Source organism: Fundulus heteroclitus, chromosome 6 (genome assembly GCF_011125445.2).
Source record: "Fundulus heteroclitus isolate FHET01 chromosome 6, MU-UCD_Fhet_4.1, whole genome shotgun sequence".
Classification (NCBI taxonomy): domain Eukaryota; kingdom Metazoa; phylum Chordata; class Actinopteri; order Cyprinodontiformes; family Fundulidae; genus Fundulus; species Fundulus heteroclitus.
Genome location: NC_046366.1, coordinates 30,128,360 through 30,200,149, shown reverse-complemented (window position 1 = coordinate 30,200,149; position 71,790 = coordinate 30,128,360). Strand labels below are relative to the sequence as shown.

General features: G+C 40.7%; 2 protein-coding genes and 3 long non-coding RNA genes across 6 annotated transcripts; 3 read left to right on the top strand and 2 right to left on the bottom strand.

The window, feature by feature from the left end:
• Nucleotides 1–20,779: 20,779 nt before the first annotated feature.
• LOC110367246 lies at nucleotides 20,780–26,492 on the bottom strand. The gene is made up of 3 exons (XR_004931247.1): nucleotides 26,271–26,492; nucleotides 25,366–25,469; nucleotides 20,780–21,587 (listed from the first exon to the last, which is right to left on the bottom strand). It is a non-coding gene; the product is annotated as an uncharacterized LOC110367246 (long non-coding RNA).
• A 682-nt stretch (nucleotides 26,493–27,174) lies between these two features.
• Nucleotides 27,175–27,770, bottom strand: LOC118563486. The gene is made up of 2 exons (XR_004931248.1): nucleotides 27,585–27,770; nucleotides 27,175–27,258 (listed from the first exon to the last, which is right to left on the bottom strand). It is a non-coding gene; the product is annotated as an uncharacterized LOC118563486 (long non-coding RNA).
• A 1,015-nt stretch (nucleotides 27,771–28,785) lies between these two features.
• On the top strand, nucleotides 28,786–32,923 carry LOC118563344. The gene is made up of 5 exons (XR_004931159.1): nucleotides 28,786–29,500; nucleotides 29,574–29,748; nucleotides 29,897–30,005; nucleotides 30,111–30,242; nucleotides 32,810–32,923. It is a non-coding gene; the product is annotated as an uncharacterized LOC118563344 (long non-coding RNA).
• A 2,842-nt stretch (nucleotides 32,924–35,765) lies between these two features.
• Nucleotides 35,766–50,506, top strand: zgc:66427 (mRING-CH-C4HC2H_ZNRF domain-containing protein). Its single transcript, XM_012855806.3, has 5 exons — nucleotides 35,766–36,572; nucleotides 38,555–38,650; nucleotides 38,767–38,872; nucleotides 42,738–42,839; nucleotides 48,195–50,506. The coding sequence occupies exons 1-4, from the start codon at nucleotides 36,041–36,043 to the stop codon at nucleotides 42,793–42,795; spliced, it is 792 nt and encodes a 263-aa protein (XP_012711260.1). The 5' UTR covers nucleotides 35,766–36,040; the 3' UTR covers nucleotides 42,796–42,839; nucleotides 48,195–50,506.
• A 4,764-nt stretch (nucleotides 50,507–55,270) lies between these two features.
• si:ch211-284o19.8 (protein lifeguard 1) lies at nucleotides 55,271–65,769 on the top strand. Of its 2 annotated transcripts, none has more exons than XM_036138575.1 (6): nucleotides 55,271–55,282; nucleotides 57,782–58,062; nucleotides 59,553–59,753; nucleotides 59,878–60,006; nucleotides 62,205–62,348; nucleotides 65,418–65,769. In XM_036138575.1, the coding sequence occupies exons 2-6, from the start codon at nucleotides 57,787–57,789 to the stop codon at nucleotides 65,550–65,552; spliced, it is 885 nt and encodes a 294-aa protein (XP_035994468.1). In that variant the 5' UTR covers nucleotides 55,271–55,282; nucleotides 57,782–57,786; the 3' UTR covers nucleotides 65,553–65,769. The 2 variants fall into 2 exon arrangements, with proteins under 2 accessions (XP_035994468.1, XP_021168135.2); XM_021312460.2 differs by lacking the exon at nucleotides 55,271–55,282 and adding an exon at nucleotides 56,726–57,071.
• Nucleotides 65,770–71,790: the final 6,021 nt, after the last annotated feature.

The window sequence follows — 71,790 nt, the reverse complement described above, 5'->3', positions numbered from 1 at the left end:
CATCTTTAAGTTTTTTTTTTTTTTTTTTTACCAAAGGCCATCACATGATGATCTGGAAGAGGCCCTGTCAAAAATTGAGAAACAAATAAGTTTGATTTAATTTACATTACAATGTCATCTATAAAAATACCTCATCTTATAAAAGTATTTGTTAAGGAAGATGAAAATAGAGCAGAGGAAAGATAAAGAGTCAGCCGAGGACCCGGTGTCACATCAGAGGGCTTCAGACTTAGACAACTTTATTTGTTATTTTGTATGCACAGAGTGCGTACTGAACAAAATTTCTGTATGCACTCTGACTGGCAGCAGAAGACTCATGGTCTTCTGCTGCCACCAGCAGGGGAGATTTATGACCCACTCAGGTGCTGAAATGCCACTCTCCAACAGCGTGCAGGCGCATCTACACTCACTTCCACGAAGCTCTCAGCGACCATCTCCTTAAAATGTTTTTTGTAAGTACGATTATTTTTTAGTTACGATTTAGGTTAAAATTATAGATATAACTGGTTTGCTCTTGCAGCGTGTGGTGTTTAGTCAGAAGGCGAGCAGAAACCACCACAAATAAACACACTGCCCGCTTAATATTGCATAAATCTTAATATCAAATGTTAAGTCATAATAAATAATGAGCGATGACTAAGGACAATGGTGAATGTTGGTGGACTGATTTTAACAACAAAAAAAACAAAAAGGAGGTATGCATGAAAAGAGGCATTGATGGTTAAATTGGTGGAGAGGAAAACTAATTTAAACTCACAGTATATGCTCTGTAAAGTGTGCACTTAGCAACAGTTCCAACACTTATTTTCTGTGGCTTAAACAACTTCATCCTCCTTCTGGAGGATTGTTCCTGGGCCAGGTACCCATGTACCTGGCCCAATTCCTTGCACCCAGGTTTGAAGGGTGCCTGTTTACATATAGGATGTTTATTACCGCGATCCACCAGGGCATTCAGGGTTCCTACGTAATTTCTGACTTTCTTGGTGAAAAGGAAGACCCGGGTTGTGCTTTTGCAGGTGGGAAATAGCTTCACTTCACAGTATGATCCGTTCAACGAGCGTGTGCACGCCGTGAGATTTTTTTATCTAGCCAGGCGCAAACATGGGGACGAGGGCAGTCCTATGGAAACATGTTCTGTACCCTGCCAGCATGCACTTAGCATACAGGTTGGGATGCCTGGTGGATTTGGGCATCACTGAGAAGTTACCGATGTTCTTCTCTTGAGCCAACATCGTCACATACATTTGCCACAAGTTGTCTGGGTGGTGGTCTGGAAGATTACCCAGCCAAATCTTTACTGCAGCTGAATGAATCCTTTTCCTCTCTGGTACACTGGGCCAGGGATGAGACATAGCATACACACAGCAGCCACAACGCAAAAGAGGCCCCATTTACATGGGAACCCCATTTTTGCTAGGTTGACAGATGTTAGTTTTTACCCAGGACTAAAGAACAGGGATCGGCTGGTTTCTTCACCGACGTTGAGACGAGTGGCCCTAGAAAACCAAACCCCTTTGTAGTCAGACTTCCCCACTGTTCCAACCTTAGGTTTCTAACACTCTGTAACTTACAGTGGCTGAGGTGAATCTAAGGTGGTCTTTCAGCAATCTTCACAGCTGTTGTAGTTGTCAGGAGCACTTGCAATGGTCCTTCCCACCTTGGGCTCGCCCAGTTTTTTCTTTTGATGACTGATGAACACCCACCCCCCTGGCTTCACTGCTTGGGTGTCCTGTGGAGACAAAGTTTCTTCTGGCAATGAATTTGCATTGGATACTTCTTTAGACTGTAACATCTCTCTCATGTGGTCTGCTAGTGTCTTTTGTTTTGTGAACAGTGGTAATTTGTATGGTCTCCAATGCATTATTTCGAAAGGGGTCAAACAATTGCTCATTTGAGTTCTTCTCATATTGTTTTACTATGTCCAGGCACTCTGGCCATGGCCTTTGTTTTTCATTGCTCTCTTTAAGCCTGGTTTAACTTAGACCAAAACGACGGCAGACCAAACAGAAGGGAAAATGGACCGAGAAATGGATGACGGAAGAAAATGAAGATTGCCTACGAGAAAGACAACATGGTGCAGATTGAGATAGAAGGGGATGAGAAGGTGCCGGCGTTGGAGTTGAAGAACATACGGCTCCTTTGTGGGGGCTTGCTGGCGGTTGCTGGATGGCTTTAGGATCAGTTCCACCCGCATAATGGCCAGTGAGTTGGTCATCGATGAGCTTGTCTCATTTCTGGGACTCCCTGCATACATCTTGGACAAGGAAATACTTGAAAGGCTGCATGGATGGGGTGTGTCGGTGGTGTCGCCCATTAGGCAGCGGGTATGGCCGGGCACCAAAATAGCGGATGGTACGAGGTTTCTGAAGTCAAATTTACAGACACTGTGCAGCGTCTGCCTTAGTCTGCCAAATTCACTACAGCTATGGGCCCTGAGTAATTCAGAGTAATCCATGATAGGCAGACAAAGGTGTGCAGGGTCTTTGTTCAGCCGGGGCACATACTAAGGGAGTGCCCAGAATTTTTAATGTCACTCCTGCGGAGTCCAGGGGCATTACGCAGGGGGCAGCCACTGCTCCTCCTCCCAACATAGAAACACAGAGGACCGTTATGACTTGGGGTTTGTCACCTGATCGCCTGTCATCTTTCCAGGCCCCACGGGAAAACATGCTGAGGAGAACGCTCGATAACATGGGTGCGGATTCCGACCTGGACTTGACAGCGATAGTGGGAGCAAGGAAAAGGCTGCTGGCATTAGTGGCTAAGAAACCAAAACAAATTGTATTGTTTCGCTTAATGCCCATGGGCTCTGCGGGGAGGAGAAGGCTGAAGCGGTCATCTTTCAGTCCTGTTTTGACATCTTGTGTGTGCAGGAGACCAAATGGGATGGTGGAAAAGAACGGGACATATTAAGGAAGTGAAAGGGAGACATGTTCTCTTCCATATATATATATATATATATATATATATATATATATATATATATATATATATATATATATATATATATATATCTATATATATATATATATATATATATATATATATATATCTCTATCTCTCTATCTCTATATAAAATTGCTGTGTGTATACACATACACACAGTGCATCATAGCAGATTTCTTTGTTGATGACAAATACTATAGGATTGTCAATGTGCACGCGCCAAATAGTGAGGTACAAAGGAAACAATTCTTTAATGATTTAAGAAAATGGGTCAAAACGTATCATCGTGGGGGACTTTAATGTCTTTCTCACAAAATCAGACATTTCGAATAATTGTGTTTTTCCCAAGGGTTCCAGTAGACATGCACTGTTTGACTTAATGTCCAACAACAGCCTGATAGATCTCTGGAGGTTATTCCCAGGAAAAAGCAGTTTTCCAGAAAACAAGTTGTGTTAGGAAAACCTAAACAATAAAGACTTGACTTGTGCCTAATGTCGTATTCCCTTGTCCCCGAGGAAAACATCCTGCTGCATTAGAGAGACTGCCTGGAGTGATCATTCCTTTCTGGAGGTCGGAATGGGACGAGGTATCTGGAACGGGGGCCTTTGGTGCCTGAATGCTGCTCTTCTACGGGATGAAAGGTACAGGCCTAAGGTCAGCATTCTCCTGCAGACCCTGGGTGGAGAGGTCACTCATGTTGACAGTGTGCTAGACTCGTGGGATCAGGCAAAACAAAAAAACAAAAGCGCCACGGTGAGACATAGTAAACTAAAAAAATGGGGGAAATGAACAGAATGCAGCTTAAGAAAGCAGCTTGCCAAAGAGCTTGATCAGTTGGAAACAGATCCAACTAGAGACATTTCCCACTACATTGTGTTGAAGAAGCAGCTTGATCAAATCGAGATTGACAAATACAGAGGAGCTATTATTCACAGCAAAGCGAGGTTTTGGCAGAAGGGGAAAAGTCAACAGCTTTTTTCCTAGGGCTGGAAAAACAATCAAATTAATGCTGCAATCACTGAACTAGTGGATCACAAAGGGCAAAACGTGACAGACGTGATTAGTATTTTGGAGACTGTGCAGCTTTTTTACTCAGCTTTTCACTAGTGAAAACATCTCTTCACAGAACATTGAGGAGGTTGTGGGTGCGCACCAACCCTCCCTTCCTAGAGGGGACAGGCTGTGGTGTGATGCCCCGATGACAATACAAGAAATCCAAAATGCTATTGACTCATTAGCCCAGAATAAAAGTCTGGGGAATGATGGGATTACTGTGGAGTTTTACAAGCACTTCAAGAGGCCAATAAGTGAAGTCACAGCGATGGTGCAGGGAGGGCACACGCCCAAAACATTTGCGCAGGGAGTGATCACAATCCTCTATAAAAATAAAGGTGATAAAACTAATCTAGAAAACTACAGACCCATTAGCCAGTCACTAGCTGGCTGCATAATAGGCCCATCACAAGCATACGGTATTCCTCAGAGGAGCATCTCTGACACTGTGCTTTCAATAAACTGCACACTGCAAACGATGTCTGACACACAAGGTGTCCTCACTGTTGATTTTAGTAAAGCTTTCGACAGAGTCGAGCACGATTTTCTGTGGCCGGTTTTGAAGAAATCTGGCTTTGGCCCGGCCTTCATTAGCTACACTAAACTGTTGTATGCGAATGCAGAGTCAGGTTAAATGCAATGGCCTTCTCACTGACCCCTTTTGCTTAGGCAGGTCAATTAGACATAGGTGTCCGCTGTCCTCTTTACTTTACAGCCTGGTGGCTGAGCCCTTTGCCATGTTAAGAAACCAAGATAGTAAATTTCAGGGAATAGAGGTACCGTTTGGCAACGCTAGCAAGATCTTTCAATATGCAGACGAAAACAGTAACGGTCAAAACTAAAGAAGACCTAGACAGGTCGCTACGTTGCATCAACAAATATGGCTTTGCCCTTGAGCAATGGTAAATATTGCAAAGTCTGAAATTATGTATTGTGGAGGAGCAACCTGGGCAGGTGGGCTTTCATGGAAGCAGAAAGTGTCATTAAGGTTCTGGGTGTGTACCTTGGTACACAGCATAAGTTGGCAAAAGATGAGACATGGATGGCAACTTTGAACAAGATACAGAAGCTTCTTAATTTGTAGAAACAGAGGAAGCTTACAATTGGGGAAAAAAAAAATTGTGGTTATCAACAACCTAATGTAAAAAAAAAAATCATCTATCCGCTTACTATTTAAGACCTCTAGAAGCCAGTTCTTGGTCAACTGTATAAGAAAGTTTTGTGTTTATCTGGAAACGGTCCAACAACTTGATAGTGCATAACACAATGATGCCGCGGTATAAGCGGGGAGGGCTCAGAATTATCGACATCACCTCCAAGAAACAGGCGCTGAGAATCAAAATGGTTTTGAACTTCCTAACCTTGTCTATCAATCACTTATGGCTTGATTATTTGGAGGCAGTGCCGTCTCAGTTTAAGGCAGGATTTATGTTTAATCTATGTTCCATATCAACGCCAGCACAGAGACATAGGTTGAGCCCCTTTTATGCGGAACTGCTCGAAGTGGATGTCGACAGTGTATACAATCAGTTTAGAGCAGCACATCTTGCTATCAGGAAAATGTCACTTATATGTAGCTGTCAGACTGTCCAAATGGCTGTACCAGCACACTGGCTTCCGAAGGCTGACAAGGCAAGTCGATACAGAGGGGTGCAGTCTTCATTTAACTTTATTCTCCCTATAGGTGACAAACGGAAACCAATCAGTGAAATAAAGACTAAAATTTGTTACAACATTGTTGTTTCGTTAGTCATACATGAGCCAACCTCACACAAGCAGTGGTCACTGTTGTTTCCGCATAAAGCCATGTACAGCATATGGTCATATTTTCCATGCAAACTCAACCACCAAGCCAACATAACAGATTTCCTATTGAGACATAGGAGAATTTTCACGCGCATCATCTTACAACAAATGGTAAGATACGGCAGAGACTGCACAGTCTTTCAGACCCCGAGACACTAGAACATCTGTTTCTCTGCTGCTCCTCTTCTGGGAAGGGATCCACAAAGTTTCTCCGTAGCATTTCGCCAATGATGAATGGGACTGGGTGCGACTGGACTCACGGAACCCTGTTAACGCCTGGGTAAACAGCAACTCATGCTTTGCATTGCTAGGCACTCCGTTTATGCCTCCAGGAATTACAAACTCCAAGAGGGAGATACCATGGATTGCTGAAAGCTCTTTGTCAGACTGATGCAAACTGTTGTGGGGACATCGGCTAGGATGGGGCTCACCCCTGCCAGGCTTTGCCCCTGCGAAGCGCTTCGGGGTGTTGATTAAAAACACTGAATAAAATCAGCTACAGGGAACTGGGGGCTAAAACAACGCAAGCCGCCAAGAGAGCAGAGGACTGTGGAAAACGGGCAAGCAAGCAAAAAGCCTGGACAGCTGCTGAACAACTTGCCTCTGCTTATTGAGAAGGGAATGAAGGGTTTTCCGGCAGAAGTAAAATGGAAGACAATGACAAGGAACTAGTCTTGTGAAGTTGGCATTTCCTATGAGAAAGAAAGTGGTGTGATAAATCAAAATGATGTTTAACAAACGTGCCGTGGGCATCAATTAGTTTGTCAGGTGTGTGAGATAAAGGCACTGAAGCAGCTACCATGCAGGCACTTTGCAGGAGCTACAAAAATAAAATGTGCGTGTGGCTTCTGACTTCTCGTTTACGGCCAAACCACTCTGAACACGCGCACTGAGTCGACTGGTCTGATCGAAAAGCAACAGGGAAAAACGCCATTAATCATTGTTTTTTTCCACCCCTCACTTTTCATTTTTCCTATTTATCTTCAGTTTACATTTTTCGTTTACAAATTACCGGTTTTCCCTACCAACAGTCTTGGATGTGCTTTTTGTGAAAACACGGACTGAACTCTTGGCTTCTGACCTACCGGAACTGAGAAAAAAAAAAGGAAAAAAAAAGATGAATATTGTTTATGAGAAGGAAATGGAAATAGAACGAGAAGAGAAAGTGTCGGCTCTAGAATTGATAAACATACGGCTTCTGTGTGGAGGACTATTGGCGTGTTTGATAATGGATCCTAAATATGAGGTGACCATGAGTAATATGGCAAAAAAAAAAAAAAAAAAAAAAGACAGATTCCTGGATGGATTTAAAATTGGTTCTACAAAGATGATGGCCAAAGAACTTGTGAATGATGAGCTGGTTGTCTAATTTTTGGGACTCACGGCATACATAGAAGATATAACCGAAAAGCTTCATGGCTGGGGAGTATCAGCGGTGTCGCCAATCAAGTGTCGGGTGTGGCCAGGAACAAGGATCACGGACAGAACAAGGTACGTTAAAGTTAAATTCACAGACACTGTGCAATCCCTGCCTTATTCTGTCAGATTCAACACAGCCATGAGACCTGACTATTTTAGGGTAATTCATGAAGAGCCTCCATGCCTGGGCACAATCCCCACCAAGATGCAGCCTACCAATCCTCCAGCCCAGAGCTCCAAGATGGCATTTTGCTCTTTAGGAGGATTTGCCGATGAACCCAAATGGCTGCGGTCTACACGAGACTTCCTATAAACCTGCGGAAGGTGTTTTTTGGAGTAAGGCCACAGGATCCCTTCAGACCCTTGCATCTTCTGGGGCTACCCCTGTTAAATCCCTATCCACCCTATGCTGAGGACTAGCTCAAAAGGAAAAACCTGGTAGCTCAGTCTGCCATCTCAGAGCATTGACAAATGCTCCCAAATGGAAACCCCCTGCTTTTGATTGAGGGAAACCCTGTAGCATGCACCCCATGCTTTTGAGGGTGGAAAAACCCAATTAAGCACCTGCTTTATAAAAAGGGTAACACCGGAGCATTTAGCACATGGTTTTCAACAGTGAGACACGGTAAGTTGTTTTTCAGGGCTTAATAACATTAAAATTTGTTTATTTATGGAGTTATTGAAGGTCATATGTGCCTCCCTGTTTCTCGATGGCAGTGTGTTTTTAATGGCTCAATAGCATTACAATGTGTTTCTTTATGAAGATATTTAAGGGCATGTGTGCCTCCCTGCTTCTAAATAGCAGTTAGTGGCTGCCATGTATTCCTTCTCCTGCATTGCAGGCACTCATTTTTGTCATTTGTCCTTTCAGGTTTAACACAATGACACCACCAAAATCCCCAGCCATTTGCCCAATCTGTGAGTACCAGTTTAACTATATGGGTAAACATCTGGAGAGCAGGCACTCCATCCTAAATAAAAAAAAAAGAGGATTTTGATCAACTATGGCACAGGGAGGGTGAATTTTTGCCACTTGCCCTGTCCAATCCAGGGATGTGGCTATTCGAAGAGCCGAGTGGACAGGCACTTGGAGACGGGCCACCCTGAGGCGGATGATGGGGAACTCCAAAAAAAAAAAGGGTAAAAAAACAAAAACAAACAAGTGATAATAGATGCCTTGAGGGCCCTCATGGCTACTGACCCCAGCCCGCCAGTCATGTCCAACCTGGACCTCGGCCAGGATGAGAATCAGGAGATGGTGTCTGAGCCGGATGGTCCCACTTGTTCCTCGTGCTCCAAAATGGCAGCACAAAACAGGGAGCTGTGGAAGCAGCTGCGAACCAAGCAGCGATGGATCAAGAAGGCAAAAGCCAAAATCCATGCTTTCAAGGAGGTATGTAAAATTATTGAATATATTCTACCATTTTGGGGTATTCACAGATGTTCTTAAATGGCAGATGACCCAAGCCCACTAAACATATGCCGGTTCTATGGCTACATTAGCGTATACCTTCCCAGTATATATGGCCATAGAATCGGCGTATTGACCAACATGACACTGCCCGAAGTGGACGAGGCACGAGTTGAGGCCAAGAGCGCAGACCAGGGATTTGTCATAAATGTAAAGGAGCACAAGACAAATCGGGCTTTTGGGCCAGCCCAAGAGTACCTCACAGTGGAGGAGTTTGGATGGCTGGAGCAGTGGCTCCATCCACTGACCTAGTTTTCTTCAATGAAAACTACCAGAAGATCCATAACCTACAACACCACCTCTAGAGCGCATGGGCAGAAATGGGGTTCTCAGGTTCCCCCACATTCACAGACTTTAGAACCTCAATAGCAACATATGTAAGTAATCAGTTTTTTTATTGTGAAAACTTTAAATTAAAGTGAAGTATGTGACGCTATTATCTTTAAAGGCTAGAGATGCATTGTCCCCGGGAACCCGGACGAAGGTTAGCAAAACCATGTGCCATAACACCGCAACAGACAACTGAACAGCTGTCTGAGCTGCGTAAAAGGTTTCAGGAGGCTACAGGCACTGCGTGCTTTAAGTGTTACAGCTGAAAGGAAAATGCTGGACCATATAGGCTTGATGAAACTGTCATTCACAAATGAGACCAACATGGATTGAATAATGATAGTCTGTAGTGTTTTATTTATTGCCTGGAATTGAATCTGAATTCATATTGTGCCTTTTATAATTAACTACAATATTTTCTTATAAAAGTCAGGAAACATTTCTCTTTCAAGGTTCAGCCAGCCACGCCCCAACTACGCCCCCCGAAAATTAACATAATCTCACACTTAATTTTTTATAAAAGTTAAGGTCTTGTCAGGATTAATATTTTGGCCGATAAATATGCCTGGCCGGTTGATTTTTACATCTACCGGCCAACTTGGCCGGTGAACCAGGAAGTTAATTTCGGACACGGTGTACAAGTATGCTAACGGGAAGTGTGTTTGTGAGTCGGCCCGGGACGTTGTAGCCGCGCAACCATGTATCAGCCAATGAAAAGTGGCCCCCGTGGTAAGGTCCATTAAGAAAGGAACTTCTGTCATCCATGACAAAGTTTTTCCCAGTTGAATTTGAGGAGTGCGGGTCTTTTAGTACTGCCCACTTGATGTTTGGTGTTATATATTCTCAGTTTCGTTGGACATTTCCTTCTCTTCTACATCAGACTTACTGAAGTAGGTATTTTATGGTATCATTTGAACAATAAACTAGAGTTTTTTTATTGTGTTTCTTTATAGTTTTTATTATCACTATATTTTGTGCTTTCTAGAAGACGGCGAATAATTCACCATTAAAGCTGCCAAAATTAACGGATCCTGACTTGAAGGCAGTGCAGAACGCAGCTCAGCTCACTTCTGTAAGCTTATTTGGTAATAAGTTTTTAAAAATATTGTGTTTGGAATTTTGTGTATTAGGTTGTGTAGTGTTTAATAGTTTGAATTACGGCAATTCTTTTTGTATATACAAACATACCTGTGAAGTTTTAGGTTAGAGAATACCGTAACTTTCGCCTGATTGCATACATGTTAACTACGAACATGAAATGGAGGGAGAGGGAGGGTCGCCATTACAGTATGGGACAGAGGAACGTAAGTTCATGGGGTGGTATAAATGTAATACAAAAGAAAGAAAATACGCAATGTGGGAGGGAGACGTGGGCATAAGACCAGGGTACTAAAGATGGAGGGGAGGGGCCAATATGGGAAAATAATAGAGTACAACTGGTAAGGTGGGTAAAAAAACCGTAGTTCCCTGCCAATATGGGAGACTTTACAGGTAATTATTAAAAAGCTATAAATCATGGGGTTGTCCAGAAAACTTAGAGTGGGGTAAGGAAGACAACTTAAGTGTGGAGTGGAGTCCGATTTGATCGTAAGGCGCATGTGGTTTATATTGAACTTCTATGTGTATCGCCTTAAGGATTGTTGCTGTGCTTTTAGTTTAGCGTCACGTGATTTGAACTGTATGGAGTGTTCAATGCTTCGAGCGCATCCGACACTTCACATATTTGAATGTAAACCTCACGACCAAAGCGAGTTTTGTTTGCATACGTTTCGAACTTGAGGCATCACATGTTTTTGATATCAACGCAGCTTTAAATGTGTTTTATGCAAGACTGATTTCATTTGAAGAGAAGTAGTTAAATTATTTGATATTGCATAAAGATAGAATTACAATATTTTGTTGAAGACATTCATAAGTGCAAAATTGCTGTTCTGCTATTACCTTCCTAAACATCAGCACAATAAAAGGTAATATAAATATTGATATCTAATAAATTATTTCAGTTTAGATAGAATTGATAAAAAGTGTTTGATTTTTGATGGCATGTTTTTTGTAAGATAAGTCCTCATGTATCCTGCTAATCCGAATTGGGAAAGAAAAAAAAATTGAAGATTTCCGATGCTCCAATTTTGGACAAGAACACAGATGAAGAGGTTATTGCGTTTATTAATAAGTATGTGACATGTGAAATTCCATCCGAAGATGCATTGTCTGAAGTAGTTACATCTGTACAACAGCATTCAAAAACAGCATTCAAAAAAAAAAAAACAAGAAAAAAAAACTGTCGTTTTAATTTCCATCGGCCTGCATCGTGCTGCACTTTTATTTGTCGTGGTGAAAAACATCAAGATCCGGTCAAGACTTGTAAATGCAATTTGGATAAAACTGATGGTAGTGCAGATTGTCAATGTGTTAAGAACAAGAGGCGTCCGTAACAAATAGACAGAGATGTAGCAAGTGATATTTTAACGAAGATAAAGAGTGACATTTCAGTTGACAACTGTTCATATAATACTGTGGAAGAAATGTTTGAAGGCTTGTGCATTAGTCAAGACTTATTTGAAACGTCATATAAACGATTTAGTAGGAATACACATGTGGTGTTGAAATAGTATCGTGTTTTGTCCAAAAATGAGAAGTGTAGAAATTCAGTTAAATTGAACAAGGATTTTGGGTTTGTTGTAAAAAGAACTCTGACAAAACTAGCAGTTCGTTATGCGCGTTTCTATGAAATAAAAGAGCCAGAAAAGTTTTATCAAAGCATTATGCAGCTAGTTATGCCTTTTCGCTTTGATAGTGAACTGAAACCTACACATTGTGAAATCTTTGGTGGCTTTTTTGGAAGTGCTGTGATTAGTTTTGTTAATGGAACAATGCATTCAGTAAATTATTTATTTTTTTACAGTCTTGATGCATCCGCCAAGTTTGGTGAGTTTTTGAATATGATAAAGCCCCCAAAAAGGCCCCCTCTATGGGGGGGGGGGGGGGCGCACATAACAATAATAATAATAATAATAAACAGCACAAAAACAATAGGCCTTTGCAGCGCTTTGCTGCTCGGGCCTAATTAGATCATATTTATTTGAATAACTAAACACGGTGACTTTATAAGATCTTGTGCAAAATGGATTGAGGCAGGAGAAAAGAACTTGTCATATTTCTTTAAATTAGAACGAAACAGATAGACTAATAGTTGTATTTCATGTCTTACTATAAATGTAGAAGAATGTAAAGATCCTAAATTGCTAAAGGAGGAAGTTTTTACCTTTTATTCTAAACTTTATTTGGCTAGTTATTCTAAAGTAGAGTGACCACCTTTTCAACAATACATCCTCTTATTTCTCAGACTGACTCATCCTTTCAAACTATCTGCGATGCCGAACTTAAAATTCTAGAGCTGGATACTGCTGTAAAGAAAATGTTAAATCCCCTGGTTCGGATGGCCTTACTGTTCATTTTTACCAATTTTTTTGGACCAACATAAAAAAGGAAATTTAATGCCTTATTAGAATGCATTGAGAAAGAAGAACTGATAACTGGTAACTATGAAGCAAGGAGTGATTGTTCTCATCCCTAAACCAGGAAAAGAAAAGGATTTTACACAACTTCAGACCCATCACTCTATTGAATACTGATTATACAATTATTCTCTAGCTGTATTGCAGCTAGACTTAAAAAAAGGTATTTCAGAAATAATGAAACTCAATCAAGTTTTTTAAAACGGAAGATCCATTCATAATAGACTGGTTTTAGACTTAGTAGATTACAGTGATTTAATTAATTATACCAGGTTTATTTTGTTTTTAGTTTTCTACAAGGCATTCAATTCTGTTGAACATCCTTTTATTTTTAAAACCAACTCAATTTGGATTTGGAAAAAAATTCAGAAACCTAATAAAAATGCTTTATCACAACATAAAACAGCTCTGTAGTATTAAGTCACTGTACATGTAATGGATTCCACATTTATAGGAGGTATTCATCAGGGCTGTGGAAGTTCACCATTATTATTCATAATGGTTGCAGAGATGCTGTCAATATTAATTAAAACAGTTGCATATCTGGAATTGAGTTATTGGACAAGAACATTAGTCAATTGGTTGATGATACAACCCTTTTTTTTAAAAAATGAAGAAATTCCCTTAGCTCTCCAAAGTAGAAACTTATTTTCAAAGGCTTTTGGTCTTCAGTTAAAAACAAATGTGAACTTTTTTCCTTGAAAGACCATCCATCACAATCATTATTTAACTTTTTTTTTTTTTTAAAGAGGTGAAATACTCTAGAGTTATTACAAGAGACAGAGCATCCTCCAACAACATTAACATTTGGAACAATATCGAAAAATGTAAATTGATTCTTAATCAATGGTTACAGAGAGCTCTCTTTTTGGCAGGATTTTAACGAAAATGGAATCTCTTGATTTATTTGCCCTGCTTACATGCTTCTCATATTAACCAAGATGATAAAGGCCATTAAACTAAATTTCAACTTTATTTGGAAGAATAAAAATCATTACTAAGCAAAAATTACATGACTAAAATTTAAGATTGTAGGGGAAATGCTATAGATTTTGAGATTATGAATGCTGTACTGAATTTAAATGGCTGAAATCTATAGTATATAATCTATTTGGTCATATATACCCAATTTAGTGTTAAAAACGGGGAATCCTACTTCTTTTACAATGTCATTTTGAGATAAATAAATTGCCACTTAAACTATCTGATTTTCATAAACAGGTTCTTTATTGGAAACTAATTTTTAACCATAATATTATACCCCATAATACCCCCGTGTGGAACAATAGATACATTCTGATTAATAGAAAATCTATATTTATGGACGAATATTATAAAAAAGGAATATGGGTCCATTTCATGGACAACAAAGATATACAAACAAATCAATCTGTTTTTTCGCTGTGCAGATCAGGTGCTAAAAGAGCCACTACATCTCAACTTGGAACAGAAATGATTGCATTCTGCCTACGATATATTTCAACCAAAATTGGGGTTTGATTTTGACTTTTCTCTGCATTAACCACAAGCAACAAAAATGGCCTCTGGTTAAAGATGTTTGTAAACAAGAACTATTTAAAACAAGAACTTTTAATGTTTTCATTAATCACAATGTTTTTCAAGAGAACAGCTTTTAATTAAGTTGGACATCAATCCTTGTTGAACATAAAGTGCAACCAACAAACAAGTTTATGTATTAAACTGATTGACCAGAACTTAATGCTATGGTGAGATTCCTGAAAGTTCCTTCCAGAGCCCTCTAGAAAACAGTCTGATTATATAAACTCTAAAACAAGTAATAAAGTTAGATTATCTCACTGCTGCAACTCTCTTCCCTTCCATGTGGAGCAAACCGACTATAAACATATTACTGACACCTAAAGGACACGTCTGATTCACTAATTGTTACTTAGCCAAAAATTGCAGACTTCTGCGATTTGGAAATTGTTTTTTTTTATTGTGATTATATTGCAAATGCGATTAATTGTGCAGCCCTAACACAAATGCAGTTTCTTCAAATGTAAGCCATTTATATCCCATTGGAAAAATGAGTCGAAATCTTATGTAAAATCTTTAGAATTTGTAAAAACAAAAAAGTGCTGGTGATCTCTCTTTTCCAAGTAAATTTAATCTTCTGATTTAATGCCCTGTTCCTAAATCTATGCATAATGTTGCCCAATTATTATTCATCTTTGGTTTTCTTTTATATTAAGATAATTCATGACGGACAAGTTAAAGTTTGCAGAATTTGTATTCAGCCGTGCCATATTTTAAGAGTGTTCTGAATTTTTATGTCATTCCTACGGAGTCCAGGGGCATTATACAAGAGAATGCTCAAAGAAGAATATAATAGAGGATTGAAAATCTGTCATAATAAAATAAACGCCCAGCCACCTGCCATCCTTCAAGACCCTTTTAGAGAAAATACCACATCCACTGAGAACTGCCCGACATGGAAACAAATCCTGATTTTGACCTTTCGACTATTGTGGGAACGAGGAAACAATTCGCAGCACTGGCGGGGAAAAGGCCGGTAAGGTTAGTAAAAAAAATATAATGAATGAGCTTATAACCCTGACGCTTCTCTCGCTTAATGCCCGTGTGCTCTGCAGAAAAAACAGAGGCTATAATTTTTCAAACAAATTCTGATATTTTTTATTTACAATAATCTAAATGGGATTGCATAAAAGAACATGAAATGTTAAAGTGGAAAGGGAAAATGTTTTCTTTGATATCAAATAATTGTTCAGGAGGGTGGCTATTTTTTCCCCAGGGAAGGTATGATTCAAAAGATGAAGATAGGAAATTTGTCAATTTAAAAAAAAAAAGCAAAGAATTATAAATATACATGCGCCAAATATTGAGATACAGAAATTTTTTAAGAAAATGGATCAGCAGTAATTGCTTAATTATAGGGGATTTTAATGCAACCCTTGCCAAATCAGACTTTTCTAATTGTACTTTTCCTGAAGATTCAAGTAGAAGTGCACTTGTTAATTTAATCACAAACAATAGTTTGATAGACATCTGGAGAATTTTTCACCCATGTATCATCCAGGTATATTGCTAAGAGAATTCCCACTGACTGCCTCACGAGATCTTACTAAAACTCAACCCTAGTCTTCAGAGGTCAGGGATGGTGGGTATTTACGCACTTAATACCAGTAGTTTGGGAAAGCGACCATGACTATGGCAACCCCACCAAATCTATGGCTGTGCCCCCGAGACAACTGCTCCAACCATATAACCTCACACTACAAAAAACAACAAACAGACACAACCTAAAGAGGAAGTGTCTTGCAGCCTGACAGGGAATCTCTTTATATTTAATTACCAGAATAAAACACAGGGTGTATCCCCAAAGTAACCACAGATCAGCATTCGCAAACATAAACAGCACCATGACTGGTTACCTTGACTCAGCTGAACTTCATCCTCTAATCAGCATGCACCAAAAACATATGCCAATTAATTCATCCAAATCTCAAGACCGTGAAGCCAGTGACACTCAATTGGCATGTTACTAGAAAAGATTCAAGCTTTCCATCTTTACAAAACTCACAGACGAGCCCTCAATTGTAACGACCTGGCTCAAAGTCCATAACAAGAAGGGAGACACAGCAGCACAACAAAACACAGCTGCCACGTCAGTTTAAAATAAGGAGGTTTCTTTCAGGATTGGTGGAGCAATCAAGGAGATCATCCAATCAGAAGAGAACTTTGACAGAAAGTGATGCAGGAGGAAATAACCCAGGAAAAGCAGTGGTCCTGAATAAGTTTGTCGTGAGGTGTGTGTGAGGAAGGCACGGAAGCAGGTTGTCGTTTATGGCCACACCACTCTGAACACGCCCACTGCGTCAGCTTGATCGGAGCGCAACAAGGAAAGTATCCTTTATTTTCCTTGCTTTTCCTTACTCTTATCCATCCTTTTTTTACATTTTTGGCTTAGAAAAGATCAGTTTTCCTTCCCCACAGTCCTCACTGTGGGGGAGGCGTTATTTGTCATGGATTTTTTTTTGAGGAAACACGGACGGATCTTTCGGTTTCTGAAAGGACGAAAAAACTGGGGGGAAATAAAAAAATATAAATAATAAAAAAGGAAATGGATGGATAAAAGATGAATATTGGTTACGAGAAGGATAACAGTGCAGATTGAAATTGGAGAGGAGAAAGCATCACCTCTGGATTTGATGAAAAATATTCACTTCTGTGTTGAAGACTATTGGCGTGTCGTCTGATAACAGACACCAAATATGAAGTTACAATGAGCAACATCACGACAAAAAAAAAAAGAAAAAAAAGAAAAAAAAAAAGAGGTTTTTGGATAGATTTAAAATTGGCTCCACGAAAATAATGCCACATTGACTTATGAAGCTAGTTGTCTCTTTTTTGGGACTCCGGGGTATATTCCGCATTACAAAACAATCGCTTCGTGGATGGGGAGTATCAGCAGTGTCGCCAATCAAGCGTCAGGTGTGGCCAGGAACGGCAATAGGGGAGGGAATAAAGTTTAAGGTTAAATTCACAGACACTGTGCAATCTCTGCCTTATTCCGTCAGATTTCCTATAGCTATGGGACATGTAGGAAGTAATCACTGCTCCTCCCCCCAGGATGAAAGCACAGAAAGCCACCAAGACTGTCACCCAATCACCTGCCGTCCTTCCAGACCCCTCTAGAAAATATACCACAGCCGATGAGAGTGCTGTCCGACATGGATATAGACCCTGATGTTGATCTTTCTAACGAACAAGAAAACGACTCGCAGCACTGGTAGGAAAGAAACCGAAAAGGTTGTTAAAAAAAAAATAAAAATAAGATGCTTAAGTTCTTGTAATAATGTTGCTTCTCTTGTCTAATGCCAGTGGGCTCTGCAGAGAAGAGAAAATTGATGCAATTATCTTTGTCTTATTTTGATGTTTTATGTTTACAAGAGACTAAGTGGGATTATGCAAAAGAATAGGAAACGTTAAAGAAATTGAATGGGGACATGTTTTCCTCCACATCCAACAGTGGCCATTTTTCTACGAGAGGGAGTGTCTCAGGGTAGTAAATTAATTTAGAAAGACAAGGAGGGAAATGCATTATAATAGATTTCTTTAAAAATTATAAAGACAGTGCGCGTTCATGGCGCAGCAGGTGGCGCGACCCATGTACGGAGGCTTTGGTCCTCGACAAGTTCGATCTGGATTTGAATCCGACCCACGGTCCTTTGCCGCATGTCTCTTAACCCCCTCTCCTGTCAGCCTACTTTCATAAAAAGCCACGAAAAATCCCCCCCCAAAAAATAAAATGTAAATAAATAAATACCACAGACTTAATACACATGCCGTATAACACCGAATAACGAAATATAAAGGAAACATTTTTTCCAAAGAAATTAGGAAATAGATTACACATCACTGCATTAGGTGACTAAAGTTTTCCTCACAAAGATTGACAAATTAAGTCCTTTGTTCTTTCTTGCTCAATATCATCTGTATTGTATTTTTTTTTTAGCTTGTCTTATTTAAAAAAAAACAAAAAACAAATCTGCGTCGGGTGGTCTTATCAAAGAGCAATAGGAGGAGAAAAAAAAAACAAAAAAAAAAAAAAAACACGCTATTGATATTTTTTTTTCCCCCCCTCGCCTTTCTTTGCTCCCATTCACCTTTTAGTTTAAATTCTTTGTTTTGAAATTACCGGTGTTCCCTCACCACCGTTTTTAACTGTTGGGGAGGCGCTTTTTGTTATGAAAATATTGAAATTGCTGGACAGATTTCTTTGCTTGAGACTCAATGGAACGGTAAAAAGAACCAGGAAACGGATTATGGACAGACGAAGATGAACTCGAAGTACGAGAAGGATAACACTGAGCATATTGAAATTGAAGAGAAAATTTCAGCCCTTGAATTGATGAAAAAAAAAATATATATAGACACACGGCTCTTGTGTGGGGGACTATCGGCGTGTCATTTGTTAACGATACTAAATACTAAGTAATTATGAGCAACATCACAGTGAAGATGAGACTGTTTCTAAATCGCATCCACAAATATATAGAGAACTGGTGGACAAGGGAGAGTTTGGGGCTCCGGGCTTAAATTACGGATAAAGAAATAATTGAAAAGCTTCATGGCTGGGGAGTGTCGGCAGTGTCACCAAACAAGCGTAGAGTGTGGCCAGGAACCAAGATCATGGACAGAACAAGGTTTGTTAGAGTTAAATTTACAGACGCTGTGCAATCTCTGCCTTACTCTGAGATTTAACACTGCTCCTCCCAGGACAGAAGCACAGACAGCCGCTATGACTCAGGTTCTGTCGCCCACTGGTGGAGAAAAGACTGAAAAGGTTAATTAAGAAAAATTAAACTTGAACTTCTTGCAGGAAAAAAAAGGGACAAAAAAAGGACAAAAAAAAAAGGCAGTGATTTTTCAGACATGTTTTGACATTTTGTATTTGCTAGAGACCAAATGGGATTGTGTAAAAGAAGATAAAATGTTAAAGTGGAAAGGGAAAATGTTTTCTTGAATATTGAACAATTACTCAGGGGGTTGGCTGTTTTTTTTCCCAGGGAAGGCAAGATTTCAAACTGTCTAATTTATAAAAGATGAAGAGAGAACTTAATTATCGATTATTTTCAAAATAAAAATGGTTGCAGGCAGTATTGTCAGTTTATCACAAGCATCTGGTTATTCCTCAAAGAAACCTTTCAGATACAATACTGTCGATAAATCATACAATTCAAATCATGTCGAGCACCCAGGGCATCTTTCTCAGTGTAGATTTCAGTAAAGCTTTTGACAGAGTGGAACACAACTTTTCATGGGCAGTTTTAAATACATTTGGTTTCGGTCAATCATTCATCAGCAGATTACTGTTATTATATGCAAATGCAGAGAGTAAAGTCAAATGTAACGGTCATTTTACAGACTACTTCCGTTTACATAGGTCAGTATGGTAGAGGTGTCCTCTGTCCTTCATGCTCTACAACCTGGTGGCCGAGCCCCTCGCCATCTTAATAAAACAGGAGGTAAACATTCAGACCCCACAGGGGATAAGTGTGTTAGAAAATGGATGGATGGATAAATGGGACTGCACAAAAGAACATGAAATGTTAAAGTGGAAATGGAATTTTTTTTCCATTGATATCGAATAATTGTTCAGGAGGGTGGCTGTTTTTTTCCCCCACCAGGGAAGACATGTTTCAAAACTGTCAGTTAATTCAAAGGTGAAGGGAAATTATAGTTGATCATTTTCCAAAAAAAAAAAAAAAATATATATACACACAATTATAAATGTACATGCAGCAAATATTGAGATAAAAAAGGAAGATGTTTTTTCATGATCCAAGAAAATGGATCAGCAGTAATTGCTTAATTATAGGGTATTTTAATCCAACTCTTGCTAAATCAGACGCTTGTAACAATTGTGCTTTTTCTGAAGATTCAAGTAAAGTGCACTTTTTGATTTAACCACAAACAATAATTTGATAGACGTCTGGAGAACGTTTCATTCAGGTATGTTACGACCTGCCTAAAAGGACATAACAAAAAGGAAGACACACCATGTATACGAGGCAAGCTGCTCAACAAAAATTAGCTGCCCCGTCTGTAAAGAAGTGCCAGTTTAAATAAGGAGGTCTCTTTCAGGATTAGTGGAGTAATCAAAGAGAGCATCCAATTTGGAGAAGAGGAGAACACCACACTAAAAGTTATTGGTTTCACACAGTCAGCAACACAAAATGTGATCCAACCAAAGGTGGGCTAACCTCTCCACACCAAAGGTCACAACACAAGACAGACACTCTTGAGACAGACATCCTTAAGCACAGATGGTTAAAATAGACAAACAGATTTATCATTAACAAATAAAAATGCAATTTCATCTAGTTTCCAAGTTATCACAACTTGTTGCCTTTTTTTGAAATTGAAGCCTTTACCTTGTGTACTTGAAGGATTAAAAAACACCAACTCCATCTTCCTAAATGTGTGTTCTGCCACAAAACATGACAGTAAAATGGGCATTTTATGTTACAATTATACTTAAACTAAGTAATGCTAAGAGAATTCCCACTAACTGCCTCACAAGATCTTACTAAAACTCAACCCTAGTCTTCAGAGGTCAGGGATGGTGGGTATTTACGCACTTAATACCAGTAGTTTGGGAAAGCGACCATGACTATGGCAACCCCACCAAATCTATGGCTGTGCCCCCGAGACAACTGCTCCAACCATATAACCTCACACTACAAAAAAAAAAACAAACAGACACAACCTAAAGAGGAAGTGTCTTGCAGCCTGACAGGGAATCTCTTTATATTTAATTACCAGAATAAAACACATGGTGTATACCCAAAATAACCACAGATCAGCATTTGCAAATACAAACAGCACCTTGACTGGTTACCTTGACTCAGCTGGACTTCGTCGTCCAATCAGCATGCACCAAAAACAAATGCCAATTAAATTGTCCTAATCCTAAAGCTTTCCATCTTTACAAAACTCAGACGAGCCCTCAATTGTAACGACCTGGTTTAAAGGCCATAACAAGAAGGGAGACACAGCTGCACAACAAAATACAACTGCCACGTCTGTAACGAAGTGCCAGTTTAAATAAGGTCTCTTTCAGGATTGGTGGAGCAATCAAGGTGAGTAACCAATTGGGAGAAGAGAACTTTAACAGGAAGTGATGCAGGAGGAAATAACCCAGGAGAAGGTCTGCATCAAGATCCCATAGCAGAGCTTGCTGGCAGGAAGCAGCAACTGGACCTTAATTTTTTAAAACACCAGAAAAGAGAAAACGAACGAAGGCCACTGCCCTTCACAAGGTAAAAGACAATTCGCTAGAAAACTGAAACAATCAAGACTGGACTTGTGCCTGATCTCGTCTTCTCTTGTCTCCGAGGTGTCGTCCTGTCTCTTCCGAGAGAACGCCTGGAGTGATCACTCCTCTCCGGAGGTGGGGATGGGACGGAGCATTAGAAATGGGAATCTCTGGTGTCTAAATGCGGCTCTTCTTCAGGATGAGGTCTACAGAGGTCAGATCAGTATCTTCTTGCAGACCCTGAAAGAGGAGATGGATTATGTGGACAACCTGTTGGACTGGTGGAATCAGGCTAAACAAAGGATAAAAAAATGTTACAATACAGTAACCAGTTAAAAAAAAGGGGGGAAAGAAGTTTAATATAAATGTACCCAAATATTGAATTGGATTAGGGCTGCAACTAGCGATTATTTTAATAAATCGGTCAATTATTTTTACGATTGATCAATGAATCGGACAAAAAGTTTTATTTCCACTTTTTTTTCTTTTTAGAAAATAGAGAATTTGTACTGAGTGCATATAAATTGCTACTTGGGTGTTCTGTTACAATAATGTCACGTAAATAATTTTGCTTCAAATAAAAAAAGTTTGTTGACTAGACTGTAAGACAATCATTTAATAGTCAATGTTGTCTATATGAACAGCAATTTAACACAATAGTGAATCTGTAAAACCGGTGTCAAATGTGGTTTGGTTCAATCTCACTTTTGTTCTAGAGCACCTAGAGGAAATAACTGGGCATAACAATAAAACCAGAGCAAAAACACCACTTCTGACAATCAAATTAACCACCCGTCCATTTCATAGATTGTTTCAGCGCATGCTGCATTTTATGTAAATACTACATGCTACCTTTGTCCTTTTTACGTATTTTACTTTAAAGAATGTTTATTATGTAAGATTTTTAAACTTTGAAGAGTGAAAAAGGATGTTAGATATTTAATACTTCTTATTTGATCTGAGAGTTTTAAAACTTTTGAGGGTGTCCTTTAGGGCTGCTTTATAATGTAACTTAACTCAGACTTAATGAACAAATTACCATCAGAATGAAATTGGATTCTGATTTAGAGGGCTGGTTTATTAACCATAATCCGATCAGCGTTCATTTAAACATTTGTTCCAATTAACTCATGAATTTACAGAGCCTGCATGTGGAGGATGGGGCCGCAGTAGGGTGACCAGACGTCCCCGATTTCCGGGGACAGTCCCCGTTTTGGACCACATGTCCCCGGCTAAAATTATCCCCGGAAATGTCCCCGATTTTACCAAGGCGGAAAATGTTGCGTGTAGACAGTTATTACGGTAGAAAGACAGCGTAAACGTGTTGCGCGCAGAAACAGGTGTTACGGTAGCTGGTTGTGCTGCTGTTAACAAAGATGAGGAACAAAGCACACCACTAGACGAGCGGTAATGATCCTTCTGGATGCCAGCTGCCATTAAAACACGAAGAAGAGTACACCATATTAAAGTTCCTCATGAAAAAAATAGGAGTCAGTAACAGGAGAACTGAATGAAACAAGATCTCCATGATCTGAGAATGATGGAGGAAGAGATAACCACCTGTTCAATGTTGATTTATTATGTTGTTTTTGCTTGTAGCTCCAAATATTGTGGTCATTACATTTTTAGCATTTAATCAGGTGAGATAACGAAAAAAAAAATGGAAGTTTTCATGTTGTACATTCTAATGTTTCTGGAAGTGATTTTAATTACATAATGTCTCTGTTTTAGTGTAAGAGTGATACAAGAGGAAAGAGGAAGAGGATAGGAAGACAGAAAGGAGATTAAATGTGAATGGAGAAAAATAGAAACACTGATGGAGAGAACAGTTGACAAGAAGGGAGAAAAAATTTGAGTATTAATAAAGTTCAAGTGATAAAGCATTGACATGATTTAAGTGATTAATGTATTGAGTAATGTAGTCTGTGGCAGAATGAAGAGGCAGTTCAGTTGGATTTTTTTGTGTTTTTTTAAAAAATTCTGTTCTGCACATATTATATCCTCTTCTCTTATTTTATCCAGACCTCTGGATACCATGGCTGATGGCTCTTCAGACACAGAAACCAGAGATCACGTGTTAGTTGACTCACTGACCGGAGTTAACTTACCTTATAGGAGCAAACAATATACTTGCATATCAACAACTACCATACACATGCACTTAGTTATACACACTTTATGTAAGTTTATATATGCTCATGCTGCACTACACAAACACAATAAGTGGCATTCATGTCAAGGGAAATTCCAAGTCTGTGCTTTTTTTTTTATATACATGTTTAACACCTTTTCACATAACCAGAACCTATTTTCTTGTCCCAAGCAAGCTCTATGCACAGCTCCACCTCTTCCTGAACCTCAGCAGCTCCTTTGCTTCCTGCCTTTTATTACTGGACAAGCTGATTAATCCAGGTGTGTCTGACCTCAGTAACCAGCCACACACACCTGGATTAATCAGCGGGTCCAGTAATGAAAGGCAGGAAACAAAAAGGAGCTGCTGAAGTTCAGGAAGTAGTGGAGCTGTGCTTATAACCCATTAGTGGGAAGAAATAATCTGCTTATTTGAGATGCACAGGCCCCTGATGTGGCCAATTGACAGTAAGAAACATATCATTTACCTGAGGGCTTGACCACTGCTTCTTCTTGATGTTAACGCAGAAAGAAACTATTTATCATATGTATACGTGAACAGAATAAGTATTCGTTGCACTTTTTTTTTTTTTTTTTTTTTTTTTAAAAAGGTGGGGGAACTCTGTCTCCAGACAGTCACGGGCATAAAATACATAAAATCTTTTCCTCATGTCACTCTCCCGGGGGGGGGGGGGGGGGGGGGGGGAGGGGCAGAGCTCTTTGGGCCCCACAAAATTTGAAAGCCCTGCTAACACCCTTGACCCCTCCACTCCCACCACTTTGCCCCAACCCAGAGACACAGTTCTAGTTTTCTATCAATAACACTATTGATGTATTCGTTTTATTAATCTTAGAATATACTAAAAGTGTGTAGAGGCACATTCCTGGCTTTTAAACTTGATTTTTGTAGTTTAAATAATAAATATGTAAAACTAAATGAAACTATTATTGCCCCAGTTTACTAATTTCATCTTGATGAGATGCATTGCTTTTTATGTACGAGCTAGAAATGTCCCCAGATTTGATTTCAGAAATCTGGTCACCTTAGGCCGCAGTCCTGCAGCACAGAACATTTTGGGATGATCAGAATTTGATCCCGCTCCCTCAACAGCAGCCAGCAGGAGTTCTCAACCATCACAGAACCTGGTGCCGGTCCATTATATGTTCTCAGAACCAAAACAGTAGTATGAAACTTCTGCAGTTTTATGGAAATTCATCAACGCTGTTAATGTCAGAGTTTCTCCTTTGAATAACGCTTGGTGCAAGCAGGGGCGGATTTAGGAAATTTGGGGCCCTAGGCAAAGAAAGGGATGGGGGCCCCCTGAATTGTTAAGACAAAACATAAAACAGATCCATTATACAGAAATTTTATTAGGATAGACAAATTATTTTTCTACCTTTTGTCCCTCTGTTCTTGTTGTTTTCCTCTATTCAATTTTATTTATATATTCATGAAACATGTCATCTCGAGACACTTTTAAAAAGTCAAATTCAATCATATTATACAGATTGGTCAAAAATGTCCTATATAAGGGAACCAGTTTGATTGCTTCAAAGTCCCAACAAGCAGCATTTACTCCTGGAGAAGCGTAGAGCCACAGGGAGAGTCGTCTGCATTGCCCATGGCTTTGCAGCAATCCCTCATACTGAGCAAGCATGAAGCGACAGTGGAAAGAAAAACTCCCCATTAGCGGGAAGGAAAACCTCCAGCAGAACCCGGCTCAGTATGAACGGTCATCTGCCTCGACCCACTGGGGGTTACAGAAGACAGAGCAGAGACACAACAAGACAGACAAAAAGCACAGAAGCACACATTGATCCAGTAATCAGACAGCTGATTGGCCAGAGCTGGGTCATCTTCAGGAAGTCCACTGTTCTGACTGCTTACCAGTAGAGTGGGTGGTGGTGGACTCAATCTGGTGGAACATCATCATCAAAGCCTGGCTGGATAATTGTGTAAATGTCTCTGCCACAGCCCATCTCTGTCTCATTCTGAAAATAAACAGAAAACACAGTATAAAGCTTTTACTCAGTGGTTAATGTATATTTACTCAATTGCTAAAGTAGAAATTTGAGGATTTTATGCAACTTCATTTTGTCTACGTCACTAACTCAGAGGAACATACTGCAATTTCTACTCTACTACTAAAGCTACTTATATTCTGGTTACATATTTCAAAACCTTCACGCTCGGTGAAGGTTTTGAAAATGACAATTTAATGTTAACATTTGTGATAAACTGAACAAGTCTTTATTTTGAGGGGCGACTTCTTAAGCCAGAACTTTAAAAAAAAATAATAAATTGTCTTCGGCTGGAAAATGAATTATGACAAAACAAAAATAAGATGCATGTCACAGGAAAGACTAGTGATGCAACAAACATGACGATTTCTTAAACTACCGAACAGTAAATTATTTTGTTTCTAAATAACTCGACCCATTAACATCCACAGCTGTAAATATTAACACATTTAAGTAATGTTAATTCAAAGCTGTAATGCAGAGTGAGAAGTTGGTAATAACTTCCTTACGTTTTTTGAATGTATAACTTAAATTATTAAGGACTAAAACACCTGCCAGAACTACCAGTAAAACCTAAGGGTGATTTTACAAAGAACACCCAAGTGCCTGAAGTTTTTCTGAAAATCCACATGAAAAAAAAAAAACACCTAAATAATTGTTCTCGTCGTTTGTAGCAAATACAAAGGAAAATCGAAACTTACTTTAAAATGAGCCATATTCAATAAGGTAAATAAATAATGCGAAATGTCCCCTTGACGGTTTAACACTCACCGTTCAAAACCTCACGACAGACGCTCCCCAACAGGCTCCCACGTTGCTGCTGATTGCGGCTTTCTGCTGCAGCTGCTGCAGTGACGAAACCGAATGCAGAAACTTTGGACAACTTTGAGAGCAACTTTCTACTTTCTTCTTCTTCTTTCTCTTCTTTTCAGGACCCCTAGGATAGCTTCTTCCCATTTTATTTCAATTCTTTTTTTTTTTCTTCGCTTCTCTCGTCTCCTCGCGCCGTTTGTATTCAAATGGTTTTGCCGTCTGCCTAAACCTTTCTGCACATGCGCAGCAAATGGACTGATCCAATGTAGTTGAGACTGTAGGGGGGGGGGCACCGAGACACTCAATATTATAAGCATTCTGATGCCATTTTAGCGAAAGGATTGTAATCAAAAACACAATTAATGTGCACACATAAGGAATAGATGTAATAACCATACATGTAAAACAAGTTTTAGGGGGGCCCTAGGCAACTGCCTAGTTTTGCCTAATGGTAAATCCGCCCCTGGGTGCAACTAAACCCACGTCACGATGGGATTACATGATTTTAAGCCCATATAAACTGCTTTCGGAATACTTTTTCCGTTTAATCCGAACACATTTCAATCCAGTCAGGGAATGTTGCGCATTTAAAAAAAAAAAAAAAAACATCCTGTCATTAAGCAGCTAACAAGCTAAGAGCCGCATAACCAGCTACCAGACTAATGTTCACGCGGCACCCGGAAGCTCGACTTTGGCCGCGCAGGATTTACAGCCCGCGAGCCAAGCGCTGTCGGCGTTTCCTCGCTTTAAAACGGAACAAACGTCAGATATAATAACGACTTACCTGCTGTTGAGCTTCCGCCGCCCTCATCAATGATTCCATGTTTTCAGCTCCTGTGCCATGTCAAATCTCGCATGATACTTTTTTTTTTTTGGAAAGCACCACATGCTCCGTCTTTTGAGGACTTGGCGCGAGCCGTCTTGTCCGTGTCTTCATTAGTAGAAGCTACAAAAAATAAAAAAATAAACAGCATTTGAAAACACCACCCCAACCTCGCTGCGTTCAACTAGCTCTGCAGCCCCTCAACGTTGACGACGCTCTGCAGGTGCGGTGAACGGCTCCGCAACGTGGCGAGTGACGCATTAATCGCGCGACACAACGAATCGATGGAGAAATTAGTGGACAACTACTTTAGTTGTCGATTCGTTGTTGCAGCCCTAAAGACAAAGACAAGGTATTTGCAATGTTCCTTCCAAGGACTAGATGTTTTGTCAAGGTGAGACTTCCTATGAGAAATAAAGTGATGTGTGATGAATGAAAATGCCGCGTACCGTAAACGTGCAGGAGTCCTGAATGAGTTTGTCGTCAGGTGCAGGTGTGTTTGATGAAAGCATAGAAGCAGCTTGTCGTTTACGGTCACACCACTCTAAACACGCCCACTGCGTCAGTGCAGAGGTCACCAACATGGTGCCCGCGAGGACCACATGTGGTGCCCACGAGCCTATTTATATATATATATAAAAAAAAAGCACAATCAGCCAGTGAGCGGCATGTAAAACTTTTTTTATTCCATTAATTTTCCTGTTTATTCACACTTGCATTTTATAGATTTAAAGATGAAAAATATCTATAACAAAGCATGAAGAGTTTGTTTATTTTGCATAAAGTTAAGGTGAACTCTACTGGTAGCCCTTCATACGACACAACACCAATGAAGTAGCTCTGTTTCAAAAAGGTTGGTGACCCCTGTTGTAGTGTGTCTTGTAATCTTTCTCCCAAAACCGACCTCTTTTTTTCTCTCTTTGCTTTTTCAATTGAGTGCAAATTAGTTTGTTTTTTTTGTTCTAGAAATTGTGGTTTTTTTTCCCCTACCCACAGTTAACTGTTGGGGAGGCGTCCTTTTTTGTCATTTTGTCTCTTGATTTCTCATTATGGATTCCCTTTGTAGAGCGCGGACGGCTTCTCCGGCAACTGAAAATATGGAACGCCAAACAAACCTGGAAATGAATGATGGACTTGAAAAGATGAAGATCACATATGAAAAAGACAACACGGTGCAGATCGAAATGGAGGGAGATGACAAGGTGTCAGCACTGGAGCTGATGAAAAACGTACGGCTCCTGTGTGGAGGTTTGCTTGCGTGCAGGCTGATATCCTGACACAAAATACGAGGTAACTATGAGCAATGCTGCAGCGAAGAAACGGCTGTTGGACAGATTCAAGATTGGCTCCACCCGAGTAATGGCCAGGGAGCTGGTCAACGATGACCTCGTCGTTTGTTTTTGGGACTCCCTGCATATATCATGTATGAAGAAATACTCGAAAAGCTGCACGGATGGGGTGTATCTGCGGTGATGGCACAAGATTCCTGAAGGTCAAATTCATTGACACGGTTCCTTACTCCGTCAAGTTCAGCACAGCTATGGGCCCGGAGAAACTTTAGAGCAGGGGTTTTCAAATTCATTGAAAGTGAGCCTCCCCTTGGAATAGGTAAGGATATCCAACCCCCCCCCCCCCCCCTTTGAAAAAAATTCAAAGAACAAGAAAATGTCTGCCTTATTCCGTCAGATTTCCTACAGCTATTGGACCTGTAGGAAGTAGTCGCTGCTCAAGCCGCCATGACTCAGGTTCTGTCACCCAATCAGACCTGTCTAGAAAATATACTGCAGCCATCCAAGGATATCCATATCAGAGTGTTGTCCGACATGGATATACACCCTGATCGTGATCTTTCGACAAACAAAAAAACGACTCGCAGCATTGGTAGGAAAGAAACCGAAAAGGTTGGTTTAAAAAAAATAAGATGCTTAAGTTTCTTGTAATAATGTTGCTTCTCTCGCTCAATGCCCATGGGCTCCGCAGAGAAGACAAAATTGAAGCAATTATCTTTCAGTCTTGTTTTGTTTTATGTTTACGAGAGACCAAGTGGGATTCTGTAAAAGAACAGGAAATGCAAAAAAAAAAAATGGAAGGGAGACATGTTTTCCTCCACCGTCCAACAGTTGTGCTGGGGAAGTGGCCATTTCTCTGTGGGAGGGAGTGGTTCAGGATAGGATCCACAAAGATAATGGCCAGAGAACTGGTGGACGAGGGGGAGTTAATTGGAGGGTGTCGTCTCGTTTTTGGGGCTCCCGGCTTACATCACCGATGAAGAAATCATCGAAAAGCTTCATGGCTGGGGAGTGTCGGCAGTGTCGCCGATTAAGCGTCGGGTGTGGCCAGCAACCAAGATCGCTGACTGAAGAAGGTTTGTGAGTTAAATTTACAGACGCTGTGCAATCTCTGCCTTATTCTGTGAGATTTAACACTTCTCCTCCCAGGACAGAAGTACAGACAGCCGCTATGACTCAGGTTCTGTCGCCCAACCACCTGCAACCCTTCCAGATCCCACTAGAAAACATACCATAACCACTGAGAGTACTGCCTGACATGGTAACAGACCCTGATCTTGATATTTCGACGATTGTGGGAACAAGAAAACGACTCGCAGCGCTTGTAGGAAAGAAACCGAAAAGGTTGTTCATAAAAATAAGATGCTTAAATTCTTGTAATAATGTTGCTTCTCTTGCTTAATGCCCTTGAGCTTCGCAGAGAAGAGAAAATTGAAGTAATTATCTTTGTCTTGATGTTTTATGTTTACAAGAGACCAAGTGGGATTCTGTAAAAGAACAGGAAGTGTTAAAGAAATGGAAGGGAGACATGTTTTCATCCACATTCAACAGTTGTGCTGGGGGAGTGGCCATTTTTCTGCGGTAAGGAGTGTCTCAGGATAGAAAATCAATTTCCCCCTGCTTCTCATCCCAGGACAGAAGCGAAGGAAGCCACTATAACCCAAGTTCTGTCGCTCATCCTTCCAGACCCTTTTTGAGAATTTGCCACGGCCACTGGGAGTACTGCCAACATGGAAACTAACCGCAGTTTTGATCTTTCGGCTATTGTGGGAGCAAGGAAACCACTCGACCACCACTGGTTGGGAAAAGACCAAGAAGGTTAGTTAAATAAGATGTTTAAGCTTCTTATAACCCTAATGCTTCTCTTGCTTAATGCCCATGGGCTCTGCGAAGAGAAGGCTATAATTTTTCAATCATGTTTTGATATTTTATATTTACAAGAAACTAAATGGGACTGTACAAAAGAACATGAAATGTTAAAGTGGAAGGGGAAAATGTTTTCTTCAATATCAGATAATAGTTCAGATGGGTGGCTGTGTTTTTTCCCCAGGAAGACATGTTTCAAAACTGTCAATTCATTAGGATGAATGGGAAATGAATTATTGTCTTTTTTTCAATATAACAAAAACGTACTGGAGATTCTGGAGAATGTTTCATCCAGGTATGTTACCACCTGGGTCAAAGGCCATAACAAAAAGGGAGACACACCATGTATACGAGGCAAGCAGCTCAGTAAAACACAGCTGTCCTGTCTGTAAAAAAGTGCCAGTTTAAATAAGGAAGTCTCTTTCAGGATTGGTGGAGCAATCAAGGAGAGCATCCAATTCGTAGAAGAGAACTTTAACAGGAAATAACCCAGGAGAAGCTCTGCATCAAGATCCCATTGCGGAGCCAGCTGGCAGGAAGCAGCAACTGCACCTTAATTTTAAATAACACAAGAAAAGACAAAACAGACGAAGGCCGCTGGCTGTAAAACCTCCCTCCTTAAGATAGTGACCCAAAGGGATCACTAAAAACAGTCTTTCTACTCCTATACCATCATACTGTTATCAGTATGCTACTCAAAAATAGACCTTTTCATTCAAACCCATTAAATGACTTCCTAAGATGCAGAAGGAGGCTTTTGAAACAAAACTAGATGCAAATTGTTTAAAAACCGATCAACCTGATGTAATTAAAAAGACGCCCATTAAGGTAAAAACACAGACAGCTTACATGATGCCAACATGTGGCCAAAAAAGGGAGCCAAGCCCAACTCTTCATCTTCCTAAATGTGTGCTCTGCCACAAAAGGCATTTTGTTCCAATTATACCTAAACCAAGTAATGCTAAGAGAATTCCCACTAAATGCCTCACAAGATCTTACTAAAACTCAACCCTAGTCTTCAGAGGTCAGGGATGGTGGGTATTTACGCACTTAATACCAGTAGTTTGGGAAAGCGACCATGACTATGGCAACCCCACCAAATCTATGGCTTTGCCCCCGAGACAACTGCTCCAGTCATATAACCTCACACTACAAAAAACAACAAACAGACACAACCTAAAGAGGAACTGTCTTGCAGCCTGACAGGGAATCTCTTTATATTTACATACCAGAACAAACATATGCCAATTAAATCATCCTAATCTCAAGACCGTGAGCCAGTGACACTCAATTGGCACGTTACTAGAAAAGATTAAAGTTTTCCATCTTTACAAAACTCACAGACGAGCCCTCAATTGTAACGACCTGGCTCAAAGGCCATAACAAAAAGGGAGACACAGCTGCACAACAAAACACAGCTGCCACGTCTGTAAATAAGTGTTAGTTTAAAATAAGGAGGTTTCTTTCAGGATTGGTGGAGCAATCAAGGAGAGCATCCAATTCGGAGAAGAGAACTTTAGCAGGAAGTGATGCAGGAGGAAATAACCCAGGAGAAGGCCTGCATCAATATCCCATAGCGGAGCCAGCTGGCAGGAAGCAGCAACTGGACATGGATTTAAATAACGAGAAAATTCTGTGGACGCAAAGCTCCGATCCTTTGATTTGTTGATTAAACTTTAAGTTTTAATTTGCTGACAAAGTCTGAGTTAAGATACTGTACGGGAGAGAGGAGCAGGGCTCTGAACTAAATTTTCAAGAATCAAGAGTCTTTATTGTTTTTTTTGTTTTTTTGTAACCATAATGAAACTTTGGTGAGACACTCAGAACAAGAGGCAGACCCACATTAAAAACACTTACAGGAAAACGAGACATAAGCATCCCTAAAGGACACCCTCAAAAATGTAAAACCCTCAGAAGAAATAAAAAATATTAAATATCGAACACCCTGTTTGACTCTTTGAAGAAAACATAGAAAACTTATAGCATAAACGTCCTTGGAAGTAAAATATGTAAAAGGAGAAATTTAGTATGTAGTATTTACATAAAATGCAGCTTATGCTGAAAGTATATGAAATGGATGGGTGGTTAATTTCATTGTCAAGTGGTGTTTTTGCTCTGGTTTCATTGTTAAGCCCATTTTTTCCATAGGTGCTCTAGAACAACAGTGATGTTCAATCAAACCGCATTTGACACCCCAGTTATAAAGCTTTACTTTTGTAGTTAAATTGCTGTTCATATAGACATTGACTATTAAATGATTGACTTACAATCTAGTCAACACAAACTTTGAAGCTAAATTATTTATTACCTAACATTATTGTAATAGAACACCTAAGTAGCAACTAATTTTTCTGTGCAAATGTTCTATTTGGAAAAAATAAATGGAAATTTACAATTCATCAATTAATTGTAAAAAATAATCGACAGATTAATCGATTATTAAAGTAATTCTTAGCAGCTTATTCTTAACATTTAGTTCAATGGTCTGTTTCTAATTGACATATTTTGCTCCTTTGCAGGTTGGAATATGTCCCTATAATCAAAAGAGTCCTGCAGAGTGAAATTCTGATTTTAATAAAATATGGATAAACATATGCATGGTGTTGTGTTCTATCATTTTGTCTAGATTTGAATCTATTGTATAACTCTGTTAACTATTTTGTAAGACATCATGGTACATGGAACTGTAAAGGTTATTTTAAGTTTGTACGGATATTCAGCTCCAGAATCAAGTTGAATGTGCCTTTTTTTCTTTTTTTGCACTTTGAGCACCTCAGTGGTCTCTGCACGGCCCTGCTGCAATCAGTCATTCACCCACTCACACACAGCTGCCCCGGAGCAGACTGACAGAAGTAAGGCTGCATGGTACCACAGGAACTGAAAGATGTACATGTCTCTCAGAACTTCCTTAGCAGGACCCCTACTCTGAAATAAAACAGATTTTACAGCTACAAGATCTTTGTCTTTTTTATGTAATCGGGTTAAATCAGTTGGATCTAAACTAAGTAATCTAAAAGAAAGTATTGCAGTAATTTGGTTATTTTAGTAAACCAAGTAAATTGCTATAATCTTGTTTCGGAAAGGTAATTCTGGTATAGCCTCAGTGTGATGTTGCTGACATAGGTCCAATAAATGCTCAGACACTTGGAAAATTAGGGGGAACCATGCTCAGGACCCTTCTTTATTTTTTTCCAGCTATTTTTCAGATATGTCCCGCTGAGAGACCATTAGGTCTGACTGAAATCCCTCCAGGAATATCCCAGCTGCAGAAGGAGCTGGGATATTCCTGGAGGAGGAACATCTAAGGATGTTTCACTCCCGGATTATTACCATTACCTCCAACGTTTTACTTCTTAAAAAGAGGAAAATTAATGGATTTAGCTGTATGTAATAGTGTGAATGATAACATTGTTTTATTCGGTCCTCTAAGCAGCACATACTTGATGCTGAGGGAGAAGGACATCAAAATTACTTTAGCTACAACATAACGGATACCTAAGGTTGTAAAAAATATCTAAAAACAGATGAATACATAAAAAGACATAATTATCAACAGTAATCTAGTTGGTTTGTTAAATGTGAATCAAGCACTTCCTTTCCATTTGGTGTCCTGTCTTGACTGATCCAACAGATGGTGCTGTTGAGCCACTCCCCCTCAAAACCATAAACTTATCTTCTCATGACCAAAGTGCTGTATAATTAAAGAAGTTGAATGGAAAAAATAAAGCACACAATACACAAGTAAACAGCCTTGTTTTAAAACGACATAAAACAGCACAAAAATTACCTATTTAAAATTACACGATACTTTTTGAAACGGGTTTAAAGCAAATCATCTCTGTGAATCTTACCTTTTGGATCTGTAACAGAACTGGATCCCCGTCTTGTTCTGGGTCCAGGTGACATTGCTGCTGTGGCTATGATGATAAACTCATCTTTCAGCGGTACACCAAGAACAGGTGCACTTCTTTGTAAGCTTGTGTGCAGCAAGCTTATCAGCACATTCTGTACGACCAGGCTAACTGATTATTTCAGAAAAATTAATTTCTCTCATCACATTAATTTTTATTACTTCTTAAACATCTTCTTGAACACAAAGTCACATTTGTCTTTCAGTACACAACATAACATAATGATGGCGATTTTCAATTTTAGGATACCTGCTGTTGCGAGTAAACTCAAACTGATTCATCATTCAAGTTAAATTGAACAGGCTAATGTGCAAATGTTTCATAGTATGTAGTATCTACAGCGTATAATTACACTCTCTAAGTACGTGAAACAACAACGTTGAATGAACACCATATGCTTACTTAGATCCAACAGATGTCAGTTTTTTTTGTCTTCAGTCATAGTATCTACACAATAATATGTTCGCTTTAAGACATTAAACAGCGGTGTTAAAGTAACTAAAGATGCTAAAATATTACCAACAGATGCCAGATTTATTTTTTTCAGAGGACACATATAAGTTGCACACTCCATGATTCTGGAAGAGAGGCAAGAAGAAAGCTATTGTTTTACAAAATCTATTAAAGGTGCCATCTGAGGTTTCCCACAAGTGATGTAGGAAAAATGTGCTCTGATTCAACCTGTCTGACCAGAGAAAACTAAAATATCACTTTTTGGGTCACATGTAAAACGCTTTTTGTTTGGTGGTAAACAACATTTGCATGTCACTCTGAACACATTGTTGTAGCTATGTTGCTTATTTATTTAATGTTTTGTTTTTTGAGTTTTGACACATCAAATTAAACAATGCTGTTGCCTTTTTGATGTTTCCTATTGTTCTTAACATTTAATTTGGAATAAAATAAAAAAAAATGTGATGTCCTTTAATTTCATTCTTTTTATCTCAATTTAATCAGCTCTATGCATTTATTTGTTTATTCATTATGGTGTGTTTGCTCAATTTGGCATTTCTTAACCCTAATGAAGTCATTACACTACTATAATTAATTTAGGTTCTGAACTTGTGATTTGTAATGAAAGAGGATAAAAGTGCAATTTAAGATGACAACCAAAAAAAAAAAGCATTTTGTGCGCTTTATCTTTTTATTTATTTGTATTTTAAACTCATATCTGTTCTACTTGTTTATGTCATGTGTTCAGCTTTTCATTAATTATATTATGGCTGCTATTTTAACTTTATATCTTAAAATTCATTTTAATTTCAAAACGACGAGATGGCAAAAAAGAAAAAAATTATACTGGATAACTTTATGTTAATTTTGTTTAATTATTATTTTTGTTCTTTTACTGATTACGGTCCACTATATACATTTATTTTTTCTTTTTATTTGCTTGTCTAACGGGCTATTTGCGTCAACTATTTATCTTTTACATCAAAGTTTCTCATCTTTTAAATTTTTTTATTATTATTATTTTAATTAGGTGAAACTGAAAGTTGTTTTAATTAATTTTCACAGTTCTGACGTCACCGTGGCTGTTTTGTGTGCGTGCGGCTCAACGCGGAAGTGAAACGCTCTCATTTCCGCTGCAGCAGCCTCAACGGTCACGTCAAAAATAAAAGGAAAATGTGGACGGAAAGGACGAACTGAGGCTGGCCGAGCAGCGTCTACCACCGATCCGCAGGCCGTTCCCCGTCGTCAGGCGTCGTTACTAAGCGGCTGTTTTTATTCAAAGCTGCCGAAGGGACATTTAAACGGGGGTTTAAGGGTCGTTTTGAGGTGAACGCGTCCCCCTTGTTTGCTGAGTTAGCCAGCGTTTAGCCAGCCCCGCTGCTAGAGATGGGGACGAGAGCGAGTCGCCTCCAGGAGGACCCGGTTCCCTCTCCGTTCGGGAAGGACGGCACAAAGCGGGATTCCTACCGGAGAACCCGGTGCGCCAGGCCCACCAGCCTCGTCGTCGATTTCTCGGTGAGCTTCGAGGAAACGGAGCCCAACCGGAGCCGCTCCGAGGAGGGCAGCGACTCGGACTTGGGGCAGCATGGAGGGGCGAGTGCCGACGGCAGCCCCACCGACCACCGCAGCGCCCCCTCCGGCATTAGCCAGGCGTCCCCCGGCGACGACGACAACAACAGCGAGGGGAAACCCGAGGAGGACGGCGGCGTGAGCCCGCAGGCCCCCGCCGAGGCGGAGCGCCAAGCCGGGGAGGGAACAGGCCGCACGCCGCACCGCACTTTTTCCGAGCGGCTCCCCGGGAATCGGCACTCTTCCGCCCGCAGCGTTGGCGCAAGGTCCGCCCGGGTCCGCGGCACACACCAGCGGCCGGTGTCAGAAGCCTGGATCGGCCTCTACCGTGTGAACAACCGGCACGGCAGTAAGTGAACACGGCCAGAATTCACGTAAAACATGCTCAAAAGGGTTACCACTCAAGTAGACCTAATAGACAAATAGTTATGTCGTTAAATTCTCCTAATTACCAACTTTATAGGCTTTTATCGACTGAAAACACGCCATTTTCAACGGATTCTATAAATATGTTTGTATTTAACACAAAGTTGTTTAGATGCACCGATCTGACTTTTCTCGGGCCGATGCAGACTGAGCTGTCACAGCCGATTTTAGACCAATTAAATCTTCCTAAAGGAGACTGGTGGGTTTTTGAAATATCCAATAGAAAATGGAGGAACTGAAAACGCAAGCTATTAATTAATTTATTCAGTTAAGCACCATTCCAAAAACCCTTTGTTGGATTTTCGTTTCCAACTAAACACACTCAAAATTATCAGTTTTGATGCATTTAACGAGCAGAAAAGAAGATTCAGACTTGCTGATTAGTGCTGTTTGCATTAATAAAAGCGCCTCAAAGTACATGCTGGTTTTTGGTGCATTTATGGACCAACAATTGTGGGAACTCTTAGTTTTGATGCCCTTTCATGAACAAAGTTATATTAAATTTTCCATATTCAGCGAGCTGAGCCCACCAAGCTCTTAGCCAGCTAAACGATTGGTGCGTCTCCAAAGCATAGCGTTTGTTGTTTTTGATGCATTTTATGACTACAGATTTAGTTTGAAATCCAATTAAAGCCAAGATCAGGGAAAATTTCGCCCATTCCAAGTTCTGGTTAATTGGTTGATTGGTGCGTCTTTGAGCAAAAGCCAAACTTGTTGGACGCCGCAGTGTGATGAAACGCCAGTAGTGAATGTTTATGCTTTCCTAGCAGCCGCCGTTTCCCTAAATTGCGTTTTTGGTCATAAAAATAGCCTCGCTGTGGGTTGATATTTTGAATTTGCAACACTGTGCTGTCGTTTCATTGGCTAAGTGCAACTTTTAAATCAAGAAAGGGATTGCTGTCCGTAGCACTTCAGCCTCACACGTACGGTAAATGTGCTATATTTAGCCATAGAGGCTAATTTAGGTTAATTTATCTGAAGCCCTGACATGTTGAACATTTTTAACCACACCATTTGCTGACTTGATTACTGAATAAGAGGCGTTACTCAAGAGGAAACGAAAAAATACGTGGTCAATAAGAGTGGGAGGGTATAAACTAGTAAACCGTCTGGATATTTGATGTTTTTCCCAAGATGGATCACTTTGATTTTTGAGCCCTGGGGATTTAGTTCAGTTAAAATATCCCAACCTGGTCTGAAATTAAAACGGGTTATCGGAGGCATTTACATTCCTGGACAGATAATCTCTTTTCCCGTGCTCGCACGCTGACTAAAAATCATCAGAGACCCCATTGTCTGAAGCAGAGCCATGGCGTAGAACTGTAGGTGGTGACACACACACAAGCCCTTTCACATCCCCGGTCCGTAAGATAGCGGTTATCTTGCAAAAAAAAAAAAATAAACAAAAATGATGCAACCGAGCTTGTTTCTCCTTTTAAAAAGGGACGTTTGCAGAAGCGTAGGTGACGATCACTCAGGGCAGCGGTGGATAGAAACAAGCAGACGGCGGAGTTGTGACTGAAAACATGACATTTTGCTCCTCAGCGCTGCAGCGTGGTGGGTTTCCCAGGCCAGCCCTTCAGCTAGTGTAGGGAAATGGGTCACAACTTGACATGCTGGCTCATGGATGGATGGATGGAGGGGGGGGGGGGGGGGGGGGGGGGAGATGTAGGGCAGCAAGGCGCCGTTTCTGCCTGGCTGTCACATCCATGAGTGGTTCGGCGGCGGCGGCTATCCCTCAGGCGTGAGTCACTGTTTTTATCCTGATGCATGCAGTCAGGTCTGGGCTGTGTTTGCTCATCGGTTAGCGCTCTGTGGGCTGCGTGACCACATGCTCCGTCTCATATCATTTATCCCCTCGCTGTGGGTGACGAGGTGTGCTAACATCAGCTGTGGCCTCCGCAGGTATTCGCTGTCCTTTCTGCACAAAGCCTTTCCCCAGCGGTCGGATCGAGGATCACCTGCTGAGCTGCCTGACGTCTCCTCCGCTACCTTACAACAGTAAGCGTCCTGTAACATAATGCCCCAACGGCTCTGTGTGTGTTGTTTCTTTCCTTTTTTTTTTAAGAAGCTGATGATTCTTTGGAAATAAACGTTGTGTGTGTGTTTATTTCCAGCGGATGTGCTCAGTAAAGACAGCGGAGAGTGCTCCATCTGTTTGGAGGATCTGGTGCAGGGGGAGACCATCGCCAGGCTGGCTTGCCTCTGTGTCTACCACAAAAGGTGCGTAAAGTTTATTATCAGTGGGAAGCAGTGTTGTAGTACTCGAGTCCGAGACTCGAACTCGAGTCCGAGTCATTAGCTAAATTTAGAGACTCGTGACTTGACTTGAGCACTGATGACTCGAACTTGGACTCGGACTCCTACATTCAGATCATTCTGACTCGGAAATTGAGAAAAAGACTCAACATTTTTTTTTTATATATCACTAGGCTATAATTTTAATATGTCATTAGAATATTATTTGGTGTATGATTTTAATATCTAAATTATTAGTGCAATGGAATATTACTGCTTCATGTCATACATCACATAGAGAGCGCCATTAGGATGCGCCTATGAGCTGCGACACCACAGCTATGTGGATTTTTTTTTTTAAGTTTAAAAACATGTAGGCTATGCTTACTTTAGTGTGGAACTTGGACTCGACTTGATCAATAAGGACTCGACTTGGATCAATAGTGACTCGACTCAGATTTTTTTTTAATGACTTGGACTTGACTCGGACTTGAACACTGGAGATTCAAGCCTGGACTCGGACTCGAGGCATAGTGACTTGACTACAACACTGGTGGGAAGCATGTGCGAGGTTACATTTAAAACTACTGGAGTTGTTTTAGTGTTTTAGAAGTTTTTCAAATCTCGGGAAAAGGATCTAGGAGACTTTATTAATGAATATATTTACCTAATTTTATTATAGGGCAAGTATTTGCCAAAATTCACTCTTTGCACGTTTGTTTGTATTTTTATTTGGGTCACAAATACTTCTTCTAGATCGAGCACTAAAAAAAATACATCCAGCCATTTCTGGCAATAAGTAAAAGTCTGGAAAATGAGCCATGTCAAAAACCTCCCAGGTAGTGAGTCCCAGTCAGCAGCCGCTGCCCCTCACCCAGCAACCCGAGGGAAGCTCCGCCCACTTCGTCAGCTGGTTTTACCGCTGTACAATGACTGTTTAATGAGCGTGATTTATCATTTAGCACAAGCAGGGTTTCCCCCGCTCTATCATAGGCCTGGTAGGACGGCAGGTTTTACTTTCACCCCGCTAGGCTAAGCGTTGTTTGTTTATTTTTAAATGCTTTTTTTTATACACCAGCAATGATACCAGACAGACAAGGAAAAACAAAATGCTGATTGGTGCTACGTGCAAAGCTAACAGTACAACACAGCATAAGGCAGCGAGTAAAGCTATTAGCTTAGCGGCAGCCCAATGATCGGGTACTGTGGGTCCGAGCTTCCTCTTCGAGCTGCTTAGTGTTGCACCGATCCCACACCCCGATCCGTTACTGCATCTACTGCCAGGCTTAGACAGCTTTTGGGGGGAAAACCCTGACAAGATGAGGCTAACAAGAGGCTACTGATGGCCCTGTGTCCATCTAGAAACTTGCTATTCAGTTTGCTGTTTCCTTGATGGTTGTGCAGGAGGCTTCTGCTTCTGGGTCTGGCTCAGGGTCCAAAATCCACTGTTGTACCTTTGTGTCTGTTTGCAGCCATTGTCACGTCTATAAAGTGCAAGTGTAAACATTGATTTGGGGGCGTGGCCAGCTACAGCTTATTTGCATAAAAGTGACAGAGCCCTAAAACGTCTATTTCTGAAAGGAGCTTAAAGTAGGTGATAGTAGGGAGGCGAAATCTCATTATCTGAGAATGATTTTGTGCTAAAATGTCATGAACATGTTTTATGTAGCCCATAGACCTATCTTATCTTGTTTAACAGGAAGCCTAATAGGTTCCCGTTAAAGGAGCTATAAGTAATATTGACACTTAGTGGTTAAGATCGTAACAGCACGTACACAATGCTTCTCACGGAGACCACCTATTTACTCAACGGTGAGTCATTGCTGTGAATTTTAACTTCCACAGCAGAGGTCTATGATGTTGTATTCTGTTTTATTTCTGGTCCGCTTCTCTTACTGGGTAACATGTTTGCAGGCATACAAACATAACATAAAACATAACATAAAATACCAAATGCTGCACTTTGTTTTGGAAACCCTGGAAACTCTCATTTGATTGGTTCAGGAACCAGGAAGTAAAGACGTGCGACACGCTGAACCAAAGTAGATCAGGATTGTACCTCCAGGTTTAAAAGAGAAAAACGTGACTAAGACGTTCTTGGTGGACAGGACAGATTGTTTATAGGGAATATTACTTCCATCCCAGGTGACAGATGAGAATAATTTAGGTTGATTTTACAGTAAACATCTTTCTTATTGCTCCTTTAACTATCACACAAAAGCCAGAATCCTCTCCCCTCAAGTTACTAAAAGCTTCACTGATCAGAGGTATTGTACTCGATATCTGATTTTCTAACAATGAAACGAGCTGCAACCACCTTTTAATGTGCTTTTTAAAATGACAAAGATTGCACTTTGGTTAAAAGTTTTTGAAAGATGGTTGTTCTTGAAAAGTGGGCCATTAATGGTTATTTTTCTTGAGAGTGGGGAAAATATGAATTTCTCTTTTTTCAGTTTTGGAAAGGTGATGGAAAGGAAGCTAAGTTTTTATAAAATAAGGAAGGAGAGGTTATGTTCACCACACGTTTGAAAGTGTATCTCAGGTTTGTCTCTTGTGACCAGTTGTTCTCAGGTGATCTTAAGGCTTTGTCAGAAGGAGTCACTAAAGAGGAAATGTCCAAGAGCTGATTCTGCTGCATCATGAGAAAATCAAACATGGTTTTCTGGAATCCAGCATTTAAAACAAAAAAAACTGGACATCAAATGTTTGTACAACTGTGCATTTGAGCTACGCACGCTCACAGATCTTCTGGACCTTGGAGGCTTGTAGGTTTCAGAAATTTCTTGGCAGACAGATAATTATAAAGCTAAAGGACCACTGGTGTGTTTGAATGGTTCCAGTAAATTTAGAGCGAAGCTTCAAAGCGTGCTTTAATGCTCCACTCTTGGGTTTCCTGAGCGGTGCCGGCTTTCCGGAGAAGTTGCCGTCAGCTCCGCTTTTACCGTCAGAAGTTGCTTCACAGCCGAGCCCTTTGAGGCAAGCAGATACAGGCTCAGGCTGATGCGGAAATCCACGTAATTCCCTCACATGGAAAAGCCGAGATGATTAAAATTTAGCAGAATTTTCCAGGGAAATTTGTACGTCACCAGACGCATGACTGACATCGTCTGGTCAAAGAGGTTTACTTTCAGTTTCAAAGGTTGGGTGGCTGAACTGCTTTGAAGGCATTTTCATTTCCCCAATAGAGCATTTATTTTTTTAAACAATAAAAAATATATATATATAAAGGTGGAAAAAAACTATTTAAAATTCGATTTAGCTCTTAATTCTGAAGGTCCAGCTGGTGAATGTTTGGCACAGGCTCATAGTAGCGCCGCATGATGATCAGATAATCCTGAAAAGGCGATGTTTATTGATAAATATGGTGATAAATCCGCAGTTTTCCTTAATCCTCTGTAGTATCGTGGCTGCTATAATCAGTGGCAACTCTGAGCATCGACCGCAGGGGGAATGGATGTTACTGGCGTCCACAGCAATATGTTTATGGAGCTTGGAGTATAAAAACGAGCAGATTGTGCATTTTAAATAGTCCTTTAAAATAAAGTTATGAGACTGCAATGCTACGAAGCAGTATCTCCTATTTTTTTTTTTTTTTTTTCTTAATTGACGAAGCAGGAGTCGATGGTTTGAACTTTTATAAAAGCTATTTTAGGACCCATACAGATAAGCAGCAGCCCGTCTAACTGGAGAAGCCGTTCACAGACCTCACAGAAGTGATTACACAAACTGTTTTCTCAGATTCAGGAAGTAGATTAACGGTTCAGTTTGCCACATTAGCGCGAATCGACTGCAGCGTGTTGTGACTGTGGTCGCCGCCCCTGAACCCTTTCCCTGCTCCGTCTGCCTGCAGCTGCATCGATTCCTGGTCCAAGGTGAAGCCCTGCTGCCCCGAACACCCCTTCGATTGACTCGCGGGTCAGGTGTCTGAAGCCCAGCGACCAGCTCGACTCAGGTATGATGTGTCCGAAGCAGAGAGGATGAAGCTGCTCTTCGTGTGTTTATGCTTGGAATGTGTCTTTGTCCTCCATTTGTTTTGGCATCCCAGGTAAGGACGGGTAAAGATCATTGAAAGTTAAAGTAATAGTTTCACATTGGAAAATCTGGTACGTTTTTAAAAAAAGGAGGAAGGGGAGCGACAACTAGGGCTGAACAATTAATCGCATTTTCAATATAATTGCGATTTAAAAAAACGCAATTTCCAAATCGCAGAGTCTGCAATTTTTGGCTGTGTAACAATTAGGGAATTAGACACGTCCATTAGGTGTTGGTAAAATGTTTAAAGTGGGTTTGCCTCCACATGGAAGGGAAGACAGTTGCAGCAGTGAGATAATCTAATTTTATTACTTGTTTTAGAGTTTATATAAGTACATAGCATTAAGTACAGGTCAATCAGTTTAATGCATAGACTGGTTACACTTTGTTCAACAAGGATTGATGTCCAAATCAACTAAAAGCTGTTCTCTTGAATAATATTCTGATTAATAGAAACATTAAAAGTTCTTGTTTTAAATAGTCCTTGTTTACAAACGTCTTTATTTAGACGGCATTTTTGTTGCTTGTGGTTAACGTAGAGAAAAGTCAAAATTGCAATTTTGGTTGAAATATATTGTAGGCAGAACGCAATCATTTCCGCTCTGAGTTTAGATGCTACGGGTCTTTTAGCAACTAATCCGCACGGCGAGGAAACAAATTGATTTGTTGTTTGTATATGTTTAAAAAGACATGATAAATTAAACTGGGGAAAACAATCGCATTAAATCGCAATATTAAGAAAAAAAATCGCAATTAGATTATTTTCCAAAATCGTTCAGCCCTAGCGACAACGATACGTTTTTTATCATATGCATAAAACCGTTTTGTCTTGGTGGGGCTGTGGGGTGTGCTCACTGCCTACCTGCTACCTGTAAGGGGCGTGGCCTGAAGCCTGCTCTCCATGGTTGGGTACGGAGTAGTGAGCGTTATGGCTGCTGCCCTCAGGACAGCGAGCATTGGGGGCGTTTATGAAGCGCAGATGTTTTGGCTTGTTTTGTAGGTTGTTGCGACATCTCTTCTGGCCCGCTCTGTGCCTGCTGACAGGAGTGTGTGTGTGTGTGTGTGTGTGTGTGTGTTCACCCGTGTGCACACACGTGTCTGCGAGTCGGGGCTGAACTGCGCTTGGAGCACAACATTTTGGAGGCAGAAAGGGGCGAGGAGTTGTGAAAATTACGTAAATACTAAGGTCGTTTTGTCTGTTTCATAAAAGGAGAATGTATAGAGCTGTTTTCTAGAGGAATGGTTGCCTTAAACGACTCCTGCTGTGAGCTTCGTCATTTAGAAAATACATTTGATGACCTTTGTTAAGACGAGAGAGACGCTGTACAATCATCTGAGCCACAGTTATTGGCGCCCCTTTTGGACAGCGCTTTATTGTCTTTGATCATTCTTCTCCTTATCTTTTTGGATTATGCGGAGTCCTGGATCCTCTGAAGCCAAAAGAGGTCCTGATGCCAATCACTTAAACCAAGGTTCAAACTGTGTGAAAATTGGGTAAAAATTCAAAGAGTTATGATTTATTTTAGTTGGGCAAACCGCTTCCTCTGTACAAATAAATGCATTGAGAGACCCATCCAAGATGGCAGTCACGCTTACGCGTCAGCTCCAGTAGGCAGCGCCAGTTCATGGGGCGTCATAAAATGTCTATGGTGTGGGAACTTAAGTGGGCATTTTTAATAACGACCGGGTACATGAATTAATGGAAGCTGTTAAATACAATTATTAAAAACTTCTTTCCCTCTGAATATAAGATGCTGTTTATTTTTACCTTTGCTCGTCTGAATAAATTCAGTTCAGTTTTATTTATAAAACTGGATGATGTCACAGCTAACAGAACGTCAGATTTAGAATTACAAATACATTAGAGGTCGTATATCTCTTAATATTTCAGTAAGAGATCAAACTGACTTGATTTTAACACTTTTTACACATCTTTACCAGGAATGCTTATCAGTTTGAAGGCGGCTTCAGCATCAGGGATTAGAAATGACACTTAAACACTTAGAAAAGTTTCCACCGGTTTTATATAGGGGGATAAAGAGAAGCTAAACAGTCCACTTAACCTAAAATGGTTTAATTTACGTTTAAAAACACGACTCGTCCCGTCCGTAGCGTTGCCAGGTCTGCCTGTAGTTACACAGCCAGTATAAATGGCTTGTTGTCACTGATGGGTCAATCTGATCACTCAGATTTTCATGCCTACATCTTTGTGCAACGCAAAGAGCAAGAAAAGAGGGAGGATTGCTCCCTTTTTGTTTCCACGTGTTCTTCTGACGTAAAAAAAACAAGACGTGCGTTAAAATCAACCTTTCTAAAAGCAGGTGTTGAAATAATCTGCGGTGCATGGCAGAACGGCCTCGTCGTGTAGCCTGCGGGCGCGTTGCATCACGCCGTCCTTCGTAGTTGCCGGTATAAACCTTCCAAAAGCTCAACAAACCAGAACCGTCACCCTTCTGCCACGCACCGCGTCGGCGGGCTGGGCTGCTGTCAGGAGCGGAGTGATTTATGCCTCATTAACGGACGGGTACAGGGCGGCTTTTCCACCAGAAGTGACTTCAGTCCTCAACCAGAGACCTTCCCCAACAGGTTGGGTTTTCCGCAGCCAGAGAGTCACCCCCGGGGCTGTCATTGCATCACTTAGCGGAAAAATTAATCTCTTCCAGTAAACGTTTGATCCTCGTTTGTTATACTTTGAGTTTCCGTGGAGGATCGTATTACAGGGAGACGGTTCTTACCTCAGTGTAATGAAGAGAAGTCTGAAAACCCCCATCACGGTGTTTTAAACGCTGCCTCTCAACATTTTAACCAGTTGCTGGTTTCTATAACCAGACAATAATCCACAATAAAAGCGCAAAACCGAAACGTTTTTTTTTTTTTTTTTTTTTTTGCTGTACAGGTTTGAAAAAGACTTTTGTCGCCTTTTTATTGTGAGAGTGCAAGTGAAATCATGAATCATTGCACGGCTTTGATGTGGCTTCGTTATGCAGAATTCACTTCGTTTGCTGTAACCAGACCTTCAGCCTTCTGGTTAAAGCAACTCTTTACGTCGACCCGGTTAAGAGTTGCTGCTGAGACAGAACCGGCGGCCTCAGATTTGGTGCATAGCAGTCGCTCCAGGACCAGTTTGGTGAAAATCCCCCTTAGATTGCTTTTGGTCGGACTCGGCTCGTCGTCCACGCTGCGCGTAACAGAGACGGAGGGAAACGTTGGTCCTACTGCTGCTACTGGATCAACCTGCAGTGATCGGGCCGTCAGAAGATATCTGTTAGGGTGTGAAAACTCTCTGTCTTTGCTTTTTGGCCACATTTAAATGTTTCTGATCATCTAACAACTTTTAAAATCAGACAAAAGTAACCCGAGCAACACAGAAACCGTGTTTCAAACGTGGATTTCTTTATTAAATGAGAGAAAAAAGAGCCAAAGCAGCCTCAGCTAAGGTGGAAAATCAACTCGCCCCAACAGTTAAATAATTAACTGGGGTTAACCCCGTTTTCCTGGTTTAGTTTAGCTGCCACACCGAGGATTTTATAATAAAGGAATTGACTGAAAGGGACTTTTCTGACAACATGAAGTAGGCTAAAGGATCTCAGAAAGCAACACATTGTGCCCTGATCTGAAGTAGCTGTTGAACAGAGAGCAGGTTCACTTCTATCTCTGGAATATGAAAGGGTTGCAGCTTATTTCTTAAGACTTTAAGGGAGCAGCGAACCACAATTATAGCCGTTATCCATTGGTAGAGAAAATGTGGAACCACGGGGAACCTTCCCTGCAGCTTTGTTGAATCCAGATCTGTAACCAAAACTCCTGAAGGGAACATCTAGGCCAGGGGTTCCTAAACTTTTCGGCGTTCGATCCTCAAAATAACCTCTTTTTGGCGGGCGGGATTTTTTTTATTTTTTTCATATTGGGCAGGGGAAATTATAAGACTAAAGTCATAATATTTTAAAAATAAACTTTTAAAATTATGATTAAAGTAGTATTTTTATAAGATCGCTAACAAAAAATGTCCGACTTCCTCCTGCATTAAAATGAGGATTGTTGAGCATCTTGTAAAGTTATGCTTTGGCACCACTTTCACAAATAAAGAAATTCACACATCAGCTGAAATAACAACGTTAAGGGTTTTGTAGTGGCCTAGTCAAAGTCTGGGCTTGAATCAATTCTTTTGTTTTTCAAATGAAAGCATCATTTGAAAATGGTGTCTTCTTCTTTGTAGTTGCTCAGGTTATCTTTGTCTGATATTAAACAATGTTGGGAGTCTAGAAATGTGATTAAAAAAAAAAAAAAAAAAGAAGCAAAAACAGATGAAAAACACCTTTTCTTTGTGTTGTCACTGTTTTTAATTCAGCTGATGTGTAGCTAATCAGTAATGTTACTAACGGTTGAAAATGTTGCTTGTTTATGTTGTTAAAATCCCCAATAAAAGCATAAAACTGAAACTTTTTTTGCCGTTGAAGTTTGAAAAGACTTTTGTCGACTTTTTGTGAAAGTGCAAGTGAAATGCATGAATCGTTGCAAGGTGGTTGGCCTTTGATGTGTTTTCGTTATGCAGAATTCACTTCATTTGCATCCTTTCTTTTTTTATTTTTTAAATGTTATCTATGAGGGGAGAAAGTTCAAGACGTTGCTCGGTAAATCTAAAGATTTCCATCAAACTAGATCTTTTTTTTTTTTTTATCAACCGATCAGTTATTTATAAAACCATGGTGACCAAAGTGCTTTTCAATTTAAAAACGACAAAGAACAGGTAATAAAAAATGAAAAATCGGGATTGTAATATTTGGGGTGCTGCTTGCTATTAAAAAGCAGTCTGAATAATTGAGTTTTGTGGATTGTATTAAGAAAAGAGTGAAGCGTAGATCCAGAGGGTTCTGGCTCTGAGTGTTTGGAGCTGCTCCTTGGTATGTTTTACAAAAACTGATTTGAAGATCTCAACAACCTGCCGGGAACAAAAAAGCTCAATAATTCAGACACAAAAAGGGGTCCAGGTCATTAGATGCTTTAAAAACAATAAAAGTTTAAAATCTAGGGCGCAGCGGGGGTTAACCCAACCATGTTCAGAGGCCTCCGTCCTCAGCGCCGGTCCCGGAGCTTTGCTGCACGTCTTCTTCTCTCAACATCGTTTCCTGTTAGCCTACTTTCATCAAAGGCCACTAGTGCCTTAAAAAACAGGCTTTAAATCCGTTCTGTTCGTGTTTTTATCATGTAATGACTGACACCTGATGTGAAAAGTTGTTGAAGTTAAATTTTGTTTGTTTTCTTTTTGTCTTTACAGGAGACAACACCGAATCCCAACAAAAATCACAATAAAAGTCATGAACTGAACGAGCAAAATTCATGTTTCCTTCTCAGATGTAAAAGTTGGCGGCTTCGCTCAGCGGGATCCGGCGCGCTCCTCCTGGATCGATCCGTTCACACTCGACCTGCCAAATGCCGACGTTAAACCAGCTGCTCTGTCTAATCTGTTAATAATCCAGATGTCTGTGTGTGGGGGGGGGGGTTGGACCGGAAGTGCTGACGCTCCCCGTCTCCTCTGTGGACTTGTATCACTGCGGTCATTTAAATATTATCACTTAAGGAAACCAGCGGGACGACTGAGTCTCAGCGACCGGCGCCTCTCCGGTGCGTTTCTGTCTCCCTTCGGAGCAGGACGGTTCATTTTTATCAAGTATTTAGCAAAAAAAAAAAAAAAAGTATTTATCCAGGTCGTGTATCGGATGAATGTTCCTTTTCTTCATCTTACTCCTGAAATTAACCAAATCTTCAGCTGTTACGTTACAAATGCTCTTCTGGGGGGGATGGATTGAGAGCTTGTTTCTGGTGAAAAGGGGGCTGCTGCTACTCTTTATTTTCTGTTACCTTTAAACATTTCAGGGGTAGTTTGGGGCCTTTTTTTTTTTTTTTTTTTTTTTTGTAGTTTTTCTCCCCAATCAATGGCTATTTGTTTGTTACTGTGCTGCGTGGTGTTTGTTCAGGAAGAGTAAAGGCGTTTCAGTAGCACCATGTTGGCACCAACTGGAGCACTTTTTGTCCGTTTTATTTTTAATTTTCTTGCGATTTGCGATAACATTGAGCGTGTTTGGGCCTGGTTGATGACAACGGGGGGGCTGATATGTGTCCTGTGTTTATCTGTATATACAATAAAGTGTGTGTTTGTTGTGAACCGCGCAGAGGTCTGCGTGGTTGGTGAGCAGGCCCTTCCGTTTGGACTTTGGTACTTTTTGCGAATGCGGTTTGGGTTTTCATCCCCTTCTCCTCCTGTTGTCAAAAAATGGTCACTGGGGTGCTGCCTGGATTCCTCTTCTTCTTCTTTTTTTATTTTTTTTGGACCAGGGCCGAATTGACAGGCTTGCCAGTGCCAGATCGGGCCATGATGTATTTTCGGGGGCATGTTTACACCATGTGGCATCCGCCTCTCCTGGCAACGCTGGAGGCTATGGACAGCTGATGGTTAATAATTACATAAGCAGCAGGCGCCCCCCCTTCCTTTTCCACTCTGTCGTTTTTATTTCCAGGACTTCAGCTAAGATTTTGTCATACTTTTCATGACTTTTGCCAAATGCGTCAAGGGGCTTTCCTTTGCCTTTTTTCTGCGAGCTGATTTGCCTTCTTGGGGTGTGAGGGGCTCTGAAGTGGAGCCCAGCACCGAGGTGGTGCACAGGCCAGTGAAACAAACAAATTGTATTATTATTATTTTATTTTTTTCTGTCTGTTTTGTAAGTTTTTAACTCAGACGGATCGGTTCAGAGGGCCGGAACAGCTTTCTGATGTCTCTGTGTTTTTTTTATGTTTTTCCTCTTCTGGTCCACTGTTCTCTGCAGTCTGAGGTGCTACGACCCGCCACTAGTGGGCAGCGCTGTGCATGTTTCTCTTTTTATATTGATATATACATTGGAGAATTTTAAAAAAAGGAAGAAAAAAAAAAGTTGCCAAAAGTGTGTCTGTGTATCAGGATCGATGTGTGAGCGCGTGCTGAAGACGAGGTGCATTGGACATTAGGTGTTACATTCATTGTAGAGGTCAGTTATGATGTTGTATACTCTGGCTGGGACGGGTGGGGCTGTTTGTTTGTGCTTATGGAGGCTGGATTGTCAACAAAGACGACAGACAATCCTAACCCCCCCCGCCTCCTACATTACTCTCATTTACTTTGTTACCCTCTCTAAGCTGTGTGGTGCAATACCTCAGTTATTTTCTATTTTATTTCTTTACCAATGCTAACTAAATGCTCTGTGTGTAAACCAGCTTTTTTCCCCCCCCAAGGCCTCCCTCAAAGATTTGGCTTTGAAACACGGGGCTCCGTGTGCGCCTCGCGACTCTCAAACAGACGTGATTTACGTGAGAACGTTTTAAAAGGGGTCAAAGCGGCTGTAATCTGCGTCCTCGGGAGACGGACAATCTGCCTTGGCTCTGGTATAAAAACAAATTGAACTTTATTTATTATTAAATTGTAAATATGTAATACAGTTCAAGAAAATGGCTTGGTCCTTGTCTGTTCAATTATACTGTTTCTAAGCTCTGATCTTTTGTATGTCTCAAGAAATTGTTTTTATATGTATTTTTTACAATAAATATGTGTGAGAAGTCGTCCGCTTTGCTTTTATGTTTGCAACCACTACATGCAATGCAAATCTCCTTGACTCAGATTTATGACATTAAATGATGGTACGTTTAAAGGTTGAAGTTAAACTAATATTGAGCTGTAAATAATTATGGTGACAAAAAAATCAACCCGTCATCTGGAATAAAATTTTAAAACAAACTTATTAAAAGGGCTACCAACCCGAGGGCTGAACATATGGATGTTGGGATTTAGAGACAGCGATTCCCTTTTCAAAATGTGCAAAATTAAAGCCATTTCCATACTGGCTCTTTGAGTGGTGCAAAAGTTCAACATGTTATTTTACTACTTTAAACTTCAATGTATTTGGTTGGGATTTTAAGCGACAGACAAAATGGTGCGTGGTGGCAAAGTGTAAGCAGAAGTAATAAAAATAGATACTAACATTCACCTTTATTAACATAGTTTAAAAATAATAGTAAAGCTCACCTAAAAAGTGTTGAAAGAATTGATATAAAACAAGTTCGACCTATATGGAAGAAATGTAGTCTCATTAGAATCAGACTTTTTTTTTTTAGACATTGAATTTTTATTCAGTGCAATTATGCATGTATTTTTTACTTCAAACCAGGACTGTGTAAGTTTTTACCCAAGTATTAGCCTAATTTGAGATATATTAAATTATTTTCCAGGTCAACATATGTCACGCGGCACGTATTGATGCTCCATGCAGCCTGGCCTTCTCAAAAACTTGCCTATGAAAGTTGAGAGGGTGGGATCTGTCGCTGAATGGGTCATGTGACCGAAAGAGCGTCGCTCTAGGTCACATGGGCCATTCTGGGTAATGGCACTTGCAGCTCAGACTGCCGTAACAACAAAACATACCTGATCAGATATGCTTTTGGTTCTGATGTAGGACTTAATCTAGAGGGGTGAATGTGGCCTTGTCCTTACAAGTATCTCCATCACTTCTCAATCTGCTGGTCCAAAGTGGTTTGCTATCATATTCCAAAACACGGAGGGAGACTGTTTAATTTTGTAACGGTGCAGTGTTGCCATTGGCCTTGAGGGGGGCGTTAAACCTGGAAGTTACAAGTCTAGTGCCCCTGGTGGCTAAAAGTTACATGGAGCTGCATTAAATTCACCTGCAAAAATGTAGCTGCAGAGAAGTGTATTGATCTTCTGGTGACTAAAACCAAAACAATTAGCACAAGTTCGAGTTGAGCGGCTTTCAGATAAACAATTAAGTACAAGCGCCAGTCTCAGGCTGCATCTGACGAGGTCTAATTGGTAAGAATGTTTTGGCCAAAGCAGAAGTGTGTCAGTGTTCATCATGCTGTCTGAATAGTTTGTCAGTTAGGAAGGATGTAGGAAAAGGAGCCTGTATGCTTCCTATCATAGTTCCTTTAGCATAGGAACTTCGCAATGTCCGTTTGTGGCGCTAAGGAGCCATAAGGAATCCCACAATCCTTTGCATGACATGACGTATAAGCACAGCCTACCCCATGGAAATTAGCGAAATTGTCTGGAGAGAAGAGAGCGCACACTTTGGAGTTCATTATTGGAAGGCTCTAGGTCCGGATTTGACCAGAATCATCGATGTGCGTTTCCGATGTGTAATGACGTTGACGTTAAAGGCTGTCCGAAATCGGCACAGAGGTCCGAAGCTCCTTTCCTCCCCACGATAGTTCTTACTTGTCCTGACCCCATGAAAAGTCAAGGAACAGGAGTTATAATTAGGGCATTTCAGATGCAGACTTGGCCACAAACCAGCAGTTAAGAGACTCATCTCTGCACAACGTACTGATGTCACGTCACCAAATTAGAGTAATCTGATTGGCTAAAAGCCGCTCGACTCTGTCTTGTGCTGATTGCTTTGGCTTTAGTCACCAGAAGGTGAACACTTTTGCAGGCCAATTTGTGAAATGTTACTGTGTAAATTCTGTGGGTGAAATTTTGCAGTGGAATTTACAGTACAAAACAAATCACATTTCACAGGATAAACATTCTGTTATAAATTCAAAGTCTAAAAAAGGTCTTATTCTAATCAGACTATATTTCTTCCTTAAACATATGGTGAATAAAATCAGACATGTTCTGCATCTCATACTGGGTTAAAAGGCTTGGAGCAAAACTGCATTTTTAAAAATGGAGAAAAAAGGCTCCTGTCTGAGATGCAAAGGTAAAAAAGTACCAGAGTTTAGGAGCTGCAGCAGAAAAACCTCAGTCATTTCTCAATTTACATCTCGTCAGCCACAACGGGGGCATACAGTCGCCCCTGAGTCATTATTTTGTAGAACTACCATAACTTCCAGTGCAGTCACAGCTGCACGTGTTTGGAGGTGTGCTCCTAGGTTTGCACATATTAGCTCAAACTCAGTCAGATTGAACTGAGAGCGTTTTTACCGCAGATTCAGGTGTGAACTTTGGACTATTTTAACACATGAATATGGTTTGGTTTAAAGTCCAGTGGTTCTCAGGACCCACAGTCCTGCATGTTTTAGGTGTTTTCCTGCTGCCACACACATTATTTAAATGAATGGGGGATTAACCGTGTTTTACTGAGGGGGGTTGGTGTGTTTAGGATGATATAGTTACTTTCCAACCACACAAAAATAAAATGTTGGTCTCCTCTGACCAGACTTCCTTCCATGTTGTTTGAATGAATGCCAACAGCAGCTATATATTTTGGATAAGATCTTCTTGGAACGACACGAATGATGAATTGGGGATAAAATCCCGAATGGATATTTGCTTCTAAATGTCTGTGTTGTAATTGTTTCCTCTGGATTAATGGATTCAAAGTGTAGATTATCTATATATGATGGATTAATCGACACACAATGCGACTCAAAACCAAAATCGAATATGAATCTAATTAAATGTGCTGAGACATTTATAAATTTAGGCAAATGCATCTTCCATGTCATCCATTTATTTTAGCAATGTTCTCGTCTACCCAAAGATAAAGTTATGAAACAATCAGCCATTATTGGGAAGTCTGAGCTGCATTTACAGTGGTGTTAAAAAGTTACCCCACCCCCCCTTCCTAATTTCTTAGTTTTTTGTGCACAAAAAAAACTTTTTCACACTTAAGTGTTTCAGAACATCAGACAAATTGAAATTTTGGTCAAAGACAACACACATAAACAAAAAAGCTGTTTTTAAAATGAAGGTTTTCATTATTAAGGGGAAACGAATCCAAACCTGCATGGCCCTATGTGAAAAAATGATTACCTCCTACACCTAATAACTGGTTGGGCCGCCCTTAGCATCAACAACCACAATCAAGTGTTGGTTATAATAACTTGTAACGAGTCTTCGCTGTGGAGGAAATGTGGCCCTCTCATCTTTGGAAAACTGTAATTCAACCACACTGAAGGGGTTTTGACCACAACCACCCTTTTTAAGCTGGTGCCACAGTATCTCAATGCGATTCAGGTCAGGACTTTGACTAGGCCACTCCAAAGTCTTCATTTTGTTTTTCTTCAGCCACTCAGAGGTGGACCTTTCTGGACTTGAGGTCACAAACACAATGTTCTCCTTCAGGATGTTTTGCTATGCAGCAGAATTCATGGTTCTGTTTATCACAGCAAGGCTTCCAGGTCCTGCAGCAGCAAAACAGCCCCAGACCATCACACTACCACCACCTTAACTCAGACAAGTGAGGCTTGCAGTTCTTAGGATGTTGTTGTGGGGTCATTTGTGTCCTCTTGGATGAGTCCTCGCTGCACTCTTGGGGTAGTTTTGATCAGCCGGCCACTCCTGGGAAGCTTCACCACTGCTCCATGTTTTCATCATTTGTGGATAACGGCTGGAGTCCCAAAGCTTTAGAAATGGCTTTGTAACCCTTTGCAGACTGATAGATATGAATTTCTTTGGATCTCTGCATGGTGTTGAACCTCTCAGGGTGTTTTAGTGTACTTCACTTAATCAGACAGATCTTACTTCAGTGGTTTCCTGATTGAGAACAGGCCTGGCAGTAATCAGGCCTGGGTGTGGCTAGAGAGGCTGAACTAAGGATAAACCACAGTTAGGTTATGTTTTAATGGGGACCAATTACTTTTTCACACAGGGCAATGTAAGTTTGGATCCCCCCCCCCCCCAATAATACCTACATTTTGACTAATATTTAAACTTGTTTGATTTTCTGAAACTCTTACATGTGAAAACACTGAAAAAGATAAGGAACAGGGAAGGAAGCAAACACTTTTTCGCACCAGTGTGTCTGCCAAACACTTTGCGTTTGTTGCTGAAACTGCTCTGTAGGTTTGCGCTGCAGCGGCTGTTTCGAGTGTACCCAACCACACAATGACCCTCAGCCGTTTCCTCTTCTGTGTTTTTACGTCAAGACTGAACTTTCAGTTTTAACCTTCAAGCCAGCAGAGACAAGAAACAGCAACAACTGCTGAGAATGAGTCTAGTGTTTGCTTCACAGGAAAAAGACCTACACAGGGCCCACCATTCGTGTACAGATGTGGCCAAAAGGTGCAAATGTGGCTTTTTGCACACTTGAGGTTTTGTGATGACGATTAGCGCTGTTTTTAGATTGTCATGCATCAGAATCATTTTGTCATTTCTATAACAAACAAACAAACAAACAAAAACTCCTTCCTGTTTCTAACTGTGGTTTCATCTAACCTGATCAGTATCATCAGCACTGGTGAAGCTGTGAGAGAGTCCAGTGAGACGTCAGAATGTATGAGTGAAACAACACTCATGTGATTGCATAAACATCAAGCCATGTCTGTGCTTCTCTATACAATTAGACCCAAAAGTACACTGCAAGAAGGGAACTAAAGGTAAGTAAAATCTTCTTGAAATTTGTGTATTTGTCCTTGATTTGAGCAAGAAGATTTGCCAATGGAACATGACTTTTTGAACTTAAAATAGGAACAACTCATCGGCATCATCTTAGTTCAAGTGCAGAATATCTAAATATCTTATTTTTGGGGTCAAATACAAAATCAAGGACAAATACTCTTGTTTTAAGTAAATGTTATTTACTTTTTCTTCCCTTTTTGCAGTGTATTCATGCATCTGTCAGATTCATGTTCGAAGTTTTCATTTTGGCAACTCTGACTGGATGTGATACCAACGTTTTGGACTGGTCCAGGGCAGATGAAGATCAGGGTTATACGAAAGAAGGTCTAACCTCAAAGACCTGTAGCTCATCACCAGAGATAAATCAGAAATATACTAGGGCAAGAATAGAGCAATAAGTCGGTACTGATTGCTGCAAAAAACAAATGGTTTCCTACTCAGTCTGTCGTCTATAGCTGGTTAGTAGAGAGGTGGGGTAGACCCTGAACATGTCACCAACCTATCAGAGAGCTGCATAGAGTCATAGGACCGACAAAATGCACACAAACACACACATTACTAATTTAGGGTAATTTAGAGAGACTAGTTAACCTGACAGTCACAGTTTTGGACTGTAGGAGCAAGCCAGAGTACCCGGGAATCATGGATCTTCTTGCTGGAAGGCAGCAAAGCTAACCGCTGCACCACCTTGCTGCCCACTGATTATTTAGAAGGATAAACTATATATATTTGTTCTAAATCATACTCCTTTACATTGTTTTGCCTTTGAATTGAGCTGGAGCACTCCTTTAGTGACCAATGGCGGCATCCTTGGTGCACATAGTAGCGTCATCACAGATCCTTCCTCCAAGCAGCTGTTAGCAAACTAAGATTGTTTTGTACTCAACTGACTAAGTTCTGCAACAGGAATACAATTACAAAAATACTTAAAAGGAAACTTCTCAGGGTAGATCTTTAATGTGAGATCTGTGCAGGAAGAAGAAAAACTGAAAAGATGCTGAAAAAAGTTGATTTAGAGCCAAAAGACCCATTTAAAGTCTGTTAGCTGCTTTGTTTACTTATCAAATCAATAACCATCAATAAAAACTAAGAAATAAAAACTGACACAAACTTCTTGTTTCCCCAGTGAAGTTTCCTCACCAAGTAATCAGCCAGATCTGTTAACTTGATTTAGTTTCTGGCTTCTGGTTGAGCTGAGATCTACAGTCTGAGTTGTGACGACACTTATCTTGGCAGCTTTTCAAACATTATCAAGCCTAAAAGTCACTAAAAATCAAACAATAACTTATCCTAAAAAGATTTTTCTGGTGACTTGAATGTTTTAAATATATCCCTGGTCAAACACAGAGTCCTACAGGCTCATATTTTAAGATGTCTTAGGTCTTTTTCAGCTGATTTTGAACGGGTAAATAAAAGAAATGGCACATTCTCCTACATTGGTAAGACTTTATAGGAGGGAAACACGGAGGGATGGATGAGACAGGTAATAGGTTCTGGAAACTCGCCATTTTGTTTCTTTTCTAGAGACTTATGCAGACATAGAAATACTCAAACACAAAGAACTTAAGGGACACCACACCGAGGATCTCTAATGGACCAATGCTGGGGTTTACATGACAGAGTCACCCGACAGAAACCGCTTACATCACTTTAAGGAGACAGAAGGGGAACTATGAACTCTATATACACCCAGTGAATGCCTATTTCCTCCTGAAACGGCAGCGCTGCCGACTGTCGTGATCTGTGGAGAGTCACTCAGAAGAAGCGGTAAGAGGATCTCTTTTTATTCTCTACAACAGAGGGGGGAAATATTTTTAAGTGCTGTAAATGTTTAGTGAGAGTAATCTCGGTTTAACTAATAATAATCATAATTGAAGGGATTATTTGAACCACAAAACATCAAGCCAAAGGTAGGTGCAAATTATGGACTCTTTTAATTTCCATAGAACCCAAATGTGACACTAAAACAAGTGCAAAAGTGAAGAACTGGACCTTTAGAAACATCCCCGTTTGAAATGAGGGAAAATACGTCAAACTCAGGTCCTTAAGCTAAAGAAGCTAAAGAAATCTCTCTAATTGTTGCGGAAAAGAAATGGTTTTGCTCCCAGGCAATTAAAAAAGGAAGTATTTTTTTCTGTTGATATTTGTCACATTGAGAAAAGGGTTAAACAAACCAAATGACCCCCAGTTACCCCCCAAAAACTTGTATTTTCTCAACGAAAACTGAAAACATAACGGGTGTCTTTCCAAACACGATAGTTTAACGTCAGATTTACTGTTAATTAACTGACCTGACAAACTGATTTTGTCAAGACTCTCGCTCAGCTTGAGAGGCTCCTCAGCTGCAGCCCAAGTTTTACTTCCTTGATGTCTTTTCCACAATGATGCAAAAACAAAGTCCACCCACATCTGCTGTCAAACATACTTCTCCTTTGCATTAACCTACACGCCGTGTGTCGTGCATCCTTCTGTTTCAGCCAGGATGTCAAACCCAACAGAGCCCCTCATGCCCAGCCGGAGTCCAAAGCACCGAGGTTACAGCGATGAGTCCTCGCCTCCACCCTACTCCTACGAGGACCAGCAGCCTCCACCCTACTCTGCCGCCCCAGTCGGGTCCGGTCCATACAAAAGTGAGGCCGCCTGCGTGGGATACGAGTCTTTCCAAGACATAATGCCAGAGGCTGCATCAGAAACGACTCCCATTATATCCTCGTGGACGTTTGACGACACAACAGTGAGAAGAGGGTTTATTAGAAAGGTCTGTGTGCTCAAACGTTCAATTATTAACTGATTTTAAATGTAAACACTACGCTGCAACAACATAATGAAGACTTTGAATTAATAAAACAGAGCAATTTGAGATTTGGTTGTACCCAGTTGTGGTGAATCCCCCCCCCCCCCACACACACACACACACACACACAAACACAAAAAAGGGTATTTGCCCCTGTGTCCAATTGCAAACTAATGTCTGTTTATGTACTATTGGAGTAAAGGTTTGCCCTTTGAGCTGAGCGTCTTTTTTAGTCTCAAACTTCAAAGACAAAAGCCCATCAGGTGATAAATAAAAATTTTAATTACATTTTATTTATATAGCTCCAATTCACAACACATTTCATCTCAAGGCACTTTAAAAAGTCAAACTGGGCTGCACAGTGGCGCAGTGGGTAGCACTCTTGCCTTGCAGCAAGAAGGTCCTGGGTTCAAGTACACCCCTGGGTCTTTCTGCATGGAGTTTGCATGTTCTCCCTGTGCATGTGTGGGTTCTCTCCGGGTACTCCGGCTTCCTCCCACAGTCCAAAACCATGACTGTTAGGTTAATTTGCTTCTCCAAATTGTCCTTAGGTGTGAATGGTTGTTTGTCCTGTTTGTCTCTCTGTGTTGCCCTGCGACAGACTGGCGACCTGTCCAGGGTGTACCCCGCCTCTCGCCCATTGACAGCTGGAGATAGGCACCAGCCACCCCATTAGGGTATGGAAAATGGATGGATGGAAACTGAATTAAATCAAACAGACAGATTGGTCATAAAATTTCCTCTCTAAGGAAACCCAGCAGATTGCATCAAGTCTTGACAGAAAGAGCGTAGTGCCACAGGGATAGTTTTCTGCATTGTTAATGGCTTTGCAGCAATCCCTCATACTGAGCAAGCATGAAAGGAAAACTCCCCTTTTTCCTTTCATGCTTGCTGGGAGGAAGCAAGCATTTCCAGCAAGCATTTCCTTTCATGCTTGCTGGGAGGAAGAACCTCCACCAGAACCAGGCTCAGTGTGAACGATCCACACGATCATCTGCCTCGATTGAGAAGTTTGAGAAGACAAAGCAGAGACACAGAAAGCACAGAACCACACATTGATCCAGGAATCATCTCACAGCTAACAGAACACCAGACCAGGTGTACCTACTATGAAGATAGAAAAAAGACAGAACATAAAGTTAAAAGTTGAAATAACAACAAACAATGCAAATTGGAGAAAATTAGGAAAACTCAGCAGAGTGAGAAAAATAGACCCTGATGTCCTCCAGTAGCCTAAACCTATAGCAGCATAACTATAGAGATAGCTCAGGGTAACATGAGCCACTCTAAGTTTTGTCAAAAAGGAAAGTTTTAAGCCTAGTCTTAAAAGTAGACGAGGTGTCTGCCTCACGGACCAAAACTGGGAGTTGGTTCCACAGGAGAGGAGCCTGATAGCTAAAGGATCTGCCTCCCATTCTACTTTTAGAAACTCTGTGTCTGGTTTTCTCCTACAGGTGTTTAGCATCTTGACGCTCCAGCTGGTGTTCACCTTCAGCGTGGTCTGTGTGTTCACCTTCTCCAGCGTCGTCAAACAGGCCGTGCAGACCCACCTGTGGGCTTACCTCAGCTCCTTCATCGTGTTCGCTGTGGTGGCCATCGTCCTCAGCTTCTGCAAATCCTTCAGCAGGCGTCACCCCTGGAACATCGTGGGGCTGGTGGGCCACAAAATAAAACATAGAGAGCAGATTTTTATCAAAACTAAGATAAAAGGGCAACAAGTGTATAGTTTGTTTCATATAACAATAAGGCTGTGTAGTGAAACGATTTTCGTGGCTGCAGGTCATTGTCACCCTCAGCCTGTCCTACATGGTGGGGACCATCGCCTCCTTTCACAACACCACTGCCGTCGTCATCACCATGGCGGTGACGCTGGTCATTTCTGTTGCCATCATTGCGTTCTCAGCACAGGTAGGGGCACTTTTCATTCAAAATGTCCCCTTTGGTCATTATCACTGCGAATAGTTACATGTGGGGTCCATAAGGACACGAAATTGGCTCAATAATGGGTCCCAGATGGCAGTATGAATTGGCTCGATGTTTAACTACAGAGAAGGTGCCTGTAGAACCAGAATGGGCCCAAGTGGGACCCAAAAGTATAGTGCAATTTTTATTTTTCTGCCTAATACCCATTCAAGAGCCATCTAAGACCATATAGGGTGCCCAATTAGTTTTCCTGATATACGCTGTTTTCAGTGAACCTAAGTGGGGAAACCCACTGTAAGCCCAGGGCCGTTTAACTACTGAATAGAAATATGCTTTATTGCCCCACAGTGGGGACATTCAGCTGTCAAAGCAGCACAGCCAGAGGCAAATGGAGAATTCTGATACACACAACGATAAATGAAAAGAAACAAGAATAAGAGACTGTAATGTAAAGGCAAATTTACCACAAAAGTAAAGCAAAATTGTAGTTATTAAAAATAGCACACTCTGATTAAAAGAAATGTATGACTGTGTAGGGTGCTTTACAATGATATATATACTGTATACAGTATATAAGTATATTTGTGCATTAAAAATCCCAACAGACTGTTAAAAAAAAAAACTATAGTAACAGTAGGAATGAAAACATTTATTCAGTCTTTTGTGATGTTTATAAAGTCTAGCGTCTGCTGGGAGGAAGGATCTGTGAAAACGCTTCTGGGATGGCAGCGGTCTGTTCCTGCAGCTGCTTCACCTCATCTGACTGTTGCACGGCAAGGTTTTCGTCCTGGCTGTGGAACACTGGACCAGCTCTATACCCTCAGCAGGATTCTGGAGGGTGCATGGGAGTTTGCCCAACCAGTCTACATGTGCTTTGTGGATCTGGAGAAGGCATTCGACCGTGTCCCCCGAGGGATCCTGTGGGGAGTACTCCGGGAGTATGGAGTACTAAGGGCTGTCGGGTCTCTGTACGACCGGTATCAGAGTCTGGTCCGCATTGCCGGCAGTAAGTTGGACTCGTTTCCGGTGAGAGTTGGACTCCGCCATGGTTGCCCTTTGTCACCGATTCTGTTCATAACTTTTATGGACAGAATTTCTAGGCGCAGCCAAGGTGTTGAGGGGATCCGTTTTGGTGGCCTTAGGAATGTGTCTCTACTATTCGCGGATGACGTGGTCCTATTGGCTTCATCAGGGCGTGATCTACAGCTCTCACTGGAGCGGTTCGCAGCCGAGTGGGAAGCGGCCGGGATGAAAATCAGTGCCTCCAAATCCGAGACCATGGTCTTGAACCGGAAAAGGGTAGAGTGCCTTCTCTGGGTTGGGGAGGATGTGCTGCCCCTAGTGGAGGAGTTCAAGTATCTTGGGGTCTTGTTCACGAAGGATGGGAAGATGGAGCGGGAGATCGACAGGCGGATTGGTGCAGCGTCTGCTGTGAAGCGGGCACTGTACCAATCCGTTATGGTGAAGACAGAGCTGAGCCAAAAGGCAAAGCTCTCGATTTACCGGTCGATCTACGTTCCTACCCTCATCTATGGTCGCGAGCTTTCATGACCGAAAGAACAAGATCCCGGATACAAGCGGCTGAAATTAGTTTTCTCCGTAGTGTGTCTGGGCTCTCCCTTAGAGATAGGGTGAGGAGCTCAGTCATCCGGGGAGGACTCAGAGTAGAGCCGCTGCTCCTCCACGTCGAGAGGAGCCAGTTGAGGTGGCTCGGGCATCTGGTCAGGATGCCTCCTGGACGCCTCCCTGGTGAGGTGTTCCGGGCACGTCCCACCAGGCGGAGGCCCAGGGGAAGACCCAGGACACGCTGGAGGGACTATGTCTCTCGGCTGGCCTGGGAACACCTTGGGATTCCTCTGGAGGAGCTGGCCCAAGTGGCCGGGGAGAGGGACGTCTGGGCCTCCCTACTGAAGCTGCTACACCCACGACCCGACCCCGGATTAGCGGAAGAAGACAGACGGACGGACACAATCTGGAGCTCTATAGACAGATTGCATCTTAGAGGAGAAAAATATATACAAGAACCTGGAGAGAGAAGCTTTAGGTTTAGGATGTGAGTTTGACGTTTTAGGAGATAGTGAAGACATCAGGTAACAGTTAATTACAGAACCTATTGTCCATCACCCTTTATTTAAGTTATAAATCCAGCTGCGCTGAACTTTCCTGTCTTTTTCTGTGTTCAGACTCGTTATGACTTTACCATTTGCTACGGCGTGCTGCTCATCCTGGCCTTGGATGTCTTAATGTTCGGGTTCCTCTGCACCTTCTACTACTCCCACGTTGGCGAGATCGTCTACGGGTGTCTGGGAGCTCTGCTGTTTTCTCTGGTAAGGACTAGATGGTCGGCACGGCCGGATGAATAGATGCAGATTTCCACTCCGCAGAGATCATCCATCCATCCATCCATTTTCCAAACCACTTATCCCTCATGGGGTCGCGGGGGTTGCTGGTGCCTATCTCCAGCTGTCTCCGCAGAGATCATCTCATCTAAAATCGTTTTTTGTTATTTGTTATTTGTTATTTATTTTTATTTAAAAGGGGACAGTGTACATTAATCAACATTAAAACAATGTAAATGTACCCGAGTTAGCTAAAAAGTGCTAATTTTCATCGGTAGTCCCCCAGCCAGGTGTAAAAAAGGCAACCTTAAAAGTAATCACAAGTATAAAATCACAAGATAAAATTACAATGCCAATTACATAAAAAAAACATTATGGTTAAGAAATACAATTCATGTAAAATAATTATAAATTATTTCAATACACACAGAAAACCTTAGTGTCCACAAGTTTGGCTCTCTACAAGCCATTTTTTTGCATTCTTTTTGAATGAAAAGAATGACAAGGACTCTCTGATGGTTTTTAGACTTAAAGACTGTAGGCATCCTTAACGTAGGGGATTATAGAACCGGGCCAAAGCTGCATTGACTGGATTTAGATACATGACGTTCTATAACAAAAAGAAAAACAGCCGCCTTGTTTATTGAATGACAAAAAAGAACTGTAAATGAGGCAGGATTTGTTGGGAGTTGGACAGTATTTAAGCTGCGAAAGGACTTATATTAGCAATTAAATACCTGCCTGTAACTTTTGTAGAACAGCAGAATTTAAAGATTGCTTTTCAGACCTGCTGTAACAAACTGCAAGCTACTGACTGGATTTACAGATGATTTGAACATTAAATGGTTATTTTCTACGCCTTTCTAGAACTTGCAACAAACACTGTCAAACTTTCAGCGTTCTCTTTATTCTTTTACTGAAACGTTCACCTTAATCTAATTTATAGGTTGCTTTCTGATACAAATTTCATATTACTTACCAGAAAGTTACACATGACAACTAAGTTAATACTTTCTGCCCTTTTCCCAGAACTTGCAAAGTACTTTCCACAAACCTTTTTGGTGTTTTTTTAAAAATTAAATTTGTATTCACTTTTATGAGACTTTTAATATAATTTTGAGTATTTTCTAGAACACTTTGCATGAAATTTGCGGGCAACTTTCACACAAGTTTGTGGGTAACTTTCCACACTTTTCTTGGACTTGCAGAATACGTTCCAACACTCAGGGTTTAATTTTTTTAAACTGAAATTTAAAGTTTACTTTCAGATTTGTTTAATAAAGCTGAGCTTAAGTTGCATAACAAGAGACTATCATTTGTATTTGACACATTCAGAGCCAGGAAGTAATCATCATCACACATTTGAACAGGTAAGACAGGTTAGGCCTCACAATGAGAAAAAAAAGGAGCTAGACATGTGTACATTAGCATGAACCCATTAGACTGTGAGAAAATCTAAAAGCAATAGTAAGGGTGGTCTGGCAACTTAAAATAAGTTAAATTAAAATATATTTTGTTAAAAGCAGGAGAAAAATCAGCAAATAAAGCATTGTATGTCACTTTGATTTCTCCAAGTGCTTCTGCAATCCACTAAAATTGCATTTTCAACAGATTGGTAAGAACTCTGTGATCCAGTTTGCCACCTGTACAGGTAACCAGTGTCCTTTATGACCAGAGATGTCAGTTCTACTGGTCTGAAGTCACTGGTTTGATCCAGAGAACCGGTATTGTAGATGTTTTCCAGATTAAAGGCGTGTGGCTACATCAGAAGCACATTTGAAAACAGCCCTGAGCTGGTTAGCACAGTGACGGCCACAAATACTGCCAGGGCTCGCAGACTTCCTCATTAAGGGCGTTACACAATCCTGCAACACTTTGATGTTCTGGGATTCAATACAACCTTAGTTATGATTTGAAATTACGATTACTAACACAAAACGTACCAGTGGTGTTTGTAAAACTTACAGGTAATTTTCAAGGAATAGATTTAAGATTATTTAAACTTCCAGGTTACTTTCTAAATTCATTGACAGAAGTACTTGGGACTTAAACAACACTTTCTAAGAACTTACAGCTAACTTTGCTGGAGTATTTAATGGGATCCGAGTTTAAAGATTAACTTCCTGGATCTCAGAAGTTATATAAACAGATGCGAGGCTTAAAAGAGACTTTTTCCAATGTATGGGTTACTTTCTAGGAATTTGTCTGGTACAAAATCAGTACAGAATCAGTCTGGTACTTTCTGTAAGTCACGGGCTGCTTTAAAAATTAACCTGCATGTTTCTGGTATAAAATGGTATTATTTATTGCTACTAAGTAAACGCATCATTTAATCTACATTTTTTCAGATAAAAATAAAATAAAACACAATCTGAATTAATCTGAAAAACAAGGGAAAAGCTGAGAAAGTAAAAATCTATCTTTGTTTCACAAATGAATAGCTGGCTGTATATTAACAAGTCATTCTGCAATCAGTAAATATCTTTATGTAAAACATCATGCAGGCCTGCAAGGTCACTTTAAAATATATAAGCACATTTAGTCACATTCAGTAAATTAGAATATGGGTTCAATGAGGCTCATTTGTCAGATTAGAAGTACCCTTTGTAAATAAACTTTAGACAAGAATTAAACACTTTTTGATTAAGATCACATTTCTGTATTAAAAATGTATCTTTTTATCAGTTTCACCCAACATTCTAATGTTAAATGTTTTCATTACAAGCCAAAAATAATCGTAATTTTCAGAAATAAGGGCTTTAAAACATCAATCTGTGAATGATTGATCTATGTGTGTTTAGTTGTTTTTTTATATTCTAATATATTGAATATGACTATAACTTGTGGATTACAGCAGATGTATATGTCTAAGGCTCAGAGGTTTTTAATAACAGATATGGTTACGATAAGTCAACATGCAACAGAAAGCCCACATGAAGAAACCAGGTAAAAATGTAATAATAATAAGCTTTGACGACTCTTGGATTAGAATGCTGTGTTTTTACTTAAGGAAAGCTTTACTTCCCTAATTTTGCCCCGTTTTCCTCCCTGCCTCAGTTCCTGTTGATCGACTGTCAGCTGATGATGGGGATGATGAGCCATCGGCTGAATCCAGAGGAATACGTCAGCGCTGCTCTCACGCTCTACCTGGACATAGTCCTCATCTTCCTCTACCTGTTGGGGAGGAGGTGAAGCCGTGTACAACACCAGCAGAACCAAACCGGAATGATCAAATGTATATAATTAAAGAAATAAATATGACAAATTATAATTTTTGCTTTATTTAGCAGCGTTTTATTGCATTCATACTGTCTGAAGCAGTTCCATGAATAAATGACTTCTTTCCACCTTTTTAATAACAGAGGTTAGTTGTGTTTTAGATGAGCACAAGCAAAACAAAAACAAAAAACAAGCAGGATGGCAATGAACGGCTTTTATCATAATGTAGCCGGGGCATTCTGTCCCAGAAGGATAGTGATGCACACCCTTCCTCCCGCCCATATATGGAGGACGCTGTGATCATGTGCAGCTGGGGGTAATCAAGCCTTTCTGGTTAAAAGGGGGTAGATAGCTGAGGAAAGGACATTTGAGGCTGGGGATTCCTTAGAGGCTGACCTGCTACTGTTTCAGTACCGTTTTTGAGTTTTATGTTTTTTTTACTTTTTACTTTTTAGTAAAAGAAGGGTTTTTATTGTTTAGTCCCCTGGCCTGTTTTTAACCCACCTGAGGATCTATGCTGTCCCTGGGTCCCGTGCTGGTTTTATTCAGATTAGATCAAGGAGACTAGTGGGAGGAGTTTTTCTTTTGTGTTGTATTCACCAGGGTTTGTGGAGTGAGTGTGTGCGTGTTTTTGTTCGGGACACCAAGGTGTATGCGGTTTGTTTTCTTTAGGATTTCTCCTCCAGACAATCTAATTAATTTAACTGGGGTTTTAATCATTTCTTGCAGCAATCAGGGTTCCAGGCCAGCATAGACTCATGCTTTTAATGTGGCCATGAACTATCGTAAAATGGATTGTGTCGCATTACCCTGTAACCCTAATAAACTGTATTCTATTTGAATCAGCGCCTCTGTTAAGTCCTTACAACCTCTTTAGTGACCTGGTACAAAGAGGGTTTAAGGTTGAGAAACTGTACCTGGGGTCACAATAAGAAAGAATCAACTTAAAAACGTAACAAGGATACAATCTAGTGCAAAAAAACATTTTTTTTGTCGCCTCAGGCAGCTTCCCTCCTGTGTGACACACGTGAAGGTTGGCTCTACTGAACAGGAAGTTAGTGTGTAACCATGTGGTGGGCTCCAGCAGCAGAGGGATGTGAGACAAACAACCAACTAAATGGCTGGAGGTGGTGGTAGCACCAATTTAACTGCAAACACTTGTCTTTGTTGAAGTAGGAAAACCACTTCCCTGTATCCTGAATCCAAATCAAAATATAATTCAATTATATCATAACATGTATCTGCAGAGGTCCTTCAAAGGTTGTGTAAGATCAGTGTACTCAAATGACATGATGACTGCAGACTGATGGCCTCAGTTGCACACAAGTCGGTTTTGTGAGAATGCTGGATGTTCCAAGTTATTTACATACTGAGACAGGGTGGTGTATCTGGGCAAAAGACATATAAAACATTGTGTTTAACCTGAATAAAAAACCTGGTAATATAGCAAAATCCTGGTGAATATCCATTTATAACAGCTGGCAACTGTTACATGTAAAATAGAAAAATCTTAATACTTGTGAGCTGATAAGGAATAACCTAAAAGATTGTTTAACCTAAATGTGTGTCCGGTAAGGAATAATATTTGGTGTAGAAACAAGACGTCTCACCCAGAGCACCACCGTTGTTGAGAATTAAAAATATATCTTAGTTGGGGTTACTGAGGAAAGCAGAGTGGGACCTGTCCCTCCTGCTCCACCGTAAGATAAACATGGAGTTTTATTGCTGAGGGGGTGGGTCAGAAAGAGAGTTCCTTTGTTCAAAACAGATTTCCCCTCCTCCTAAAAGCAATGGGATGGTCTCACCCTTAAAAAAGATATGTTCAGACTTTTTAAAGTTAGACAGACTTATCCACCGCGGTGAGAACAACATCTTGTAATGGTATGTACTCTGTCTCCATATTTAATTTCTATGAATTAAATATGTATTTAAACCGTTCTACCTCTGATCAATGTTTCCTCATTTATTGTTAAATCTTAAACCGGGGTAAAAATGGGCCTTTAGTAGCAAAGTAGGATTAGGCCAATAATACAAAATCACACCGTGCATACAAGAGAGGCCTGTGTAATAAACCTGTCTCCCCAGGAAATCCTAAGCTGATAACAACTCCCAGTTTGTAAATTTATGGCATGCTCTAGTAAATTCAGAGAAGCAACTCAACTGTGACCCTAAATGTAAATGGTGCACGTGAAAATATTCCCACCCCAGTGGGTTTTTTGCCCATAATTGTGATGGTAAAGTACAGCTGCTGCTGTTTAATTGTGTACATAACAAAAAATGAATAAACATGAATATATTGTCAAAACCGCAAACCTGTGCACTGGGATACGCTTAATTGGCTGCCTTTAAGAAATTATTAACCAGCTCCGATCCATCTGCCCAGGAACTCAAACGGTGGAGAGAAAGAAAAAAATATGAGAACACAGGCCATCCAGATCACATCCCATTAAATTTGTTCAGTAGTATATGGCTAGAAATAACTGTCTGTGTTTTACCTTAAAGATGTTTGATACCAGTCTGTGGCTCCTGAGATGGACTCGGACTGACATGCCACAGATCAGGCAAACATGAGATTGGAGTTAAGACTTCATATTCAAGGCTTTCATGTGTGGAACTCCACATTTCTTCCCCCAGTGTTGCAGTAGCAGATCGCTGTAATGTCTCTGCGACGCACCTCAGTGACAAAGTCCCCTTTTCACAACTCAGATGCTGATGAATCAAGTGGCTCCAATATGTGCAGAAAGTTCATACAGTCACTTCCCTTGACAGCTTGGGATCTGTGCTGTTCATGAGCGTTGGCCACTTTTCCAGGGTGCGTAAACATTGTTCATGGGAGCGTTATCCCCTTGCTGGGGTACTGACCTTCTGGAGGTGAGGTCGTATTGGGACTTCATGCCAGGCTGACTTGCTGATGCGAAACAATCCCTGGCCCAGTGCCCAGAGTGACCACAGTTATAGCAGATGTCTGTAGATGTTCGAAAAGTCCTGACATGTCCACCTCGTCTTTTCGGTCTTCTGCTCCTTCCCCCATATCTGCGCTGAACGCTACATTGCCATCTGGGTCCATGCGCAGGAACAACAAATCTGGAATCAAATGAAGAACGGAAAAGCGGAGGAGGTGCCCCCCCCCCATCCTTTAATTAAATTAGACTGTTGTGGAACCGTCAGGGTTTGATCACCATGTGATGCACCTGTTCCATCTCCTGCTTTCTTTTGCTCATTTTCCGCTTTGCTTCGAGTAACTGTAATTTAAGTAATTGAAGTTGCAAGTCCTCTAAGTCTCGCTTCAACTTTCTGTCCTCCCTTTGAGTCACATGCAAATGGTCTATCAAACGGGTTTCCCAGCGAGCATACGAACACCCAGGCAAATCAGAATTTTGTTTCATAAGCAGAGACACTAAAGAAGGAACCCCATCCAAAACTGCCCCTCTAAATAATTCACCCAGATTGGAGCGATTTGTTTTAGGATACACACCTGTGTGTTTGATCCATTTCTCTGCAGCTTGAGTTATATAATCTTTAGGACACTGTTGCAGGTCCCAGGCGAATTCAGGAAGCTCTACTGATGTGGATAATGGAAGAAATTATAAAAAACCCCACTAAAGTTACATTTAAAATGGCTCTAAAATCAGTTTTGTGCCATTGTTTAGAAAAATTTTAAGTCAAATTCTGCCAGCCACGATTGATCACCAGCAACGATGTTGAAAAGTTTATTCACCAGAAATTTCACATTACCAAATGCACAAATAGAAAAGATTCCTCGGCCCCTAAATTACTTTGTAACAAGGGCATCTACATTTTGTGGGACTATGAAAATGTGGTTACATATAATGAATACTTTGCGGACCGTCCTGTGATTATCCCGTAATATTTCCTGTTTCTACTAATTTCTGCCGTTCTGTAATATCAGTATCTATAATAAAATGACGCAAGCCATGAACATTTGTCATAGATTTCTCAGTTGTAGCTGCTTCATTTGAGGATGACTTTAAAACTGACTCATGACTAAATGCAGGGTTAACAAAATCTGTCAAATCAACCGCAATATCCTTTTGCCCACACCATTAAGGTACATTTTAACCTTAACTTTTAGCTTTTTTAGTTTTGCTTACTCGTGTCGTCCCAGGCCTGCAAATGAGCAGAAGCTGATATGGTTTTCTACTCTCTATTAATCAGTTAGATTTAAGTCTGATGGATTATATCTATTTTATTTATCTATTATCACTAGGTCTATCACACAATGAAAACCTTTTAATCACTATTTAATCGCAAATTATAGTGTATACGTTCATTAGGCATTTTAAAATGCTATTTTGCAACAGATAATGCTAATTAAAATTATACTCTAAAAGAAGGTATCTTCCCTTTTTTGTTTTTTCCCAATTTTTAATGCCTCAAACAGATTTTTAAAGTACTTCTTGATTCTGAGATCGACCAACTCGGAAATACATGCATTAGTGACCATATTTTCAAAAAAATGTAGCATTAAGATTGTGATTGCGCTGTTAAAAGTTTTTTTAAGGACTTAAAATAGTCCCTCGGCGACCGCTAGGCTGAAAATCCACAATTTGGGTCGATGACGTAGTTTGTGGGCGCTGCCCAGGCTACGCTACAGAGATTTCAATGAAGTACACCACGAGTTCAGATGGCGATTCACAAAGTGATGATTTAAACACAAAAGACAGCGCAAGCATCTGTTACGACTCGGGTAAGTCTGAGAAAAACATTTTAGGAGAATAAACGGAATGGTTTGCTAATGTATAATTGGAATTGGTGCTCATAATCGCGGTCATGGCTGACCGTTTGGATGCAAACACGGATACAACTCGTTGAAGCTCGATTGTCTGGCATCGTTTATGACGGCTGATAGACCCATAGCCCTTTCGGTTCGGAACCCCCATGCCGCTCACTACCTCTCAGCACAGCAGCGCCGTGCAGAGAGGTAGTGTAGAGAGCATGTCGCTTCTCAGCAGGCTGCTGTGATGACAGCGAGATTTCTCCGCTTCACTGCGCGATGAGTGAGGAGGAGAGGAGAAAATATGGACATTTCAGCTGCCTGAAGACAGCGTTTATTTTTATTTTACAATTTTGTAAACAACAGCTGCCGATTAAACTGAATGTTACAATCTTGACATGATTATATGAGTTGTTCTTCTGAGAAACCGATCAGAAGCGCCGTGAAACCCCACCTCTCTGGCTGCAGCTCCCGACCCAGAGGGAAATAGATTTTCACAGGGGAACTGAATTTCGCACAACACCCGGACTTTTTGGGTTCGTAAATGTGTGTAAAGAGACATTATCCTTGTTGGTATTTGACCAACCATAAGCCACACACTTTTTAGGCAAGTTTAATCCGTCTATTTGTCTTTGAGAAAGTGAGTTTGCAACCAGGAAGTATCTTGTTACCATGTCAACAGATCAATGCCTACCCACGAATTACATCATCGGTCATCTTTTTACTTAACCAAATGCACTCTGCTCCACAGCACTTCTCATATCTTTGGGGCCCACGCACGTGGGGAAGTTGACACCCTCATGAAGACACACACACACACCCAAGCAGAAATACACGAGACACACACACTTTGCAGATCCGCAGGCCCCACCAGTTTCTCTTTAGCTCACTCACACAGCATGGATCCCATTTACAACCCAGACATACAAAATGTTGGACAAGACAGAACATATAAACACAGAGAGCCTGGCACGCAAAGAGGGTTCTTTGTAACCCTTCCGTTCAACAGAACCTTCTCACTTATTTTAATACCTCCTTAGTCTAACTGTTGTGCTTCAGAATCCCATTCTGGAGCTAGGGAACAATCCAAATTGTCCCCCTGGGGCCCCTTATTTCATCCCTATTCTTCTTATAACAGTTCACCATTTTAGGGTCTTACTGTTCTTTAGCCTCAACTTAAAGATATTATGTATTCTCGGCCGTTCCTATCGCTAGGTTTCTGTGGAGAGTCTCTTTTCTCGGAGACGACGTTTCATCTCAGTTCTAACGATCTCCAGACTCGTCAGTCTGGAGTGGGGAGTGACCAACTCCGAGACTATTTTTATTCTTTGTATTTATATATTTTTTATTGTCTTTTATTTTATAGCCTCACCATTCAAGTTTCTTGACTGTATGTTTTCTATTTTATCATGTGTATGTCCAGACGTGGACATACACATAAATCCCATTCAATCATTTCTCGGTTTCAACATAAAT

Coding starts and splice junctions, on each gene's coding strand:
- zgc:66427 (XM_012855806.3), top strand. CDS start 36,041: ATGGGGACGAGAGCGAGTCGCCTCCAGGAGGACCCGGTTCCCTCTCCG. Junction 38,651..38,766: donor TCCTCCGCTACCTTACAACA/GTAAGCGTCCTG, acceptor GTTTATTTCCAG/CGGATGTGCTCAGTAAAGAC. Junction 38,873..42,737: donor CTCTGTGTCTACCACAAAAG/GTGCGTAAAGTT, acceptor GTCTGCCTGCAG/CTGCATCGATTCCTGGTCCA.
- si:ch211-284o19.8 (XM_036138575.1), top strand. CDS start 57,787: ATGTCAAACCCAACAGAGCCCCTCATGCCCAGCCGGAGTCCAAAGCAC. Junction 59,754..59,877: donor CCTGGAACATCGTGGGGCTG/GTGGGCCACAAA, acceptor TCGTGGCTGCAG/GTCATTGTCACCCTCAGCCT. Junction 62,349..65,417: donor GAGCTCTGCTGTTTTCTCTG/GTAAGGACTAGA, acceptor TCCCTGCCTCAG/TTCCTGTTGATCGACTGTCA.